The 72,089-nt window shown below is 44.8% G+C and overlaps 1 long non-coding RNA gene across 2 annotated transcripts; it reads left to right on the top strand.

Annotated features, from left to right (window-relative positions):
* The first annotated feature begins 32,640 nt into the window (after positions 1-32,640).
* On the top strand, positions 32,641-49,918 carry LOC132245305 (uncharacterized). Of its 2 annotated transcripts, XR_009457141.1 has the most exons (8): positions 32,641-32,948; positions 38,629-38,721; positions 40,590-40,630; positions 41,686-41,738; positions 42,847-42,962; positions 43,198-43,293; positions 46,458-46,523; positions 47,355-49,918. It is a non-coding gene; the product is annotated as an uncharacterized LOC132245305 (long non-coding RNA). The 2 variants fall into 2 exon arrangements; XR_009457135.1 differs by having other exon boundaries at positions 46,458-49,918.
* Positions 49,919-72,089: the final 22,171 nt, after the last annotated feature.

The raw sequence follows: 72,089 nt of genomic DNA, 5'->3' as shown, positions 1-72,089 counted from the left end.
CTTCAAACCTTTAAACCTGAGTAAGAGATTCTGGTGCCAGAAAGCTTATCCAACAGCTTTCCCAACTATATAATTTGTTCAATAAAAGATATCACAAAACCTTTAGTAATGCTTCATTACCAAAAAATGTTGAAAAGCCCTATGCCAACATCCCAGCTCATGAGAGCATATATAAGAAGCCTAAATATTTACAAATCATAATATACATATATAGTGCATATGTAGAGTGATTTGTAGTGTGTGTATGTGTATTAGGCTTAGATCAAGTGTGAGTGTGTGTGTGTGTTTGATCTGAGCCCAATGCACACACACACACACACACACACTACAAATCACACTAAATATAATATATATATGCATTAGGCTCAGATCAAATACAAACACACACATTTGATCTGAGCCTTATGCACATACACACATGCACTTAATAGAGCTTAATAAAATGGGTGACATGGTAAAAGTCTTAGCATGTTCCCATATATCGTCTGTTTTAGAGAAAAAGCAAGCAGTGAAGTGCAAAGTTTAGGCAAGGCATACAAGCAAGACACAGGAGTAGGAGGGAAATACTGTCAGAGATGTAGGCAGGAATAGAGAGTTTTGAAGCTGATAATGAGAAACTACAACTGAATGCTGGAGAAAAACAGAATCCAGCCAATATGGTAAAGGCATATGTGGTGTTGTAAGTTACCTGCTTTAAGTAGAAGAAAAGAAATTGCAAAGACTCCAAAAAATGTCCACATTCAACAGTACCTAAAAAATTATCCGTGCAGCTAGAATTAAGATGCAGCTATAGCTGAAGTGAATTAGGGCAAAGATGATGAGAGCTGACATGTGCTGTTTTTAACTGGAACCAGTTGGATTAAATCTGTTCATCGGGCACTGCTTTGGCCTTACCAGTATATGAAGTTAACCTCTGTTAAACAGGACATGCAGTCCTGGGAATGAATCTCACACACACACATGCACACAAACATACACACACAAGCACACACGAAACATTACTATAGTGGTAGTAACTACAAACTTTGGTGATGCTTTTTTGTGATGTAATAGACATCTACCTGGAGTGAAATCAACACATTTCAAGCAGTCTATACAAATATCATAATATGCTGCCAATTTTTAGTAACTACTAATCTCGTCTCACATTTGAACTGTCAACACAGGTACATAGTTTGTTTCATAGTTGGCAGGGTTGGAAGGGACCTTGACAGATCATCAAGTCCGACCCCCTGCTATGGCAGGAAAGAGCACTGGGGTCAAATGACCCCAGCAAGGTGTTCATCCAGCCTCCTCTGAAAGACCCCCAGGGTAGGAGCCAGCACCACTTCTCTTGGAAGTTGGTTCCAGATCCTAGCTGCCCTTACTGTGAAGTAGCGCCTCCTGATGTCTAGTCTAAATCTACCCTCTGCCAGCTTGTGACTGTTATTTATTGTCACTCCTGGTAGTGCTCGAGGGAACAGGGACTCCCCCAATGCCTGCTGGTCCCCTCCGACTAGTTTGTAGACTGCCACTAGATCCCCTCTCAGCCACTAGATCCCCTCTCAACCTTCTCTTGTGGAGGCTGAACAGGTTCAGGTCCCGTAGCCTCTCTTCATAGGGCCTGCCCTGCTGCCCCCTGATCATGTGGGTGGCCCTCCTCTGGACCCTCTCCATGCTGTCCACATCCCTCCTGAAGTGCGGTGCCCAGAACTGGACGCAGTACTCCAACTGTGGCTTGACCAGTGCTGCATAGACGGGGAGGATCACCTCCTTGGACCTGCTTGAGATGCATCTGTGGATGTATGACAAGGTGCGGTTAGCCCTGCTGACCGTGTCCCCACACTGTCAGCCCATGTTTATTTTGGCATCAATAATGACTCCAAGATCCTTTTCTGCCTCTGCACTGACAAGAAGGGTGTTCCCCAGCCTGTAGGTATGCTGCTGGTTCTTCCTCCTCACGTGTAGCACCTTGCACTTGCCAGTGTTGAAACCCATCCTGTTCTCATCTGCCCACCCCTGTAACCTGTCTAGGTCCGATTGCAGCCTATTCCTCCCTTCTAGCATGCCCACATCCCCCCACAGCTTAGTGTCATCAGCAAATTTGAATAGGGTGCTTTTTACCCCCTCGTCCAAGTCGCTGATGATGATGTTGAACAGTGCGGGCCCAAAGACTGAGCCCTGGGGGACCCTGCTGCCCACATCTCTCCAGGTCGAATAAGACCTGTCCACCACCACTCTCTAGGTGTGGCCCTCCAGTCAGTTAGCGACCCATTTGACTGTGTAGGTGTTGATGCCACAGTCCCCTAGTTTTTTAATGAGAATGGGGTGAGAGATAGTGTCGAAGGCCTTCCTGAAGACCAGAAAGACTACGTCCACTGCTACCCCTGCATCTAAGGATTTTGTGACCTGGCCATAGAAGGCCACCAGGTTGGTCTGACAGGACCTGCTTCTAATAAACCATGTTGGTTGCCCCTAAGCATAACCTCCCCTGCTGGCCCTTCGTGGACGTGCGCCAGAATAATTCTCTCAAAAAGCTTACCCAGGATCGAGGTAAGACTACCTGGCCTATAGTTCCCTGGGTCCTCCTTCCTCCCTTTTTTGAAAATGGGAACCACATTGGCCCTTTTCCAGTCCTCTGGCACCACACCAGAGCACCACGAATGCTTGTAAAGCCATGCCAGGGGTCCCGCAATGACCTCTGCTAATTCCCTCAGCACTCTGGGTTTGGAGGTCATCAGGACCAGCTAATTTAAATACATCCAGTGCCTCCAGAAGTTCCCTGACTAGATCCTCACTGACCCTAGGCCTGGGTGCACGTCCCCAGGGGGATGATGGGGTGGGCAGTGTAGCAAAGCACCCAGAGAAGAAGTCTCTCCTCCTCCCTCCTCCCCCACAAAAAAATTGCAGTGTGCAGGAGGATCGTTCAATCTGAATCTTGTAATGATGTATTGTGCTCCCAATCTACAGTAGGCTTTTTCCATGGATCAGTGTCAGGGATTATAGATGCATTTCCTCCTTGTTTTGGGGACTGGTATCCAATAGAATGGTTCACAGGTTGTGTGTGGCTGTTGTATGGGCCTACCAGTAGAGAAGGATCCTTGCTTCTTCTCCCCACAAATTCAAAAGGCAGTCACAAATGAAACTGGTCCCAAGAGAAGAGTCTATTCTTGCACTGTTGCAGTCCAGAGTGGAAGGAGGAAGTACTGGAAATGTTGCAAAAAGGCTGGTTCTCAAGAATTCCAGACTAGTTTTGTAAATCAAGGAGGTGTGGAGAGTTCAGATAAGCATCCAAACATTCCAGGGCTTATCTGAACTCTCTGTCTCTCCCCTACCCTTTTGATGTTTTTTCTACACACACCACTACTTCTAATGCTGTCTTACACTGCATGGTATCACACAAACAAGACCTTTTTCAGATTTTAGTTAAAATGGTTTTAACAGTTTCATTGCTGTCTCTAATATATATTTTTGCCACATAACAACACTACCATGTGGTTTCTTATTAATACTATGCTGTGATTATGATAGATCTGTAGATTAAGAAGACACATTGCAATACGAAGCAGCGTTACACAACACCTACCAACATCAGCTAGGGCTTAATGTTTCGATGCTGTCAATCACTCCCTCGCTTTCCTCACCATCTTGATTGATCCAGATACATAAACTATATGAATTCAACCCCTCAATTACTTTTCTAAGCCTACCATCAAGAATGGTTAGGCATTCTTCTAGTAATTCAGTCTGGGAACCTGCTCTACTTGCCCACATGTACAGCAGAAGGCATGTCTTGTAAGAATTTGCAGTCAACTCTGCTCTACTTGGATTTGAATGCTCAGGTCAAACTTTAGGCCATAGTGCCTAAAGGCCTTAGGAGCCTAATTCTGATTTTCAAATGAAAATTATTCATTGAAGGATCTAAGTTCTATTGATTTTTTTCAATGTATCCATGGGTCCTGAAGGCCAAAGTCCTAAGGCCTACCTAATTCCATTGACATATTGATACTTTAGTAAGGCTTTTGATGCAGTTTGGTGCTGTTCCACATGCCATTCTCATAAGTTGTGTAAAGAATTGAGAGATATATAGAATTACCATTAGATGCATACTGAACTGGTTGAATAAGTACAAGCAAAGGATTAATATTAAATGGATCAATGCCAGACTGTCCAGAAGCCTCACATGGAGTTTCACAGGTCCCTGTTCTCAGTTCAGTGGGTGACACAAAACTGGGAGGGTTTGCAAATACTTTTTAGGATAGAACTAAAATTCAATAGCTTCTTAATAATTTGGAGGGCTATAGACAACAACATGAAATTCATAGAAATAGATGTAACATGCTTCCATATGTTATGGAGAAAAAGCAAATGCAGAGATGCAGAATGGGGAAGAACAGCACTGCTGAGAAGGAGCTGGGGGTTTCAATGGTAGTTTGGGAGTTACAAAGTTGCACTGAGTTAGTAATGTAATGGTACTGTAAGAAAAGCAAATGCAATTTTGAGTCACCGTAAGAGAAGCATTTTATGCAAGACATAGGGGACAACAATTCCACCCCACTTAGTGATAGCCTTCAGTCAGAATACTATGTCCAGTTTTGGACACCACACTTTAAGAAGGATGCAGGGAAATGGAGAGGTTCCAGAAGCAAGTACTGAAGATGATAAGGAGGTTGAGATGCAAGCCATGTGATGAAAGGTTGAAGGAACTGGGTATGTTTCATTTGGAGAAAAGGAGATTAGGGGGGAACATGATAACAATTTTGAAATATTTGAAAGGGTGCCATAAAGAAAAGGGAGAAAAATTGTTCTCTCTTACCGCAAAGAGCAGGACAGGAGACAATGGGTTCAAACCATTGCAAAAAAAATGTAGATTAAATCTCAGGAAAAAAAAACTTCCTCACAATAAGAACAGTAGGACAATGGAACAAGTTGCTTAAGAAAGCTATGGACTGTGTTTTCCTAGAGGTTTTCAAGAAGAAGCTAGATAGGCAATCTGCCTGGGATGTCTTTAGAAAAAAAAAAAAATCCTATGTCTGGATAGGGGATTAGGACTAGATGACTCTTAAGGTCCTTCCAACCCTCTAATTCTAAAGTTCTAATTCTAAAATCCCTACTTAGTGGGTGCAGCTACACATGCATTTCCTGCGGTACCAGTTTACTTGTAAGTAAATTATTCGTGAGTAAACGGTTCTGGGCAAACACCTACACAGGCAAAGAAGTGGGAGCAGATTTGCTGCCAATCTGTTTCCACTTCCTGGGGCCCTGCAATGGGCTCCTGCTACCACTAAGGGGGAGCTCCAGGCTCCAGTTCCAGCTACCAGTAGCATTCTTCAAAAGCCAGCCCTACTTGCTGCTCTCTGGCCAGCCACTTCCCTGGCCAGAAGCAATCTCCGTACCACCTCTGCCTCCCTGTGCCATAGCTGCTGCAGCTGCTGCCCCTGGCTGTGATGGCCAATGCCCCATGCTTCTGCTGGCCACCAAGCTGGCCATGCTGACCACCACCTAGCCCATGGCCATCTGGCCCCTCCCTCCCAGCTCCCCCAAGTGCAGCAACTACCTTCCCAGGTGCCACACTCCGTCCCAGAGGTGCTGCTACACACCTACTGCCTTGACCCCATCCAGCTGGCTGGACGCCAGCAGGGACTCCCATGATGAGCTCCAGCATGCCACCACTGGGACCACCCTTGTCTTCCTGGGTCTCCCTCCCTGCCACCTCTGGGTCTGCCAGGCCAGCCAGGACTGGCGGTGGCACATTGTCCAGCACACCTGGGATGATGAGCAGTGGTTGGAGGCCTTCAGGATGACCTGGGCCACCTTCTAGGACTTCCTGGAGCAGCTCCGCCCACACCTAGAGAGGGTGGCCCTCATCCTGCTGAAGCTGGCCATGTCCACCTGCCTGAGGTATATCAGCCACTTGTTTGGCTTGGCAAGGCCATCACTGAGGAGGCTATCCTGGATGTGTGTGGTACCCACCAGGATGTGCTGAGGCGCACAGTGCTCTGTGTGCATGACCCCTTGGAGGTGGTGGTGGGGTTCTGTGCCCTGGGATTCCCCCAGTCCACAGGGGCCCTGGACAGGACACACATCTGCCTGACCATCATCTGCCTTCCCCAGGAGGACCACCCCTACTACAGCCAGAGAGGCTTTCACTCCATTGTGCTCCAGGCCATCAACCACCATAGCACCTTCACCAATGTGAGGACCAGCTGGGTGGGTAGTGTCCATGACGCCCATGTATTATGGAACTCTGCTTTGCTAGCCCTGATGCAGAGCAGGCATTTTGTGCCAGGGGGTAGCAGACTTGCAGCTGGGCACCATGGCCATGGTCATTCAATAACGGGCTCATTCTATCAGGGACTCCACCTACCTACTCCTGTCTTGACTCATGAAGCCCTACACCAGTCAGCTGGACCCCCTCCAGGCCCACTTTTTAACTGCTGTTTAGGCCGGACCCACCTTTTTTTGCATATTGGCTTCTATTCTACCCAGGAGAGCAGAAAAACCCCAACAGACTCTCCCTATGCCTGAATGTACACAACATACTTGCCATGTCATTACTCACAGGTGGACGAGTCTTACTTCCAGCCTCTTAGGACTTCCCTGGTAACAGATGACTCTCTCTCTCTCTCTCTTTGTGTCAGTGTGTCACTCTTCTGTTCTGCCCACCATGCCTTGGTCTCATTAGTTAATCAAAAGACTCCTGATGAATCCGGTTGCACTGACGAGACTGCTGATCATCTTCCTGGGGCTCCTGTCTACCCCTTACCCCATCCTTACGTCAACCAGATGTTCCAAGCAAAACAAAAATGAAAGGTCACAAAGAACTACAATAAATCTTCTACAACCTGACCACTGGTCAGGGTCTGCCCCGAGGCCTTGGGACAGTATCATATGTATAATCAGTCTACACTTCAATAACTCAATAAACTCACATGTGAAAAACACAAAGTATTTGGAACCTCAACATTCCAGCCCTCACGACTGGAGGTTATCATCCCTCATGTCCTACTTGGCCTTCTAGGATGTCCTAAAATGTTGCTCATCTCCATCCAAGGATTTCACCCTTGGGCCCCTGTTGCCAGACACTCCTCCAAGTGTCCAGGCTTCTAGAAATCTCTCCCGGTGTGCAGGCTCTTCCTGCTGTGCCTGATCTCCCCAGTCTATCCATATCAAATCATGATCTCTCCTCTCTTTTTGGTTTGGTATTCTTTTTTTAAGCTAAATTCTCAGCTTCATAGCTAGAAGAGATGATGATCACTATTGCAGTCTGCTGACTGAAGCATTCATAATCATTGACTGAAGTTATCCAGAATGGTGTTACAACACATTTTTTGATATAGGAATGTAGTAAACTTGATGTATAAAAGAAAAAAATAGAGATGAGTTGATAAAGAAGAGTAACTTCAATGCTAAAACTGGGAAAGGCATGGGTAAGGACCCCTAAACGAGAGGCTGATAGAATTTCTTAGTCAATATAATCTTAATTGTTTGCAAAATGTGATTTCCATATCATCTAGGAAGACTTTTTACATGGCGAAGTCCCAGAGACAAACTAGGATGCTCTATCACAGTTTTAATTCTGATATATTGTTTCTGGTTCAGTTTCTCAGGGTTGACCTCTGCAAAATGTACAAGAAAGCTTTTTAAACCTCTAACTGAATGACATGCATATTTATTAAGTGCTTTCTGATTTTGCATACTTCATGGGAAAAGTGACCATATTAATGGATTATAGAGAAATGGAGATTTGCATATTGCCCAATACAGAAGCAGTTCGCTTAGGGCTTTCCTGTAACATCTGCATGCATTCAAAATCGCATCTTGCTTTTTTTGTGCTTCTGCTTGCAGGCTTTTTGGAGTTTAGTGCTAAACGTTCTCCAGGCAGCATTTTCCAAAACAGCTCAGATTTGCTAGTGTCATAGCCAGCTTGCCACACACAAGGCACATTATTCCCTATTTGTTTTGAGTTCCTGCATAAACACATTTGCAGCATAAATATCAGCTCGCCTCTGCGTGCCAGTGATTTCTATTTGGTGGGTGCCAGACTGCTTCTGTAAACCAACAGGCATAGCCGGAATCCACTTCAGATGGACGCACAAGCATTCGGTATCTGTTTCACTTCTGATGGCTAATGGTTGGCTTACAAAATCTGTACTAGTAACAGACAGGTGGAGGATTTTTTTCACTCTTTTCAGTTGAAACAGGGAAGAGAGTATTTGTGATGAAACACTAACTACGCAAATCCCACAGCTGGCCATGAGACATGTATAAGCCCTTGTGCTCTGCATAAATGTGTGTGACAACAGCCTGCTTTTTCTCAAGCACTTGTCCCAGAATGGCTCTGCTTTCACTACTGGTTTGTTATGCACCCAGCTGCAAGCATGAATCTTCAACATCTGAAAAAGCAAAGCTCAGAATATGTTAGTCCTCCTAATGGGTGCAGTTGCAGGCAGGGTACAGGTGCAAAGAGGCTCCAATGATACCACAAGTATTCTGCCCATTGCCTTCCTGAACTCTGGTATGGGCCACGTTCATCATCAGTATAATCGCAAACAGAAATTTGGCCTGGTGATATTACATACCGATTAAAAAAGGAAAACTAGTGGTCGATTCAAATCTTTCTTTGTTTCATTCTTTATTTATTCCAGCCAAAAGCAAGCAAATTACTTATGTGATAAATTACTGCTGCTCTAGCCTAGATTGTGCAACCTCTACTTGCTCTGGTGGGTATTTACATACTGTAAGTTCTAACTAACTTAAGTAAAAGTTGCACAATTTGTTCCATTTTATTAGTGAAACAGACTGTTAGAGGTGATGAACACCCTTAATTTTCATTGACTGTAGTTCCAGTCTCTATGAGAAGATCATCAAGCCAAATGACTGTATGTAGGATGTAGTCAGGGGTATGAAGGTTTCTTTGTTTCCTTTCACATATTGGGGGGTGCAGTCACAGCATAATGGGTAAATCTGGAGAAATTCACAGAGTTTAGCATGATTGGCTGAGACTTTTCTACACTTCTGTAGTAAGTGGTTTAAAAATACCTCTAAATATATGGGTCAAGCAGCTAGTATTCGCTTCAGATTCGGAGTCAGTCAGTTCAAGGGACAGTGATTCAATTTGGTGATTTGAATCACTGTCCTGATTCAATTCAGCTGAATCTCCGGATCAGCCAGACCAGACCCATCCCCCACCCACTCTCCCAGCCCAGCAATGGCTGCTCAGCCTGCCCCAGCTCCCGGCACTTGGGGAAAAAAGCTCCGACTCAGTGGGTGCTGCCAGTTGGGGGGGGGTGATCTCTGCAGCCCCGCACTGCCCCCCACTGCATGGGCGGCTCTGCATGAGCCCCCCATCTCCCCTCCTTGTTCCCCCAGCCCCCCATGGGTGGCCCACCCGGGCCAGCTCCAGCCCTTTAAGAAAGAAAAAAACCCTCAAAAAACCCTGGACTCACTGCTCCTGCCAGCGGGGGGTGATCCCTACTGCCCAACACCATGTGGGGGGCTCTGCATGAGTCCCCCAAAGCCCCAAGGCCGCTGCAGGAGTGGTGACTGCTGCGGATTTTCTCCTTTCTTTTCCTTAAAGGGCTGGAGCTGACCCAGGCGGGGCACCCGTGGGGAGGCCAGGGGAGCAGGGTGGGGTGGGGGGCTTGTGCAGAGCCTCCCATGCAGCGTGGGGCAGTGGGGGGCAGCGGGGATCAATGCAGCCATGAGCACTGGGGCTTTTTTTGAAAGGGCTGGGAACTGGCGCAGGCAGGGCAGCCATGGGCTGGCTGGGGGGGGCAGGCTGGCAGGGGTCCCCCCATGGTCCCCTCTCCCCTCCCCCAGGTCTCCCTCCCCTGCCCCTAGTACTTACCAGCTCGGAGTCCAGCTGCAGCTGCCTGCTGTATCTTTTACAGAAGATTCAGAGACCTTTGAATCTATTCAGACCTTTAAATTGGTCCCCTGATTCGATTCAGATTCGGGGATTCGGCCACTGAATCAGGCCGAATCTCCTCCCAATCGAATAGCCAGCCAAAGCTTCACAGAGTCCTACTAAATAGATTTTAGGGCCCTATTCTCCTCTGGTGTAAAACAGCACAGTTCTATCAATGTCAAAGATCTTTCTCTATTTCTTGAAATGTTTAAAACCTGGCTCCACATCTTGTGAGAACAAGCTTTCTTATGAGATTTTCCAGTTCTGAATGCTTTCATTTGGGCCACAAGAACATCTTTTTCTCTAATATTTTGGCACTTCCTCTTCTAGTCCTGACCATAAATAAGAGAGATGTAAAAATGGGGGAAAAAATAACCAATGAAAATGATATAAACTAAAACAAAAAAATCCCTAGGTTAATGTTTAGTTTGAGGCAAAAATTCTGATAGTTTTTGTTTTTATGTGTACTATCTCATTCGTGTCTACTGTAGTAGTTATTCTGAAATGTGCTAAGTTTAATTCCTATATACATTTCCAAGCAGGGGAAAAAAACCTCGTGGTGAATACACAGAATTGGGAGTTACAAAATCTAGCTTCTATGACCTAAGGAGTGATTTTAGGTAATTAACTTAAGCCCCAGTCCAGCAAAACATGTAACTATGGGCTCCTACAGATGTGTAGCAAAGCTGCTCCAATGTGCTATAAATCCAGTAAAAAATGTGGAAATTAATGCACTCCAGCAGCTTCCAGTGTCATGTGTATCAGCATCCCCGTGCTGAAAAATAATGGTGGGGCACTTTAAACTTGTGATGTTCATGCACTTTTAATTAGCACCCCTCACCTCCCAGAGCACGTCTATAAACGCCCCATGTGAGTAATTTACATGAGTGGTTTCAAGGAAGTCAGTGGTATATTCAGAAGCATTATAAGGTTGTGGGAGTACTGTAAACAATTAATAAGCAATAATTATTTTTCATTTTCCAAAGGTTTGGGGAGCAACAAACAAGGAGTGAAAGGCAGCTGAACAATATCTACCATAATGAGCAGCATTGGTTAAATAGCTATGCAGCCACAAACACTGCGGCTAAGTACAGATATTCAGAGGCATTAGGGGGAGGTTAAATCAATTCAAAATGGCTGTCCAAAATCAGGTAAATCGGGATGAGTGTTAGCAGGGGAGTTGGGGGTCTGCTGGGGGTAGGGGGAGGCCTGACCCATGAAGGGTGTGGGCTGGTGCAACCTACAGGTGGGGAAGCATGTGTGACCTGCGGTCGGGGTTGGTGGCACCACTGCAACCCATAGGTGGGGTGGAGTTTCCTCTCCCACGTGAATTTATACCCCATCCCTCCCATCGGGACTTCCTTGCTCAGCTCTGGCAGCAGTGTACACTGATAAAAGTGGCTGCACCCCAAGCAGCTGGAGGGCAAAATATAGCCCAGTGGGGGGGGGCTGTGAAAAGATCAGCTGGGCCTGGGGCCAGTGGCTGGGTTTTCCCAGCCCCAGGGCTGCACAGGAAAAGTGTACAGAAGTTACATGTATTAGTTTGACCTAAGTTTGATACCATATAGATCCAGGCTTATCTTATACCAGATTCTGCAATTTTTAGATTGGTTTTTCTGCATGGAACTTCTGTACAGTTACAGGTATAGACTGATTGCCAGTCATTGACCCCAGGTTTGTAAGTGTAAGCTTGGCATGGGGTGAGCTAAGTTTAAATCAGGCAGCCATTTTGAACCTGGTTTAACTTCCCCAAATGTCTGTACTTAGCCTGAATGATCTTTAAAAACAAACATACTGTCAATCTTGTTAATCTAGTCTGGAAACATGTGAATGATGAAATAAGATGGTTCAAATACTGAAATTCTTTTTTGGTTATAATTAGCTGCTATTCAAACGGAACTCTCTTGTCTTAAGAAAATACCTCTGGCATGATTTTTATTCCTTCTATGAAAGAACTAAAGTAACGAATAAAGAGTACAAAACATCATAACCATTCAGATGGAAAATGCTTATATGGGAGCTATAGAGAACAGTTCTATGATGAGGAAAATTTGTATCAGGGGATTCTTGCACAGGATCTTGAGTTTCATAAATGCTGGTGTTGGTTGTAAGGATTTACTTCTTAAAATTCTAAATCCAGTTTTATGTAGAGTTGAATAATGAGGCACAGTAGTACATGTATATTATCAGTCATGCTGCTTTATTACTTTGTGCAGAATCTCTACTAGTTCATGTGAATGGCAAGTGAAATAAAATATTTTATATAAATAAAAAGGTATTATATCACCAAATAAATACACCAGCAGTTAAATTATATTGTGCAAGTTTGTGTTATTTGCAAGTAGCCCACAGTAAGTGTTGGTCTATGACAATGGTTTTCAACCTTTTGAAAGACAGAACCTAAGACAGAAAGATATTCAAGGCCTGTGAGCAAGCTACCTGTGAGCCCTTTGTAATAGATATTCCCTGTAAATAAGGTGGGTGATAAAATATGATTGACTTTTTTATAACTGGATTTTTATGATGATACAAATAAAAATGAAAATCCATATTTGAAATATATTTTTAAACATGTAGGCATGTGTTGATTTCATTTACCTTTGCATTCAGTTGTCAAATTATATTTTGTGCTATAATGCTTGCACACAAAATCAGCGCACAAAAATGTCTCCATAGGGGACTCAGTAGCTTTGTTGGTCCCCAGGATCATCATTCTCAGCATGACCAAGCTGAGGAGGTTCAAGGCTCTAATTTGGCTGTTATTGTTGGAAATGGCTTCAGTTTCTGCAGTTTTGGCTTTAAGTGAGATTGGAGTCATGCTTCTCAGTCTCAGCTGCCAAGCTAAACTTTCTCCTTGGTGTGAAAGCACGTGTTTACCCACGTGCAAACTAAACTACAATGTCTTGCTGTAATTGCATTTGTAAAACCTCTTCCTCAAATATTAGCTCTTTGATTCCATAGGGGGAAAAAGAACAACACGTTATATTTTTGTTTGTCTGCACTGGAGGGGGAAGAGTTTAAAAAGAAAGTGACATGAACTGTACATGAGCTTCTTTCCTTTAGAATTAAAATCAGATAGAGTATCAGATGTTTTTGTTTGTTGCTAATTCTTTTCCCTACAGTATCTACTCCTGTGTGACTTGATAAAATTCCACATCCTCCACAACACATTCATTATAGCAAATGCCTTTTCATACATTTTACGTACAACAGGCCTTACCTAGTTCACTATTCTTACAAAGAGCAATATTGTGGATAGGTGCTGGGAATAGACATTTAAAACCAACCCTTAATGCCCTGTCTTTTGCAACATAAAGTGAATAATCAGCAGTGAAAATAAATAATATAATGTATGATATGACATTTCTTTGAGACCGGGTTCCCTCTGCTGGCATATTAAATACCACTGGATAGTTGGAAATGTCCTTTTTTAATTTGACTTGCTCCTGTAACTAATTCTTGCAAGTATTTTACTTGATTTTGACATCAAATTGAACAATACCACCTAATCCAACAATTAACCAGCATACAAGTTGCATAGCAACTGTTTGAAACCAAAAGCCAGTTGAAGAGTTTATATCAAATATGAAACAATTGGAGCCTTTGGGCTAGATCAGTGGCCTCCAAACTTTTTTAAGTAGGAGATCCCCTTTGGCTAGATATAATATAAAGCTTAAGCACCTACAAGTTAGGTGTGGTAGTGCCATACTTTTTGGTGCCTAATTCCTAGAGCAGAATAAAAAACCCATGACTCCCCCTAGACTCCTCTCTGCAATATATGGCTCCTTGTCCTTCTTTGAAAGCATTGTTGCCTGAAGATGGGGAGGGTCAGTCACAAAAAAAGTGAGAGACTTAGAGTCTAGGCTTTCCCCACCTGTGGGGATTCTCACTGACATTCTCCACTTCCCAGAAACAGTCCATAACCACTTTCCCAATCGAGCTGAGAGACCAGCAGAAAGGAATGCAAGATTCCTGAGGCAGCATGGGAAAGTTAGGTTGACTACTTGAAAGAACTATGGACGCATCCAGAGGAGTATGCATACCACACATACCACACACGCAGGCATTCTCCATGCTGCTAACTTGCAGCACAGGTAGGGAGGGTTGACATCAGGAAATCCCGGTGTAAAAAAAAAAACAACACACCTTAAAAAAGCAGGGTGGTGCATGTGGTGGCAGTTTGCGCCACCCAAAACTGAAGTCTGGTCAGCCAGAGCCACATTTCAGCTGCCGGCCAGGCTTCCTGCTGCCAGATCACTGTGGCTGCAGCCACCGGAGGCCCCAAGACCCCAAGCAAGGCTGCTGAGGCCAGCCCAGTGCTGGCCCCAGCCTCCCCTACACCACCCAGGGTAACATGCCAAATGCCAGAGCATACATGCACGGACACTTCCTGGGGACAAGTAGCAGTAGCACATATTGTGCTGCTGCTCTTTGCCCCTGGGGAAATACACATTCCCACCCATGGGGACATGCCCCATGAGAGCTGTTAAGCACCTACAGAGGTTGTGGAATATCCATCTTTAGAAGTTCTTTGGAACGTGTTAGACAAAGATTTGTCTGAAATGGTTTAATCAGGGACTGGTTTAATCACTGGAATGATCCTTCCTTGAGCAGAGAATTTGAACGAGAAGACCTCTTAATCCCTCTAGCCCTACTTTTCTATGATTTCATAAGGCCTTGGGAACAGAGAGCAAAAGAGGGAGAATGACTGTATCCTAATGGTTAAAACACTCACCTAGGGTAGGGAGTCCTAAATTCAGATTCCGGATGATGGAGATAGAGCAAGGAAGTGCTGAAACAAGACTACCACCTTCTCCTCTGGGCTGCGTTCTGGCCTGTGCTCTACCTGCTGTCTGGGCTGCACTGCCTGCCTGAAGGCTCTCCAGTAAAATGATGAGTGGTTACTTTCTATTGTGCTACTTCTGCAGTTTGAACTCTCTTGCAAACAGCACCCTATACTCTTGCTTTTGACAGAATGAGCCTGTGTAAACTAAGAGTAAATTAAACCTATTAGTTTCTATTTTCATATGCCTAAGCTCATTCTTATTCAGATAGCGAGTGGCAACACCTGGCCAGAAACAGATTGTGTACGAAATCTCAAAGCAGGGGTTATTCCCACACAATTTCCATGTCAGTTTTAAAGATTCAAAGGATCTAAATAAGTATCCAAGACTTCTAAGTACTCACCTGGGCAGAAATCCATTAAGATCATCCCTCATTACTTAAAGGTGTCATGTAGTTCCTAGGGGTGTACTTGGTAGCTGTGTTGGTCTGAGACAAAAAGACATACAAAAAACTAGAACTCTTGGTTCCAAAATGATACCTTTTATTAGACCAACTGGAAAATGGCAAGAAAACTGTCCTTTTCTGCAAGCTTTTGGGATCAAAGTCCCAAGACTTTTTACCATCTTGTACCATCTACACTTTTCCCAGAGCCTGACAATCCCGAAAGCTTGCAGAAAAGGACAATTTTCTTGCCATTTTCCAGTTGGTCTAATAAAAGTTTCGTTTTGGAACCAAAAGTTCTAGTTTTTTGTATGTCCATGTAGTTCCTATGATATTATTATTACCTTATGCAAATAAATCCATTCTCTTTGCCTCTGCCTTCTTCTGTGGTGTTACATTTATAGACTATGTCATTATGAGGATCTGTAACAAGTCTTGAGAAAACAAAAGCCACGAAAGAAACATTACAAGATAATTAATGTGAGCAGCATCCCCCTTCTTAGGATCCTGGCAGATATCCACAAAAACAGGCACACTATGCAATACTCTTAAGAACTCAAGACAAAATATTTTTGTGCTCCTTATTCCTCCTCATCAGGAGCCCAAAACCCACATACACCACTGGTTATTGACAAACATTTTAGCACTGTAAACAGCACACTTTCTTATCAAATCTCATAATATTCTCTGCTAACACTCATGGATTTAGGCTGGCTATGTGCATTCACAACTTAGTGAGCACATGTACATCTCTATGTTTAATATATAACTTTACTAAATTCTGGATAGCATGGGAAATCAGGAAGATATACTGCATCTTCAAAAGATATGCAAGAAAAATGATACAACCTGTTTCTCTCATATTTGAGTGTATACTCATTTGTGCTTATGCAACCAGGTCTTTTATCATTTTTTCATAATGATATAAAGGCACAGGTGAGGTTAAGAAATATCTTGTGAAAAATCCTTGGGTGTATTTTACAAGATATAACCATGCAAGAGTATGAACAGGAAGGAACAGATCAGACAGTTGGCTACTGAGCCCTCCAAAGTTTCTGGTTGTTTGGATCCAGTCTATTTGCCAATTTTGGGTTAGTATTAAAATTTGAAACAAGTCAGTTTTTCATAGGGGTTCTGATTGTAGGCTCAAGGTTTGACTCAAATCATTCTGTGCAAAGTGTTCACAACAAAACCTGTAACAAAACTCAACTGTTTTGTATTTCATTCCAAGCACAAATCTCAGGCTACATCTGTCAAAATGTCTACATAATTTCATAAATCTACTTAAAACTGAGAAGGTTTCAAATATTTTATGTGAACTACGTGTGTGGTTTTCACTGACTGAGATTTTGGGGTTTTATTAATGCAAAAACCAAAGTAAAACATGCCAGTAAACCATGGTGGGTTGAAACTATTGAATAGAATTGAATCCTCAGACCTAATTAATCCCTACATTTGGGGTTTAAAACCAAGATCAGGTTCTGGTCAAATGTTTTCAAATTTGGGGACCTTATACCATATGCACAAAAAGATTGGAATGTGCTGATGATATTTGCTGAAGACACAAATTGAAAGGCATCATCAATACAGTCAATGATTGACATATATAGGAAGAACCGGGCACCTCTGAAGACTGTGGTAATAGGAATGGGATAAAACTTAACAGTACAAAGTGCAAGATCATGGTCTTGGAGATTAATAAAAATGGATGCTTGTTTTAAGTAGGGTGTTCTTCAGCTGTAAATGACTGAGTTGGAACAGAACACAGTTATGCTAGTTGATAACAGTACGACTATCAACCACCAATGTAATATAACTCTGAAAAGGCCAAATGCAATCTTAGGATATATCAGCAGTAATTCCTGCAGATAGAGGGACATATTTTATCATGCTGTTGAATAAAGCATAAGTAAGTCTTCCTTTAGAATGACATGTATAGTTCTGGTGACCCATAGTCATGAAAGATTAAATCAAACTGAAGTAGGTACATTTAGGGAAACAGGAAACGGAAAGCCTATTCTGTGGGAGAAGACTAAAAAGAACTTGGATTTTTTAGCCTAGCAAAGCAAAGGCTGAGAGAAGACAATATGGCTATATATAAATACCTCATAGGGGTAAAAATCCTGGAAGAAGAAAATCTATTTAAACTGGAAAATGTTGGGAAAGGAGCAAATGAGTCTAAACTGGCAAGGATAAATGTAGGCTGTAAATGAAAAGGCTAATAATCACAGGAGTGACCGTGTGAAACCACCTTTCAATAGAGCACTAGGTGCAAAAGATCTAAGTAGGTTTAACAAGAACTCATTGACCTGAGAGATTCTCTCCAGTTCTATAATCAAGTTCTGTGTTTAGATTCAGTCCTTTATAATGATAAGTTTGAACTGCAAACCAGGACACTCAATCTAGTTTTGAGGTTTGTATCCTTCTCTAACTGAAATAAAAAAAAAATATCTGGGCTTTGGTGCAGAATAGTGCTTATAATATACCTGGGCTCACAAGAACCTAGTTCAAATGGAACACTAAATTGAACACTACGGCCTCATTTTTTTTCTTTCAGATCTTAAAAGTATAAATTGGGCAAAGAAAGGCAGGCACTTTGTATAGATGGTATACAAGTGTAGATGCTAAAAATAAAGTTGGTAAAAGGTCCCCATAGGTAGAATCTTTTATGCACAGATGGCATCTTTTACCATCTATGCATAGATGCATAGATGGCATCTTTACCATGTATACTTTTCCCAGAGTCTGATGAAGGGCCTTTGAGTCCAAAATCTTGCAGAAAAGAACACTGTTCTTGCCATTTCCCAGCTGGTCTAATAAAAGGTATCATTTTGGAAGCAAGAATTCTAGTTTTTTATATGTCTTCTTGTCTCAGACCAACACAACTACCAAATACATCCCTGAAGGCTGGAAATGTGACATTTTAGTTGAACTAACAGAATAGAAGGCATGGCTCCTAGGTTATATTTTTAGCAAGTGTCCTAGATATGTAGTCTAACATTTTTGTACCTTATTCTACCTTTCAGTAAAATGAGTTTTATGTATATCACCAATGATATTGCAAAGCTTATTTAAGTTATACTTCGAAGTGTTTTAGGCTATGTAGAAGAGAAGCACTGTATAGGTCACATCCTGAACCACTAATTTCTTTCAGTTTTGCAAATTACTTCAGTTGGAGCAGGACTGGTTGCTTTAAATCCAGAGCAGTAGTATCCTGTTCAAACCCACAAGCTTTGTGATTATTGTGCTCCTTCTTCCAGGCCTCTGCTGAGCTGGCCTCTAAGATGGAGTACAAGCTCTTTATAGTTTCTCATAAAGTGGAAGAACAAGTGGATTAGTAATAGAAGTGGAAACTGCGAGACTAAGCAGGTGACAAGAATTTGGTAACTGAAGGCTGGCAGAAAAGGTCATAGCCAAATTGGATTGCAATGTATTAAAAAAAAGCCACCTTCATGGCTTTGTATTACTCATTTTTAACCGTATGCAGAATGCATGTCTTATCTAGACCTGGAGTTGTTTGAGACAATAGTGAAAATACAACTGGAAAACACCATACCAGAAACTGGGTGTCATGATGACTGTACAATCCATAAAGTTATAAACTATTTAACATTCTCCAATAAAGGGCTAGGAAAAGACCCAATAGCTCACAATTTTCTTTGGCAAAAAATGCCTGATTTTAAACACAGTGAAAAGACTAGTATGGGTTCAAAAAAGGTGACAAAGGCGCTGTTTTCTGCTGTCATTGGAACACTATCAAATCATGTGTCCAAAACAAATGAATCTGGATGGAAGTAGTTAAAATACTGAAGTAAACCAGTCCAGTTCTTTTAAAGATATTATTGCTAGCAGTATCCTCCCCCTTTTGAAATCTGCACTGGGAGATAGGGACCCACTTCAAGTAAATGAGTCACTTTTGCTTCCTAGCCAGAACAATTAAACTTCTTGTATAAAACATGACCTGAAGCCTGCCCTTCACCACATCATCCCTCCTCGAACTCCCAAAGGTCAGCTCTGACATTTAACAGCTCACAAATTCAGTTTCTTAGCTTCTGAAGCCAACTTTGTGCTTTTAAAACTAAAATTAGGTTATTGGGAATTTTTTTAATATATATATTATATGTTGTCAGTTCAGCTTCCAGGCTTTCCAACATTACGAATGTCTTTTTATCATTCTGCAGAGATAACAACATTTTTGTCTGCATCTTGCATACCAGCTACAATTTGCAAAGGAACATATTGTCACACTGAACATGCTGCCCCACTGGAGCCAAGATAAAATCCTGTATTACGAAACTGCACTAAACATAGGATGCAAATTAATCTAAGCAATGGTTAATGCATTTTGCAACTCGGTGCTTCTTTATTGTTCACAGCTGAGCAGTTTTGGGTGGCTTTTTTCAAGTATTATTGATCTTTTGCCATAGTGTGCATACAATCCCCTAACAACATTAGCTCATTTCTACTTCAGTTTTAAAGATTAGCTCATCTGGGTTATGTACTTTGGTGTGTAGGTGTTGAGTGCTAAATACAACTTAATTTTTCATTTTTAAAAGGCATTCTTAATAATAACAGCTACTTAATTAGTTTGATCTTTGGAGCAATTTGTTGCACTCCATCTATCAGGCAAGATATTCATTTTCTGGTATTACTAATGGCTAAGGAGCGGTGTTTTAAGTTATCTGCATATATTTTTTTTAATAATTCCCCCACTTTTCTGGAATGTTTCTTCTACAGTGGTAGTATGAGTGCTGTAATTTCCTTAGAGTAACAGTCATAATTCAGGGCTCAGTAATTTACATTGATAATGACAAAGAGTTTTTGCCTTTTTTAAAAATGCTTACATTTCAAACAGGGCTCCTTTGGAAAGCTTTTAAAGAGTACCAAATCATTATTTAAAAGAAGCCCAAATACAGTTTTGGGGGATATTTCCTAAGCTTTTGCAGTACAAGTCACTTGCCTCCTTATATGCAACCCCAGGATCGTATATAAAGCAAAAACCATTATGCAAATCCCTCCTAGAAATTTACCTTCCATGAAGTGAGTTTACCATAACTATAAGGCAGAAGACAGGGCATGGGGGCATCTTACAAACTACCTGGTTCAGAGAGGCATTTGATGGAGTAGGATATTGCCTACAAAGGCTCATGCCTCTCTGAATCCATTAGTCTTTAAGGTGACACCGTGCTCTACCTTCTGCCTGACTTCAGACCCCAGGTGGACATTACATATAACATGTGATTAATAAATTAATCATGTCATAAGTAGTAACCCAGCCACACATTAATGCAATTAATGGTGTGATAAAACAAGGAATTCACCACCAAGGGATCCTAGCCCTTGACTCCAATGTGCCGCTGAGGCTGGGAGCCCTAATCAGCTGCCGCTCCCAGCTTTGGGGGCACATTGGAGCCAAGGGCTGGGAGCAGCAGTCAGTTGACTTGTAGCATGGCAGGAGGTACAATTGTTGGGATTGAGCGTTATATCCTATTCCACCTTTAACTGAATGCCTGTTAGAGGCCTAAAACTACCATAGCTGACCACCTCTCCAATAATTAAAAATAAGTTTAATAAAAGCCTTTGATTTCTTCCCTACTCTGCATTTTCAAGAGCTTCCTCTTTCTTTTCTGTGTGTGTATTTTAAGCCGTGGCCCTACAAAAAGATCAACATGGATAGGCGCTTGCACTCATAAGGAGACATGCTGAACTCAATGGGACTTGATTTGATACCAATGGGGGAATGGACTGTATTTATGGTTGTGCTTTGTATGCCAGAAGGTGCTTAATTAGCCCTTAGCAAACAAATGCCAACAACAAATGTCAGAAAACAATAACAACATAGCATGTTCCATTTCACAACAGATTTGTTCACTTAATTTCACCTGCCAGCCACCAAAGTGCTATAAAATTACTCCAACAGCTCCTCACAGAGTTTCACAAAGCAATGGACACCGAGAAATCCCACTAGATTATCCATTCCAATTCACCTTGTACCTCTGCCAATCATAAAACTTCCATGGTATTCTCATTTTTGTCTAGCCCAGGAAAACAAATTTCATCTCACATTAAATAAAGGATACACTACAGTCAGAGGCCAGGTGGATATAATCTTGTTAGAGCCAACACTATCCCCTTCCCTCCCTCCCACGACCTCTTCCCTCTTTAAGAAAAAAAAAGAAAGAAAGCAAGAAAAAATTGAGCTAAACTGTTAGGTAATGTACTATTTTTGTCTAGGGTGAAAATTGCTGAAATCAGCAATTGGAGTAGCTTCCGTTTTTGGATTTCATGAACCGTACCCTGGTGTTCCCTTTGTGGGGATGTAATCATGTTATGGCATTGAAATAAGAGTAGTCACTATGCTGTCTGGTGAAAATAAAACTGTGGTTATATTTTCAGTCAGCAGGTTTTTGTTTTTTTTTTAAAAAAGGAAAGACTGTCCAATACTTCTGTTAAACCAGTTTATTAGAAACCGGCAAACCAACAATTCATTTTCTATCTCTCCACACTTGGATCAGGTTAATTCTGACTCTATGCCTTTTAATTTAGTACTTCTCAAAGATCATGGCTTTTATTCTGTGACCTTCATTTGACTGACAGTAATAAGGATTTAGAGAATTTGACAAAAATATTATTTTTTTTTATTTTGTTGCAATTTTGTTTTGTTTGCATTTGGTTGATTTTTTTATTTTATTGTATTTTATTTTTGGCTTGCTAACTCTTATAATTATCTAGACAAGTTTCCAAACCAACTGAACTACTCCTGCTTAATTTATTTCAATCAGAGATGAAATTGTTTAGCAGGACCATCAGGGCTCAGTCTCGTAAGCTTTTAAATACTTTCCACCCAAACTGAAATCAGCTGGAATGACAGATACTCAGTAGCACTTTACAGGAGGACTAAGTCCTTATTTATAGTTATTTTTAAAGGAAGAAAGCCATATGCATGAAATGGAATGTAATGAAACTTCTGGGGACAAAAAAGTAACTATAGGCCATGTAGTGCTGTGCCTGAATGAGGCAAGCAAGTAGGAGAAAAAAAAACAGATTCAAAGCTGGCTCTCCAGTCCCCCTGCTCCTCCCCCACCCCTTGTATTTTTAATTCCACAGCCAAAACTACAGCATAGTAAAGGTCAATAGTAATACCAGGTGTGAATCAAAAGCAGACCAAATAAACCCAAACTTTTGAGCTTGTCATAAGGAAAAGTTTCTAAGCCCATGAAGTTTCCACCAGATGCAACAGTGATGCTGATTGAACTGTTTCTGACAACAATTACCCTCTCATGATTTTGTTCTATAAGTAATATAGATTCAGTGGCATTCTTGTCTAGTTTTGACAGTATTTCTTCAGTGGTGTTATAAGAATATAAGCATAACATTCTACTATAAGATATGCAGTAAAAATACTTATATACACAATTAATGTATGTTGTGTAAGTTTGCATGCTACAAATTACCTATAAAGAAGCCCAATGCATCATTGGGGCAAATCCAGTGTGAAACGGTATTCTTCTCTCAGCTATATTTAAGCAATTGTTCAAGTTCAGTATATTATTCTGATCCACCTATTGTAATGAGATTATATTTCTATCTACAGGTAGAATTAGTTAAAAGAAAGGAAAAAAATCTAATTATATGTTAGTTAAATTTTTATCAAACACTTCAGTTATTGCATTTCCTTAGGCTACTGTGTATTACAGGAGCATTTTATATGGTAAGTTTAAATGCTGTAAATGCACATTAGGCCTGTGCAAAGCGCCTAGTATTTGCTTCAGATTCGGCTGATTCAGGGGACAATGATTCGATTCGGTGATTCAAATCATTGCCCCAAATTGATTTGGCCAAATCTCTGAATTGGCCTCATCCCCCGCCCACTCTCCCAGCCCCATCAATGGCTACCCTGCTCGGCCCTAGCTCCTGGCTCTTTGAAACTCACCAGCTGGGGGGGGTGATCCCCGCTGCCCCCACTGCCCTGTGCTGCATGGGTGGCTCTGCCACAAGCCCCCAGAAGTCCTGACAACCACTGCAGGATCTGGTGAGTCAGAGTTTTGTTTGTTTTTTTTAAACAGCTGGGAGCTGGGGTAGGCAGGGCAGCCATGGGGGGGGGGGGCTCATGGTAGAACCCCCCACATGGTGTGGGGCAGTGGGGATTGCCCCCCTGCCTGGCAGCAGCCCATGAGTGGGGGCTTTTTTTTAAAGAGCTGGAAACTGGGCTGGGCAGAGCAGCCTTGGATAGATGAGTGGGCAGGGGTTGGGGGGCGCTCACGGGAGCTGGGGGAGCAGGCAGGGGATGGTGCCTGACAGGGGTTCTCCCATGGTCACCCCCCCTCTTCCAACTCCCCTTCCTCCTCCCCCCTGCTTACCAGCACAGAGTCTGGGTCCAGCTCCCTGCAGCACCAAGTGGGGACTGCTTGAATCTCTGAAGCTCTCTGAATCTTTTCTGAATCAATTCAGAGAGCTTTGAATTGATTCAGACGTTTTAATTGGTCTCCTGATTTGATTTGGATTCAGAGATTCAGCTGCCAAATCGGGCCAAATCTCCTACAAATCAAATTAGCACCTGAAGCTTTGCACCACCCTAATGCTTATTGGGACATGTCAGATGGATGGTGGAGGACCAAGAGTTGCCTATCGCATTCATCACGAGGTAATGGCTATTGCAGCCCCCAAACCAGGTAGTTAGAGCACTGACCTCTCACTGTCAGAATCCATGTAAGAGGCTGAGGCTTATGAGGTACTGTGTCTAGGGGATATTTCTATGTGGCCTTTTTCAGAGGGCAGCTTTTAGCCGCACTCCAGCCCACAAGCTAGCACCTGGTTACTGAGCTATGGTGGAGCTGGCTCCTCCAGTCCTGGAAGTGAAAGTAAAGGAAAACTCAATGACTGTCAATGCCATTTTCCCCCTGGCCTACTGCCTGAAGAGTGAGTTTCAAAGTCTGCAGTACGACTTGGAGTTCTTGGAAGCTAGATCCAATGACACGGTCAGCAAACTACACCAAGCTGCATTAGATGTAGAAAGAACTAAGCCAAGCTACATCAGGGATTGGGTGCAGGGAGAGACCTAAAGCTGGGGAGGATTGGATATGTGTTATAGTTCATCCCTGTCTTTAAAAGACTGAAATAGTCAAGCAAGAACAACACTAAAGGCCAAGTAGCCAGCTGAGGGTGATTCATAGGGTGACCATACGTCCTGGTTTGGCTGGGACATTCCTGGATTTTGGAGACCAGTCCCAGGCATCTGGTGGAAATAATAGGTGTCCTGGGCATGGGGCATGGGGCAGGAGTGAAACCAGCTATGAAGTAGGAAGCCCTAGTAGACAGCAGAACTGCCCTAAAATAAGTTAGCTTGATTCATGGAAGCTCTTATGATTGATTGAGGGGAAGAGGTGGGGGCAAATTTCACATTGTCCCATATGGACACCCTAGTGATCCAGGATCTTCTTTCTACATTCCCTGTATGCCCTACAGAAGTGACTTCAGTAGCCCCTAGAGGTGCCTTAGCTAGCTTTAAACTAGGTACAGATGGCAGCATAGGCACAGCAGTGCACAGCTCAGTGTGGGCTGTGGGTTGAGAAACAGGATCCATATTCAGGCATGGCTGCAGCATATCCTAACATACCTCCCAAATCTGAGCAGAGATCCCCAGTTGTTCCCAACCCTCTCCTTTCTTTGTTTTAGAGTAGAAGTAGTACAAGGGCAAGAGGAAGTGGGAAGATGTGGCGATCGACACCACAGCATTCAGTGGCAATTACTGTTTGAGCGCTTGGACTTCCTTCGAAGTCACTGACCTGAAACACAGCAAGTTCTCCAGGCCAGTGTGTGTGCTGTTGAATCCCAAAGGTATGGCTCGGGTGCAAGGCTTTCAGAAGCACAGTTGGCTACTGGGTGGGATTATGGCTGGTTGAAAATTTCCCATCTAAACTGGTTTTCACCAGAAAATTGAGTTCTCTCTGAAAGAGAAGTTCTCCCCCTTCCCCACCCCCTCCCCTCAAAAAGTATCTGTTTTCCTTGAAACATTTGAATTTTTCATCAGAAACATAAGCATCCAAAAAGTTGCACTCTCCGGGGCGAAAGAAGTATCTTAGCTAAAATAATCTGATTTGAGGCTAAACATTTTTGACATCCAGAATTCCCAGGAAAAATGAAAATTTCCTGTGAAAAAGGATCCCACTTTTTGACCAGTCTTGGGGAGAGTACTGGTTTAGAACTAAGGACACCTTGGCTCTGCCACTGGCCTACTGAGTGATCTTGAATGAGTCCCTTCACCTCTCTGTGCCTTTGCCAAATGAAGGAAGTGATACTGCTATTTCCTGGGATCTCTGGAGGGAAATTCCATGTAAAATCTGAGGATTATCATTTATAATGTCTATCTACAGTAACCAAACTCTTTTGTGGCTTTTTGCCTTGAAGGAGTGGACTGAAAACTCCTGCTTGCCATTGTTGTCCCCTTGTTCCTCCTCCGTCTTCTCCTTCCTGCCAGTCCTTTCTCCATCAACTGTTTGTGCAAAGAAGTTGCTAAAAGTGTGAAGAGACCTCAAGCTTTGGTATGAAATGACTGGGGATGATGGAGGTCCAATCCTGCTGCTAAGCCCCTGCTAGTCTTCCTAATAGCGAAGGTGGGTGGGGAGGCAAAGACGCTTGGCACTAAGAATGGGTGAGCCAGTCAGTTAGGATGCTTCAGCATACTCCTTACCATTTGCATTGCTGGGACAGGGGGCAGCTTTGCTCAGAAAGGAGCCTCCCTGCACTGGGCACTCTAGATATATGTAAATTAGCATAACTCCACTGTAGCCCACAGGGACTCCATTACCGATAGGTCCATGATCAGAGTCATTCTCTAAGGCTGTGATGCTGGCATGTTGCACCCTCATTGCCTTGGCTTTAAAAAACATCAATCAAGAAAAAAAAAAACCCTCTAACCTGCAAATCTCATTCCTCATGAGGATTTTTCCTATCTAAGGCCTCTGCCATCGGTTCTTGAGAAGAAGCCTAATGAGGAAGAGCTGGAATCACAGAAGAGGAGGAACAATCCCACAGCAAGAAACAACATATCACCAGCAGCTTCTCTCTTTTCCTTGTTGGAGGAGGAGGACGACCACAGTTTCACACCCTACATTGAAATGGCAGTTCCCAAAGAGAGACCCAGATTGCTGAGTGTCTGGCATGAGTCAGAAAGGGTTGGAGTCCTGCTCTGAATCAGAGTCTCCCAGCTGGACGGAGGGTCTGTGAGCAAGCTTACAGGGTGCAGGTTCTCTCATTTTGTCTGGAGGGGGACTGAGGAGGACACCTCGGGGTTCCAAGATAGTGAGAAAACCTCCCTTTCGGACAGCTCCTCTTTGGGAGACTCCGGATATCCAACAGAAGGATACAAGCAGCATAAAGTGGACTTGGACAGGTGCCAACAAGAGGCCTTCCTTCAGATGACTATGCTGACAGAGGGTCTTCATTTTAACCCTTCCTCTGAGGACCCACAACTCCCTGCAAGGGGCCACCTTTACCCTGACCTGGAGAGGCTTCCCTTCCCTGAGCACATAGCTTGCCTGAAAGTACGAGTCTCTGAAGACTCCAGTGAGCTCCCTCCCCAGGACATTGGCCTTCAGACTTTACAGTTTGCAGAGTACAAGGACATTTCAAGTGACTGTTACAGCGAGACAGACTTTCTGGCCACACACTCTGCAGGAGGAACACCATCTCCAGCCACCATGCTAAGGGAGACTTTTGAAGCTGAGACATGGGGAAAACATGAGACCGTGGAGGAAAAGAACTACCAAAAGCTTAAATTCTAGGGCTATCTGCAGGTGCATTATATGTCAAAAAACTGATGGCATCATGGGGAGGAATGAAAGGACAAGCATTTGTCAGCCTGTGCCTGTTTGTGCATCACTACCCAGACAGGGTAGCTTCTACTAATGTCTGTCCTATCAGAAAGCTAACGCCCATTCCCCAACCTGCTGCAGAAACCCTGTGGCCATAAGGCACTGCAATTTTCCTGCAAGAGAAATAGGTCAAACTCAAATGTGGGCAAGGTGCATGGTGATGATCTCACACATCTCCCTTGCAGCAAACACTGCAGGTGCCTTGCCATCCCATAGAAAGTTATGGTGAGATATAGATTGAGTGTTAAATCTCTCTCTGTAAAAACACTGGTGTATCAGAAAAAGCAAAGCCTGAAACAACCAGCCCATGCTGGCAACGTTTCAGTCACATGTGGTTTGGGACCCAAGCTGATCCACCACCAGTGGCTTACCTTGGGTTGTGAAGTTATTCCCCCTCCTTGGTGGCAAAAGTAAGGGTTGAAATTTGCCTCCTTCACAGACATTTTGCCATATTTGCTTTCATGGGATCAGGAGAAACTGGTCACCTTGTGTCACAACAGAGAGGAACAAGCAAGGCCAAAATATAGGTTGTGTTCATGTTTGTTATTTTTTTCATAGATTCATAGATGTTAGGGGCTGGAAGGGACCTTACAAGATCATCAGGTCCAGCCCCACTACCCTTGGGCCAGAAAGACTGCTTTCTTTTGGTTTGTATAAAAATACATTTGTTGGAAGTGAAATTTGTCTTGCTGAGCAGAGCAGCTCGTTGCTGCTACGGATTAATTGATAACTGCATGTTTGCATTTGCTCAGCCAGCCCAACTGAGGGCACCTCTACACACCTGGGAAAGCCTGCTGCCTTGGTCTGAGTGATATTCTAAGTACTCCATCTCCTGCTTCTCCTCCCCGGACACTATTTGCTGTCAGTGGCTGCAGTTCCCATGCTGGGTGGGTCTGGAGCAGGGGTGGGCAAAATGCTGCTGGCCCGGATGCGGCCCATCAGGCCATTCTATCCGGCCCACAGGGCCCCTAAAAAAATTTAGAAAATTAATATTTATCTGCCCCTGGCTACCTGTCATGCAGCCCTCAATGCCTTGCCAAAACTCAATAAGCAGCCCTCCACCCAAAATAATTGCCCAGCCCTGGTCTGGAGTTTGCCCCTCCCTCTGAGCAAAGTCAAAGCTTCACTGAACTACATCAGATCAGGGGGCGGGCAATAGGCCATGTGGCTGATGGTGAGACCTTGCACTTTTACTTATATTTCCAGGTCAAAGGAACTTGTTACCATTCTATTCCAATAAAGGAAATAAGAACAAATGAAACTACTAAATAAGAGAGAAATGCCAGTAGCACAAGTGTAGGGTGCTTTGCCTTTGGTGGGAGTTCGTGTGTTGCCTTTGACCTCCCATTTGCAAGGAGGGAAGGACAGCAGGGTACTAATGGAGGCCTTTAATACTCACCTTCTTTTGAGGACTGGGAGATCCGAAGGGCAGATCAGATGATGTGGGAGGTGGTTAACTGCATGCAATGCAAAGCCTTTCATCATCCCATATCACTGTACCTCATGTCTTTTATGACTAGAGACAGCAACAACAAGGCTATGAATGACACTGGCACTCCAGATCATTGTTTCACACCAGTCCCAAGGTGGGACTGACACCTGTTCCCACAGGTCTTCATGAAGTGAACCAAGAATATTAATCCAGTTTCTCTAGAGGGGAATCATAGCCCCAGACACCAAACCAGACTTCCTTCCTTCTTTAAATCTGGGGAGAGAGCATGACCTAAGAGGAAATTGCACATGGAAAAGATCCCATTTCTTTATAGAAGGAGTTAAGATTATGGCCTAGTTTTCAGAGGGACTTAGCAGCTGCAGCAGGAGTGAAAGGGTGATGTCCGTTTCTGAAGTTCAAGGCAGAAGCATGCAATAATTGAGGGAAACTGCTGCACATGCTGTATGCCTGACCTGCCACTAGCAGGCACTGTTTTAGAAGACTGATGTTTGTGCTTGGCACCCTGTAAGATGCTGCACAGCCAGACTTAACAGCATGGCAAAATTTGGAATAACTTCCCTGATATGGAATTGAAACATAGCACACCTAACATCATAGATTTTGCTGTTGTTAAGTTCAGAGAAAAGTGCTAATACAAGTAGCTTGTGCAGAGGGGGTATCAGCCTCCCACTGTATTTTGGCAAAAGCAAAGAGCCTGATTAAGCTAGATGCTGTATTCACATAAAAAATATAACAGCTCCACCATCTTGTACAATTCTTCCAATCACTTATTTATTTTACTTGTTCTGCACGTCCTCCAGTGTATGCAGGCACACGCTGCACTTAATCACACCTATTAATTTAGCAGTACCATTCTAGTATCATCGGGAAAAGCTCCCTCCCCCTCCATGGATTCCTGGAATCTCAGGAAAAGCAAAAGCAAACCCTCTGCAGTGAGAGTTTGACACATCAGAGGCCTCTGAAAAGGGACTCAAGAGGTCTTGGTTCAGTTACCTGCACAAGCACATGTCTTCTAGACCCACTACTTACTCTCTCTTTGCCTCTCCATCCTTACCTGCTAATTGAGAATAGTGACCATAGTCAGTCTGACAGGGGTTGTGTATGAGTTAAATAAGTAATGTTTAGGGGATATGGTGGCAACATGGGAGGGAAACAAGAGCACCTTTATATACAGATTTTCTACCTCATGAGACATTTGTATGAGATTCCCACTGGGCCAAATTTTAAAGTCCTGAATCATCAACTTCTTGAGTAGATTTTATGGCAACCATCCACCCTGCACCCACCACTGGAGGTACTGGATGGAGGGGGTGGGTGGGGCCTCCATGTAGACAGGACTAGGACCCATGTGGACGGGGTGCATTTGGCAGGCTGGATAGATAAGATGGTTGCAATCCAGTCCTATAACATCTGAGGGCTTCAACAAGCCCTTTTGGATGACAAGATGCAAAAACAAAGGAGGCCAAGCAACTAGCAAGTGAGAGGAAGCTTCTCCTGGTTCCTACCTGTTTTCTGTCTCTTACAAATTCAACCATGGGCATATTTAAATAGTCAATTAGTGTTGGAAAGTACAGTGCACCTGGAGAAGACAGGAAACTCCCAGGTGATCTGAGGGACTAAGATATTGTGCATCAACACAGATTTAGCCTCCTCTGGGGATACTTATATCTGGAGCCTTATGCAGTCCTGTGAAAGCTTACATGATATACAGCCCCTCTTTGGTCAGCAGCCACTTATGAGGTAGGACATGGTCATCTAGTTGTCATAGTGGTGCTTATATCACAAAGGCTGTTGGCTCACCTCTTTCCTGGGTCCTGGACCTGGTGGCTTGAGTGGCTCCAGACGCCTTTGCAATAGGAGCTGCTCAGCATGTGAGAGAAGGAAAGTTTGTTTAAGCCAACTTTGAACAATGGAAGTCATCGACCTGAAACTACCAGGCAGAGGTAAGGTCCCCATGATGTTCTCCATGCCTAATCTCTAGTCCCACACCCATTCTTGGAAGTATAAGGAAAAGGTGGATTAACTACCCACCTTTCTAGAGCCAGATTTTCAGTCCTGCAAACCAGTGTTACTTGGTGGCCTGGACTGTAGCTTGGGTGATCAATACCAGGTCAGAATCAAGTCTTCAGCCTCTGAACCCTGACATGCCTCCAATCATCGGAGACAGTGTTAGATGTTCTGGGAAAGGCCTCCTTCCATCCCTGAGGTATTTCTGACCCTGCCCCCCTTGCAGCCAGGTGGGTGGTGTGAGGTGTCTCTTTAAAATTACCTAAGCTTAAACACTAGGGCAACCTATAGACGTGCTGGTTCTCGTTCTAATTAGAACACGTTAGAGCAGGCTCAATGAATCGAATCTGCACCACATTCTAATTCAAATGCTCCAGCATAGACTCACTGTCATGTGTATTAAGCCCCACCCACCCACCCCCCTTCCTCCCGCATTTTAAAATGGCTGTGGGGGTGCTTTAACTAAAGCTCATTGAATAAGCTTTAGTTAAAGTGCTCCAATGGCCATTTTAAAATGTAGGGTGCTTAATACATGTGATGGTGAGCCATTTTAGTGTGGCTGTTGGGGAACCACTTTAATTTAAACAGCCCCTCCATACCCCAGTATGTGTATAGGGAGCCTAGCTTTCAAAAACTTTGGCCCTAAACCATCATTTTGTGTGTATGATCCCAATTTTCCAACTAATTGTCAAGGAGAAAAGAATTGTTATTGTCTGCATGACTTTCCCTTATTTTCCTGAAAACCAATGTCACAGTAATCTCCCTTTCCAAATGGCTGGGCTATTTTGCAAGTAAATCTTCTAGCATAACACAGCAGGAGAAAGGGGAAGCCACATCTTCTTCTCCCTGACCAAGTCCACTTTCACCCCTTTGGTTGGTACAGCTGTGGCCATTGCACATGGGACTACTGATTATAGATTTTTACCTTCTGATGCTGGCTGACACCAGAGATCATCCCCATCCTGACAAAGAAGGGCTTTTTGGCAGAACTAAATTGCACTAAGGAAAGTGCCTCTTTGGCAGTGCCAGCTTCCTCAGCCCAGAAGGCTGGCCTAGAGAGCTCTCCCATTGTTGGTGTACTAGGAAACCTTTCCTTTGTAGCCAGGCCATAGGGTTTGGCACCAACAGAGCTGCTAGTGGGTGGTGATGAACGAGCCCAATGTGATTTCTCACGCAGAAATTAACAGAATCCTTTTCCTCCATTGCAGGTTTTACCACTAGCGATGCCTCTGGTGCCTGATGGACCAAGCTCAGGGCAATCTTGGCCCAGGGTTTGGCCAGGCAGACATGGAGCCTGACATTACTGTGAGCCTTCTGCTGGAGAGACTCCAACAGGAGGAGGTAGGGCAATGGCTCTGTATCACACAGATGGTCTAAGCATTTCCTTTCAGGACTGTGCAGGGTGGGACCCCAACTAAAACTGGTCCTTGCCCATCTTCTGTGTCTTTTCCATTCCTCCTCTCCTATTAAAGGTCACAATACAACATGCCCTTGTTATATTGTGATGTCACTGTGATATCAGAGCATACTCATATGGGCATCATCTCCCCCTCCCCAGTGAAGGGTAGATATGGTATAAGCCACATTCAAACAAGCCCTCACCCTGCAGATAATTCTGTGAGCCTCTTAAGCATCTTCCTCCAAGTATCTCACAGCACTGAGATATGAAATATAGTTTTCCAGCAGCCTTGTGAACCTGGAAAGTCCCAGCCTTGTAGCCCAGGAAGTGAAGTGACTTGCCCACTGTCCCCCAGCAAGTCATGAAAAGAACAGGGGATACAGCCAAGGGTGCTGAGTCTCCATCTAGACCCTGGGCAACAATCTTTCCCCACCTGATTTGCTGTCATCCAAGTATGACTCCACTGGGTTAGGGGAACCTTGTTCACAAGTATTTCAACAACTTTCTTCATTCAGTATCAGAACCAATCACACAATGGTTTTTGGCAGCATCTTGCCCAGCAAACTCCTGCTAAATTTGCTGCTCAGTATCACCCTGCAGCTCCTTGTTACTCCCCAGTGACCTCCTCTCTGAAGGAAACATGTGTCAGTCACTCCCACCTCCACATTGCAAAGTGGTGACAGTGCCTGTGATGCATCTGACTGCTTTTCTGATCGTATTTCTGTGTCTCCCACCAGTCTGTTACATTGTGCCCTGACAGTGCCTGACACTCCTCCTTTGTTAGTGCCAGCTGTGAACATCTGTATGAAAGGACAAACCCAAGACACCCTGGGTTGTGTTCCTGTCCAGAGAGCAAGTTCTCCCTCAGGGTGGCTGTAGAGCAATCCCTGTGTAGCTGATGTCCAACTTCACAGTCCTGGATGATCTGTCATTGGTCCCAAAGGAAACCCATTGTTCTCTTTCCTGGTGTGTTCCCAGAAGACAAGAGTAACTATTTACTCCAGCCTGGAGAAAGTCTTGCAGGGGGACACACAGGGCCTGGATAGGAGCCTTGTCAGGAGGATCATCTACTTGGCCTCCGAAGACATGAGGGAGACCCAGGTGAGTGAGCTCCGCCCAGCTTCTCCTCAAAAAACCTTAATCTATGCCTAGTTTGCTTGGTCCAATGTAGCTTGAGCGTATGGTGTATCTGCTGCATGGACCCTGGTTAGAGGCTGCAGTCTTGCTCAAGATAGATCTCCTCCAGATGTTTCTGGAGAGCACAGACACAATTCAGCCCAGCATTGAGCTCCTCTGAAATGTGGGGCAGCTCCTCTGCTGAGAAAGACCAGAGTGCATAGGTGCTTTGCTGGGGACTGCTTTGTCCAAGAAGTTTATTGGTCCATGATGAAGTTGTCCTACAGCCCAGGTGAATTCTGCAGGTGGCCAGACAACCAGAGCCGAAATATTGTTCATCCCAGTGTTTCAGTTGGCATTTATGAGTGAGGGATCTCATGCAAGGAATTATTAGGGGGACTTAGTGAATTCAGGAACAGCTATTACAGTGTGTGGCTGCTGGGGGTGGGGGAGACAGTGTGCTTGCAGCCAAGGGTTACCCAAGGATACAATGGATTTAAGGGAGTGGCCAAACACAGGGCTACTGGAGAAGCTGAGGCTAGTGCATCATTCTTCCTCCCTTTCAGAGGAGGCAACTTTATCCCCAGCCTGCCTTACCATTGTATAAACTGTGCATCAGGCATCTGCTCCAGTTTTCTTTTTTTATTCTAGCAAAAAAATGATGAACTGCAGCTGACTGCAGGAAAAACCCTTGTGGCACTTGCTGGTACCTTTTACAATTGGGTGATGTATGAGCTGCAGAGTTACGTGGGCATCACGGAGCTCCCTCCAATTTTCTTCCTGATTACACTGGGCGACTTGGCCTCAGCCTATGGTACAGCATTGCCTCCCTTGCTTCTGAGTTCTGATCAGAGATTGTGGAGGGAGGGGATAAATACCACTCTGTCCAATGGGGCTATCACAACTGAGCTGGATTTGGGACCTGAAGAGTCTAGCTCCTGGCTCTAAGGTGCCAGCACTAACTTCTGTAACAGCTGGAAGGGCCTTCGGAACAGGAAGGAGTGGAAATCAGTGGGCAGGACTCTCCACTTCCTCCTCCTCCCCTGCATCTGGGCACTGGAGGGGCAGCAGGCAGAGGCTTGCCCTACATAGGGGAGATCACTGTGGGGTTTCTCTGACATCTTAAAAGCCCCTTTGTGCTGCTCACCCAGCATGTTCCTTAGAGTGAGGGATGAAGATGGACAGGAATGTCTCTAACTGCACAATGTATCCTCCCTCCGCCTGCAGCACTGAGGTCTGAGCCCTTCCACGTGCTGACACTTAGCAAATTGCGTTTTGTGCTGAGGCTGATGGAGACCAACCAGACGAAATAGGGAGTGCCAGCCCCTCCTGCAGGTGCCCCCAGTGGGCCTAACACAGAGCCTGGGCCCCACTGGAGCATCCCACACTGGTAAGCGGGGCCTCCACTGCGTTTCCTGGGCCTGATTCAAACACAAGTGGAGAACCCTTCCTCCCTTGGCTGGTTGGAGGTTCTGAGCAGTGAGCAGGTTGGGCCCTTTATGACTCTTGCAGAGCATTTCCCAGGAGCCATCAAAAGGTTGGAGCTGTCTCTAGGCTCTGGGGCAAATGGAGCAGATTGAATCCTAATTGTAGCCCCTGGTGCCTGCTTCACCTGTCCCAAATACTCCATCTGCCCCAAGCAGCACAGAGGCTGCCAGGACATTGTCATGACCACCAGGCCTGCATGTCCTGCTGCTGCAGCAGCACCTGCTCACTCCAATGTTCCTGTGCAAACGTCTTGTCTTTTCTCCCCCCTGCAGTCATGGGAGGCTTTGCCCGGGCTGCCAACATGAAATTCCAGATCAGGGACAAGAGCCCGTTCCCCACCTGTTGGGCAGCCGACTACTGTTTCCATTTTCTCCCTTTCTTTAACCTCATGAGCAGCAGCTGGCTGAGCAGCAAGGACTCAGAGATGAGAGCTGCTGTCTTTCTAGCTCTGTAGCACAACTGTCATGTGTCACTATGTCTGTCTGTCTGTGCAGTCCTGGCAGAGAAGAGCCAGTTTCAGGGGCTCATATCTTTCATAGTCTTTCATAGACATTTGGGCTGGAAGGAACCCGGGAGGATCATTGAGTCCAGCCCCCTGCCCCAGGGGCAGGAAGTCAGCAGGGATCATAGGATCCAAGCAAGATAAACATCCAAATGTGTCTTGAAGGCATTCAAAGTGGGTGCTTGAACCACCTTCAGCAGCAGTCTATTCCAAACCTTGGGGGCTCAGACAGTAAAGAAGTTCTTCCTTATGTCCAGTCTGAATTGGTCGCGGTGGAGTTTGTGACCATTCGACCTTGTCATCCCTTGGAGCACTCTGGTGAACAGATGTTCCCCCAGATCCTGGTGAACACCCCTGATAAACTTATAGGCGGCCACCAGATCACCCCTGAGCCTGCACTTTTCCAGGCTAAAGAGTCTCATGGCTCTTGAGTTCCATAAGCTTCTCCACATTCTTTTTGAATTGTGGAGCCCAAAACTGGACGCAGTACTCCAGCTATGGCCTCACCAAGGCTGAGTACAAGGGGAGAATGACATCCTGGGATTTGCTTGAGAAGCATCTATGGATGCAAGCCAGCATTTTGCTCACTTTACTAGCTGCAGCATCACATTGAAGGCTCATGTTCATCTTGTGGTCAATCATGACCCCCAAGTCCCTTTCATCCATAGTGCTAACCAGTGTAGCACTGCCAAGCCTATTAGGATGCTGCAGGTTTTTCCTCCCAAGGTGGAGAACCTTGCATTTTTCAGTGTTGAACACCATCAGGTTCTCATCTGCCCATTTCATGAGCCTGTCAAGATCTGCCTGGATCACCCTCCTGTCCTCAGGTGTGGATGCTTTACCCCAGAGTTTGGTGTCATCGATGAACTTGGCCAGCCCACTGCTAACACCAGTATCTACATCATTGTTGAAGATGTTAAAAAGTATAGGCCCTAGGACAGAGTCTTGAGGGACCCCACTGGTCACAGGGCACCACAACAATTGACTTCCATCAACCACCACCCTCTGGGTCCTACCGTGGAGCCAATTCCCCAGCCAGTGGATCATGGTGAGGTCGAGGCTGCAGTTAGCTAGTTTTGCCAAGAGGTGATCACAGCATACCAGATAGAAGGCTTTATTAAAGTCAAGATATATGACATCAATCTCTTCTCCCTTGTCCAGGTGATAGGTCACCTGGTTGTAAAAGGAAATGAGATTGGTCAAGCAAGACCTACTCATAACAAACCTGTGCTGGTTATCCCTCAGGATATTGCCATCAGCTAGTCTGTTAAGGATGGCCTCTTTGATAATCTTTTCCAAAACCTTCCCCAGGATAGAGGTCAGGCTGATGGGCCTATAGTTTTCCGGATCTACTTTCCTCCCTTTCTTGAAGATAGACATGACATTGGCCTTCTTCCAATCTTCGGGCACTTCACCAGAGCACCAGGAGTTCTCAAAGATCCATGCCAGGGGCTGAGATATGATGCTTGCCAACTCCTTGAGTACCCTTGGGTGTAAACCGTCAGGGCCAGCTGACTTGAAGGCATCCAGCCTGTCAAGGTCAGCTTTGATGGAGGGTAAGGAATCTCCCTCACGTGGGCCTCCCTGACCCACAGTGGGCAGGGGCATTCCATGGGACTGGTGAAAAACTGACGCAAAGTACCCATTTAGCAAGTTTGCTTTTTCATGGGCATTGGTTGTCAGTTGTCCCATCTGGTTTAGCTGGGGTCCAATGTTGCCCTTGGTTTTCCTCTGGCTCCCCACATATCTAAAAAAGGACTTCTTATTGTCCTTGATATTTGTAGCTAGCTGGAGTTCCATCGCAGCCTTGGCTTTCCTGGTTTGGTCTCTGCAGGTCTGGACCAGAGCAGCATATTCCTCCTTGGTGGTGGATCCAGTCCTCCATCCTTTGTAGGTCATCGTTTTAAGACACAGGAGGTCTGCTAGTTCCCTGGAGAGTTGAGGGGGCTGCTGTGCCCTTTTGCTGCCTTTCCTCCGAGATGGGATAGTCTTTGCTTGTGCATCCAAGATTGCTCCCTTGAGGAGCAACCACTCATCCTGAACTCCCCTCCCCTTTGGGTTGTGGCCCTTTAGGGCCTCACTGACAAGCCTTCTTAGCTTGTCAAAGTCAGCTTGAGGACATCTGTTTTACTGACTGACTTGCCAGCTGTATGGCAGATGGTGAAGGTGGGCAGCTCGTGGTCACTGTCACCCAGCTTCCCTTCAATCATTAGGTCACTGATTAGGTCGTCGCCAGGTGCCAGTACCAGGTTGAGCAGTACTTTACCTCTCATTGGCCCGCAGACTTCTTGACTCCTTCGGTGCCCCAGGAGATGGCAGGAAGGAGGAGTTCACTCTCTCTACACATTAATCTGGGCACATCAGCACAGTGGGGAGGTGTGATCCATGAGCCAGCCCCAGGGCCATATCCCACAGTCCCTCCCAGCTGTCATAGGTGGGAACTATGCAGACAGAGCTGGTCCAATGATGGACCAAGGATGCTGCTGACCTGAGAAGGAGAAAAGGTGTGCCTTTTTCTGATCCAGAGCAACCTCCCAGAAAGTCTGTCAGAGGGACTCAGTCCTGCCTTCCTTCTCTGCAGCTGCAACAGACTGCAGTCAAGGTGCTGGGACCCACAATGAGCCTCCTTCTCCACCATGAGAGGTATCGTGATACTGTTTTTGAGAGGCTCTCCTGTCTCCTGCAGTAGTATGAGAGAAGGGTTGACAATCTTCACGTCACCATGGTGAGATGCTGTCTGGGAAACCAGCATTGACCCTTTTCTGTATGGATTGGTGTGCGCACTGGCACATGTATGTGCATATATGACTTGCCCTAAGAACTTCATAGCTGTCTTGGGGCTTTCCTGGTGCAATTCAAGACTCCTTAACAAATAGGCCTCTCTTACCCTTGGAGGCTAAACTCACAGTGGCTGGGTCTGTAGATCATGGTCATGTTGGGAATGCTGCTTCCATTTTCTGGGAAGTCTGATAAGGGAAGACAAAAGAAATGAACCACTGCACTGCTCCTTCCAGCTGAGTTTTTCTCTGCTCCCTCTGGGTTTAGCCTCTCATAGCTCCACAGAGTAGGGAGGATTGGAGGTTGTCTCTTGTGGAGTGCAGGGATTATGGTCAGGACCTGGCAGTTTAAAACATGGAGATTTGGGGCTCCCTGCTATGGGTTATAAAAGTGGATGGCTACCACCCCACTGCCTGTGGAGTGTGTTTCTCCTGGGTGAGACAGGGCGCACTCTGGTTTTGTTTGCACCTGGGCAACCCCCTGAAGCAGCACAGGTTTACCTGAGGGGAAAATCCTACTTCAGCTCTGTGCTCCCTTGTCCTGTGAACTGGGGGCTGTGTGGGCAGATGCCAGCTGGTTCTGACTCTGCGGTCACTTTTAGGGCCTACGACACCCATGGGCTGTGGGACCCACTCTCATTCTGGCACTCTTTGGAAGGAATATAAACCTCCAGAGAGTGGTAATTCAGGTGGGGTGTATTCAGGGTGCTGGGCAGGGGCTCAAACAGCACAGCATGGTGTAGTTAGAGTTGCAAATGTAGAAACTTCCAGCACCAAAGCAGTAAAGCACTAAGCATGGGGCAGTGAGGTACTTTTTCTCACATCCTAATTTTCTGCTCTTGCTCACTCCACAGTTCTCCTCTCTAACCCTCCCTTTGACTTTAACCTTCTGTTGCAGAGTCTGAGCCAGATCTTGGAGGTGGCCTATGATTTTCAGGTCCCTCTCCCCAGTGGGAAACTTGAGAGCATCTGCTTTGCCCTGCACACCCAGGTAAGGGGAAGTCAATCCTGTACCGCTCATCCTGAGGTCCAGCAGGTCCAAGTCCCATTAGCCAGACAGACCCAGCTCACGGTGGTGCAAAGCCCCACTCTGCTGGCAACCTCTCTGTTTGCCCAAGAAGAAGAAAACAGGTGGTGGCCTCCTTGTCTCCTCTCAGTCCAGCTCAACTGATGGGAGGGTCCACGCAAATCCTTTTTTCATAGCAAGCCAGGACCAGAATAATCAACCCTGTGGTGTGAGTTCCAGCCAAGAGCAGCCATGCTGCTAAAGGGACTTGGAAATCAGGATCCCTCTTGCTTATGGTCTGGACCTTTTAAATAGGTTAACTTTGCTGTCTGGTGTGACGACCAGATTTCCTAGCATGTCCTGCAGAGGCCCCACATTACCCAGTACCTTCTTTTTACCCGCTATGTATTTAAAAAGGGGGGTAAAAACTTCTTGTTGTCCTTGATCTGAGTAGCTAGTCCCAGTTCCATCTCCGCATTGGCCTTCCTGACCACCTCCCTACAGCCCCAAGCAACCGAGGTATAGTCCTCCCTGGTGATGACCCCTCCCTTCCATTGGATGTACGCCTCCTTTTTAGCTAGGAGACATTCCCGTATGCTTTTGGAGAGCCGTGGGGGCTTTTGCTCCCTCTTGCCCCCTTTGATCCACATTGGTATTACCTCCCTTTGGGCTTGGAGGATCGTCTCCTTAAGGAACGATCACTCTTCCTGGACACCCGACTCCCCTCCCCTCTGGGACCTCAGTACCTTACCTCCCCAACTATTCTCCTTACCTCATTGAAATCCGCCCTCCTGAAGTCCAGGGCTGCTGCCTTGCTGCAGGCCTTTGCCACCTTGCGCTGGATGGTAAATTCCAGCAGGCGATGCTCACTGTCGCTCAGGTGGTCGAGCACCTGCAGACCCCTCACCAAGTTGTTGCCTGTGGCCAGGACCAGATCCAACAAGGTGTCTCCCCTGGTGGGGCTATGCACCTCCTGGGTTAGATGGAAGTCCTGTATCTCGGCTAGGAACCTACGTGACTGGTCAGACCTGGCTGACTGCTCTTCCCAGCAGATGTCTGGAAAGTTCAGGTCACCCATGATGACCACCTCCTTTGACCTAACTACCTCTGTGAGCTGATTTAAGAGTTCCTGGTCTAGCTCTTCCCCTTGGTTGGGTGGTCTGTAGTAGACCCCCACCATTAAGTCCCATTCCCCTCAACTTCCTTGTATTCTAACCCAGAGCACTGAGTCCAAGCTGACTGGGTCCTCTGCCTAGGTCTTGTGGCCCCGGCTGCTGGAGTACATAATGCCAGCTCAGTACAGCTGCACTCTGACCCTCCCTGTGCTGATGCCTCAGGGACCTGGCCAAGCAACCGCAGTGGGAGGAAGAAGAACTGGCTTGCATGGACCCCAGCAAAGGAGGTTTGGGATCTGGATTCCTGTGGGATGAACCAGCTCCAACTGCCTCTTAGAAAATCTTCAGCCTCTTCCATCCATAGCAAGGAGGCCCAAAGGCAGGAGAGACAGTTGGGTCATTATAACCTGGGAGGGGGAACCAGGCAGTGTGGGCTCCCCCAACCCAGAGCTGCCCCAGATTTATGCTGTGCCATAGGGGAATCCCAGGGCCTTTCTGCTTCAGCTTCCCCACTCATCCAATGATGCCTGAGCAGTGCCTGCCTCACAGATGGGCTGGGAGTGAAAGCTCCTTGGTAAAGCTCCTTGAGATCCAGACATGGAAGGTGCCATGAAAGTGCCAGTTGTGCCCAGCTTCCACAGTATTCATGGGTGGGCACACTGGGAATGGACAGGCTTGAAGCAGCATCACCCTGTTCCAAAGTAGCCCCACATGGCCATGCTCTCTTTCTCTTTCCAGCCAAACTTCCTAAGGCCCAGGGGCTGCTGGTGTGACTCCTGGTGAGTAGCCCTGAAAAGGTACCTGTCAGAGATTTGGGGAGGGTCAGTGTTGTGGGGCACCCATGCCTGTAGCCTTAGCTGGAGAAATATGCTCTGTCTCTTCCCACACTCACAGCTGCCCTGTGTTGGCAGAGTTCCCTTCCCTTTGCAGAGCAAAGCCAGGCTCTGCCCCTGCTTTGCAGCCTGTGAAGGGGCCTGCAGGATCAGCCAAGCACAGCACATCAGCCTGTGTCTAATTGCTGAATGCTCTGGCTGTGTATGGGGGAGGTCAGTTTCCCTCCTAAAGAAAGCCAGGGAGCCCCACTCCAGAGCTGAGCCCCTCTTTCTTGCTTGCTGTCAGGTGGTCACCTCAGCCTTGGCTGACAGCAGCCATGCACATTCTGCCCTGTGGGAACTGTGGGCTCTGCACCGCACAATCCACCTTGCTGTTGGAGAGCAGTGGAGGATCAAGATTCCCATTCTGCTCATGACCATTGAAGGTAGCAAGCAAAGGAGGAGCACAATGATCTTTGCAGAACAGAAGGGTTGGGGGAAGGTTGCAGCCTGCTGGAACCCCCTGTGGTACCATTCCCCTTCTGCAGCATTGCATGCTTCACAGCTTCTACTCTTTGTCACAGGGGTCAAATCCAGGGGCTTGACAACATTAAGACTTATGGGACCCAGGGCAGGGTTTGCCCGTGAAGGGTTCCACCAGAGCAACTGCTCTCCTGCAGTTCCCTGCATGCTTGGGAGGTTTCTGTTGCCAGAGGAAAACTCTGTGCACTTTACCCTTCTATGAAGCCCAGTCCTGTACTGTGCTGTGCTGAGCATATCCGTGAGGTGCTGAGCACCCTCCATTCCCCTTATGATCAGTTCTGCAGGGACTGGTTGTGCACAACTTCCAGACATGCCAACATGATATGTACTAGAGCACAAGGCCTGTGACCTTGGGATCCCAGGAGGTGACCAGGTGCAGATTCAGGAGCTTCCAAAGAACCAATGCCCAGGGAGACAGCTAGGACTCTTCTTCAGTGCCTATGGCAGTGACATCCTTCTTGTTTGCCTTCCACTTTCAGGAAATCCTGAGATCTCCCAGGACAATATATGGCAGGAGCACATACTGCTGAAGGTACAGGATGGCTCTCAGAACTGTTGCAGCCAGCCAAACTGAGTAGGGCTGTCTGGGAAGGGAGGGTTCCCTCATGCCTCAGGGAAATAAGGTGATGAAAGTCAATAACCCAGCAAAACTCCAACTTGGAAGGTTTGCCAGTCTCCTTGAGTTTAGATTGACCTCCAGAGGTGACATTTGGGATCATCCAGCCTTTCCATACAGTCTTTGAGCTCAAGAAATGGAAGGAGATGAGGCCTTGCTATAGGGCTTCTGCAATTCCCAGGTCCTATCACAATGCAAGCCCAACACAAGAAAGCACTGAAGTCCCTGGCAGTTGGAGATGCCAGTTGTAGTGCTCCTAGTACCTTCCTGACTTGATCCATCCTCCATCCTCTGCACAATCTCTCTCCAGTGGACAGGTTTCTTGGCACAATCTCCTCCAAATTTCTGTCCACTGGTGTCAAGAGTTGTGAAGGATCCTTGGGCAGACATGAGGAGGGGGGAGCAAGAAGCAGGAAGATCCTAGGGTGCCCATCTGTAGAGTTCTCCAAAGGAGTCCTCTCCCTGTGAGACTTGGGTTCTAGAAAGGGCACAGCAGAGAAGGAGGACAGAGACTCAGCCCATGCACCCAACCCTTTGCTTCCATTCACTTGTCCCCTCAGTCCCTGAACATGACACTGAAGACCATTGATGACGATGCCTGGAACAGTCAGCTGAGCCTGGGGCTGCAGCAGCAGACAGGCAGTTATGCCTGCTCCTCCCTGGAGAAGGTGCATGCTCTTGGCAATGGCTGGGTTTCTGCAGCTGTTTCATGGTGCTGTGGCAGGAAGGAAGCAGAGAGTTTCTCTCCAGAGTTTGTGCCTTCCCATTCTATTTTCTTGATCAAAGGCATCTTTGGTTCTCTGCTCTATTCTCTGGCCCAAAGGGAGCTGCTCAGAGGGGATCTTTCTCTGCCTTTAGCTGCCATTTCCCTGCAGAGAGTGGGGCCAGGTATTAGGTGCATGGGTGCTGGGGCTGGACTCTCTTGATCCTTCCTAGGGATGGTTGTGTTTCTGGACTGTTCTTGTCCTGACCAGCAGGGTGTTGTGTCCCCAGCTCTTTGGTGATGTTGGTCTCCTTCTTTCAGAATTTCCTATCTAAGGCACTTGATACCACATTGGACTCTTGCCAGGATGTTGCCCATGTGAAATCCCAGCTCCAGAAATCTCTGAAGATCACAGATTGCATGGAAGCTTGAGAGAGGTGAGGACCCTGTTCTCTCCAGACATGGACAGGTCTTCCCTTGTCCTCACTTCTCTGTTGCTCTGTGTCTAAGGCTGGTTTGCTTCATGGCCTTCCCTTGTCCTTTGCCTCGGACAGCCCTCTCACTTGTTCCAGGTCAGATGGGCAGTTCTAGTATCAGGGGAGATGGGGAGGACTCTTGGGTCTGTCAGCCAGACGGTTCTGCTCACTCACCAATGCATTTCTTGGGTTCCAGCAAGTCTTGACCATCCTGGCATTCTCAGCCAAGGGCCACCTGGACCTCACCCTGGGCACACTGGAGGACTTTGGTGCTGCCATGAGTAAAGTGCAGGTAATGGAGCTGGGGGACTTCTCACACTTTCTCCCCCTGTAAACCCTTGAGAAGAACAGCTTGGCAGTGGCTATTCTCCCTGGTAATGCCCTCTCCCAGGGGATGTGCTCCACATCAGGTCTCCGGTGATACAGAGGGGAGCACAGTTTCTACTACTCACATTTTTCATGTCCCAGGTTAATGGATCAGCAGCCCCTTTCAGGCACTGAGGCAACTACATCTGTTGTTCACACAGAGAAAGATTGTGTATTTCTCACATCTTTCAGTTAGCTGTGGGAGAGGAGACATGAGCCCTATTGCCCAGCCTGAAAGTACCAGTTCTGTGTGCATAATCCACATGCACACCCACCTCCCTGGGCAGGTGCTGGAGAGTTTAAAGGCACCTACATGTTTGCTGGAAAATGGGCCCTAAGGTCCTGCTTTAGGGCTCACCCAGCCCAGCAGAGCCACCACCATGACTGAGCTGAGCGCCTCAGCACTCACAGCTGTTTGGGTCCAGGCCCCATCCATCAGGTTGTTCATGGTGCCACAAACACCTGCCGAGAGCACAGCAGGCAAAGCCACCACCTTCACATGCAGGACCTGCAGCATCCTTCCTGATGCATTGTTCCCAGGGACTCCTTACAGCCAAATGCATGAGGAGACCCTTGGCACAATACATCTGCTACCGCAGTTCCTACTGGTCACAAACTCTCCCCTGCCCCTGCCCCAACATCCATGGCTCAGCGTGGCACTGCAGCTCTCTCTGTTAAGTCACCCAGGCTACAGGACAGAGATGATGAGGCCTGCAAGGTGTTCTTGTTACATGTGGCCTTTGTCTTTGTAGGGAGAGAAAAATGGCTGCCCAATTCTTTACATAGTGCATTTGGCTTGGGAGAGCATCCATGCAACTCTTCTGGTTCCAGCACTGATTCGTGCAAGGCCCTGCCCTCCCTGTCCCTGTCAGGGGATTACAAGGCATGAGAAAAAATGTCCACATCAGTCTGATCTGCGCTGCCTGCCTTGCGCAGCAAGTGTCTGAGTAATGGACCTCCCCAGTGACAGGGAGTTTTGGTTCTGCTCTGGCTGCAGCATCTCATTACAGGCTGTAAATCTGGGCCTTCTTTCTTCCCAGGCTTTCTATGGAGGCCCTGGCCTGTGCCATATCTAAGGGCCTTGGGGAGGAAGTGGCTGCAGCCCTCTGCAAAGAGGGAACTTGGCCACTCCTTGAGAGCCCCCAGATGCACCATGAGGGGGTGTGCCAGCTGGCCAGGATTGCATCTGTGCTCTAGGCAGTGGGATGAGTGGTGGAGGGGGAACTTTCTGTGCCGAACCCACAGGGTTGTGTGGGACTGGAGACATGGATCTTGTGCGCCAAGAGATGAGAGTTGCCACCTCAGAGCAACTGTGTTTTGGCAGTGCCCAACCAGTCCCAGAACTAGTGGTTTCCTCTTGCAGATCTCTGCTCCCATTGGGCATTATAACACCCGAATTCATAGGGCAGGTCCTGCAGTAGGTCAGTTCCACAACTGAAAAGCTGCACATTACTGGTACAGCCTTCATCAGCCAGGTAAGGCCCCTTAGAGAATGAGCAGTTTGATGAAAAGGCAAGCTGTTTGCTGTGCTCTTTCCCCGGAGAGTCCCCTGGTCCCCTTCCTAGGAGGAAGGATCACTGGAGGCAGTTAAGAAGTTTCTCTTCTGTCCTTGTCCCTGCATCACAACTTCTGCCATATGAGAAGGAGAGGCAGACAAGGATTTCCTTACTGACCTGCCCCTACTGAGCCCTCATCCTAGCCAGCAGCTCTGAGTTTGGTCCTAACTAGTACATCTTCTATATCCACCCAGCATCCGAGAAAGACACTGCTCTAAAGCAACCTATGTCCCAGTCTACTCATATTGGCATTATCTGTCCGGCTTAGACTACGCCCCTGTCTTCATGATTTGCCTGGCTCTAAGCGGACAAGCCTCCCCATGTCCAACAGGAGAGCGCTGTGTGCTGAGGCTCTTCCTCGCGGTGTTCTGTGGGAGTCTGCTGTGGCATAGGTTACTTTTCTGCTACAAGGCTGGGCTGTGGGGAATGACTGTGCTGGATCTCATGGACTCATTGATTTCTTTTAGCTTATATGTGACCTCCACATTGAAGACCAGAAGCTCATGAAGCCAGTGCTTCATGTACTTCATCAGCGAGCCAGAGACTGTAATAACCTGGTTTGGCAGATGGCAGCTAGGGGACTGGGCAATATAGTTTATGGTGAAGAAAAACCTGCTCTTCCGGAGGGTCTCTGCCAGGCAGCTCAGAGGTACTACACGAGCCCATGGCCAGAGATCTGTGTGGCAGCCATCAAATTTATGTGTGAGAGAGGATGCCTGGTCCCTTTTCATTCTCCCCTCCACCCCCAAGAGGAATGGTAAAGCTGTTGCTGAGCAGGATCAGGCTGTTCATCATCCTGTGCCTCAGGTTCCCCAGAAAGGGTTTGGAAAGGATGATGCTCCCAGTGTTGCAAGACTGGGGTTGAGAGGGATTCAACCGGACAGTACGGCTGGGGATCATGACAGACAAGCCCTGTGCCATGATTTAGTAGTCCTGAGCAATGGAGACGTGTCTGGGACATGGTTACTCAGCACAGTTCATGATTGCTTAGCACCACTTCATGGGGAAGGCAGATAGGAAGGGGCAGGGGCCTCCTGGGCCACCGAGTGCAGGGACCTGGTCCTGGGAGCAGCCCTGTCAGAGAGATCCCTGCACAATTGAGCCCATCTTGAAACTCCTAGGGCTTCTCTTCCTCCTGGGAAGGAGGCTGCATCCCCCTGCATGTCCACCTGCTGCTGGAGTTCCTGCCACCCCAGCTTGTCAGGGAAGGCTGGGTCCCCCTGCTTGGCCTGCCACTGTACTCAGGGTGCAAAGAGGCTCCTGGTGCCCTTTACACCCTCAGTCTAGCCCAGTGAGAGAGGCAGGTTTCTGTGATTTACCAGAGACATTGGGAGCAGCCTATCTGTAGACTACCCTTTTCTTCCTGGCTCCCAGCCCTTTACTCAGACCATGAGACCCAACAGTGAACATGTTGGGCTCAACCCACCTGTGATGGCAAACACAGTACAAGGGAGCTAAAGACCTGCCTCTGAGCTGAGTTCTCTTTGTGCCCTGACCATGGGAAGCTGATCTGTTCTCCCTGTTGTGTGTTTAGGCATCCTTATGGAGTATGCTACCCCAGGGAGTGCCAAATGGATAGATGTTGCCCACCTGATGAACTGTAAGTCAGAAATCCAGACCCTGCACTTCCCTTCTGGAGCCCAGAAGGAGCTGAGAAGAGCAGGGACTGACTCATCCTCCTCCTTTGGAGCCTAGTGTATCCGCTTTGCCCTGAGGATAATCTACGAGAGCCTTGCCTGGAGCAGGCAGCTCACATTCCCCTGGAGCAGCAGGGAGGAGCTGAATCTGTGCATCTCCTGCCTGTCCTGCCCAGGCCCCTCCCCAGTCACAGCTGCCTAGGCTCTGGCCTCCCTTGGCTTCCTGAGGTCCCTCAAGCTGGGGAAAGTTGTAGCCACTGGGTACCACTGCCAATCCTCCCCTGAGCAGCCTGTCTGTTAGGTTCCTTCATCAGGTGCAAACCAACATGAACCAGGCCTGTTCCACACCAGGTCTGAGTGCCCAGTGACATCCCTTTGGCAATGTCAGCTCTTGGGGAGGTTTCTGGTGAGAAAGGCAGGAGAATCTTGTCAGTGGAAGCTGTTGGGAATCTCAACCTTCTTCCACGGGCAGCAGAGCTGCTCAGTTCCCAGCAGAACCAGCATCTCCCCTCAGCTGGGAATGCAGGAAGCTCCCAAAGGAGGAGCCACAGCCATATCTGTGTGGGAGAATTTCTGTAGCTTGGGACCCAGAGAGACTACAGTCTGTGGCTGTTTGAGACACTGGTGATGAGATGATGGGAGCAACACTGCATCCAGTGTGGAATGCCCACCTGCACATCATGCCTGACCCTGTTCCCCAGGGATGACCTTGGTCTGGCACTGCCAGCATGTGTGACCAGTGTTCCCCTGAGGTGGAAGTGTCCATTCACTAATGTCTCCCTCTCTTCTTCCAGCTCTGCAAACTCTGGAAAAGGACACATCTCAGGAGGTCCAAGATGTGGCCACTCATGTCACAGAGGCTATTTCTAAAAGCCCTTGGGGCAGGACATTGCAAGAGGAGGAAAGCCATGGGCGTACTCTGCCCTAGATCATTTCATTACTTTGTTTTGGGTGCCTGAGGCCCCATTCCATGTAAAAGCAAGCTTCTGTGTTTGATCATAAATTGTGTTCTGCATTCTTCTGGCTGTTATTGCTTCTCTCCTCCTGAACACAGCAAAGAGAGAGGAGGGTGAAGCCTTGTAGCTTTAGGAGTGTGTGTCTGCTTGGTTTGGGCTTTATAGTCAGGTTTGGGTATCTTGCCTTGTGGTGGGGTTGTGTGGGCAGTGAGCTGGGCACTGCTGCTGAGGGCATAGGTGTTACCACATGTTAACCAGGAGGTGGGGCTCTGCCAGGCAGACAGGCTAGGTACATACATTGGGGGAGGTTAGGGGGAGGATAGATTGGGTTAAAAATGGCCACCCAATCTAACTTAGTTCACCCAGATGCTGACCTTACACTTAGATTGACCTAACTATGGATCTAATTGTGAAGTGTACAGAAGTTCAAGAAGTTTAGATTGGTCTAAAAATGGCCAACCTGATCAAAGTTAACCCTGCTTCTGAGGTGGTCTAACTTAGATCAGGCCTGACAAGACCAATCTAAGTGAACTTCTGTACAGTTCCCAGCACAGCCCCAGGGTTTAGAAAGCCCAGCCACTGGCCCCAGCCCCAGGGCTGCTCTTTTACTAGCCCCAACCCCTGACACCAGGGGGTCTTTAAGAAGCGGCTTGATGCCTACCTGACTGGGGTCAATTGAGCCCAGTTTTCCTCCTGCCCAGGCAGGGGTCGGACTTGAAGATCAACAAGGTCCCTTCCGATCCTAGTTCTATGATTCTATGATTCTATGATTTTTAGCCCCCTAACCCATGCCCCCCACACCACCACTCACGAACTATCCAGCCACCCTAGACTGCCAAACCCTAGACAGCAGCAGTGGGGCAAAGCCCGCAGCAGCAGCCCACCTCTGCCCTCCAGACAAACCTGGGAGGCATGTGCACAGTGTGCAGTGGCGGGAGTGCCCCTGTACCCTTGGACAAGCCTCCCGGGCTCTGAGCATCCCACAACCTACCCTGAGGCCCCATTCACCCCAGCCCCTGCCCCTGCCCCTGCCCCTGCCCCTGCCCCTGCCAGTGTCTCCAGAGAATAAGCATCGGCATCTGCGTTCTCTTTGAAAGGAGTTTTGAAACACGGGTAGGGCAGGCATAAGCAATCACAAGCTCAGGTGGGCAGGAAAAGGGATTTCTGCCTTACAAATGAAAAACTGAGATCTAAAAATGCTTCCTCTTCTGCATCAGGATGAAACTGTGACCTGAGGAAATGTAGTGCAGTAGTCCTGTCACTGCAGGCTGGGAGATCCTGAATCTAGCTGCACCCAAGCCATAGATTTCCCTGCCTTGAATATATTCTCTGAAGCTGGTGCCTCTCTAGACAGGCCCCCTAACCCTGTGCCACACTCAGAGACAGACTCTGGGGTGTGATGTTATGCAGTTACACGTTAGAAGACAGACAGCCTTTGCTCTGAAGAGCCTTTGTTTTCCATTGGGCGTTTTGCCCATACTGAGGAAGGGAGGTTAGCCTTGGAGACAGAGCATAGGGCCCAGCAATCAGAACTCTAGGTTCACAAGTTATTGGGCTCAGTACAGTTAATTACTGTATACTGGGTGACCTTTTCTGGCTTGTGCTAGGCAGGAGGTCAGAGCAGCTAATCACAATCAAGCCTTCTAGCCTTAAAATCTATTAGCAGCAAAATCTGCAGAACACAGGATTTCTTGCCCTTTCCCCCTTTGGTGCCAAGTTCTAAACAGTGTCCCACATGAAAGCTGTGTTTAAATGCCACTTGTTCCATTATGAAGATTCAATTTTAAAAAATCAGCTAAAATTCGGTATCTTCCATGTGTCAAGTATCCAGGTTCTAGCCATATTGGTCTAGAGGAAAAAGCAATCAGGATTCATGGTACAGGTGATATCTTTTATTAGACCAACCAGACTTTTGCAAAAAAAATCTTTAATTCCAAGCTTTATCGAAGACATCGAATTTTAGCCTATTTTTAAAATGAAATCTTCATAATTTTACAAGGAGGAAGCAAGTTTGACCACCTGAAACCTGAGCTCCTGCTCCTGCCATTGTTCGAGGTAATTTGCATCATCACAGAGCCTCACCACAGAGCTTAGAGACACCTCACCACATAAGAAATGCCTTCCCAGGAGAGCTTTCCATCTATTTACTCCTCTGTGAAATATGAAACACCATAACCAGAAGGAACTATGAGCACATCCTGCTTACCACCAAACAACTTTGAGGCAAACAGACTATTCCAACTTTTCTCTGAGCCTAATCTGCATCTAAAATGAACTGTTCCAAACAGGAGATTTTACCACACCTTTAACTCTTCTATGAAATATAAACTATAATTTCTACCCAGGAGAACTTTTATAATCTTTTCTCCTATGCCTGAAGAAAGGTGTTTGTGTCTGAAAGCTTGCAAATAAAGATTTTTTTTTGCAAATAATCTAGTTGGTCTAATAAAAGACATCACCTCTACCACGAGTCCTGATTGCTTTTTCCTCTAGACCAATACAGCTACAACCTGGGTACCTGACAGTGCGAATTAAGCACACTCTTAAAGTACCCCACTACTCACACCTCTGCACTGTTAGACACCTAAATACTTTTAAACAAATCTAGCTTTGTCTACTTGAAGAGAAACCTATTGTGAGAGGGCAGGAACAGGGGTAGAAAGAAGCAAAGCCCTAGGTGGTATTCTCAAAGCCTTTCAGATGATGACAGAATTACTGAGAACTAGTGCAATCACCTTCATCCGTGTACTAATAAGGGCCAGGACCAGTGACAAGTAGCTGTCAACATAGGATGGTAACTGGAATTCTGAGGGGAAGAAAGATGGAAACAATTTTGCAGGCTTCAGCCAGGGAACACCTTAACAAAGGCTGCAGCTGATGAGACACATGCCGTGCTGATGAATAGATGGGTCTTGTTTAATGAACTTGATGGCACAGTGAAATAAGACAGATGCAGAAGATTTTCAGTGCATCGGGGCACTGCCTGGCCATGGTACCACAGCTTGCATCTTACACATGGAAACTCATGGTTGTCATGTGAGGCCACAGATGACAGGAACAGGGCAAGTATAGCGCTCATCTTTAAGAAAGGGAAGAAGGAGGACCTGGGGAATTACTGACCAGTCAGTTGGACCTTGATAACAGGAAAAGTCATACAGCAGGTCCTCAAAGAATCTTCTAAGCACCTGGAGGAGAACAAGGTGATATCTTCCTCCATGATTTATAATGTTGCCATTTATTTACATTTCAGTATAAAAGATGCTCCTGAAAGTGGCACTTTCCAAAAGTATGGCCACCTTTCACATACATTTAAAAGCATAGTAGCACAGGATTTAGAAAACACACATAATCCAGAGTGATAGTCAGACTTTTCTTCCCTTCACCAGACCAATATGACGTAACCCACTCAACCACAGTGCAGTTTGTTACCCACAGAGAAACCCCATACTCAACCGATTGAGCCTTCTGCCAGTAATATAATCAAACAGATGGGTTTTGAATTGTGTCTGAGAGGCCAACACATTTGGACAATCTATCAGGGCAGCTCTTGTATCTCTTGTTTCTTTGGAGACATAAGTGTGTAGCACTTTTCACGGGACAGAAAAAACAGAACTCAGCTGTAGTTAGTCATTAAATTTTCCATCACAACTGTTTCACAATGGAAAATGTAGCTTTTGACTTTATTAATTATTTCATGTTAAGCTCTGATTTTTCATTGATATACTAACTACTATGATAGTTTAGTTTGGAAAGGCTCCAAGAGTAACTTATGGGAATTGTAGTTTCATTACTTAACCTTCCTATTGTCCACTCTTGGTCAAACTTTCTGCCAGACAGCATCTCCCACAAGGTGCCATGCCCAGGTACTCCATGATACACCTGTCTCCTCTTCAAGGCAGGGGGGAGGGAGGGAGGGAATGAAATTGTGTCATGTGAGATGTAATCCAATAAGATAGCCTGTCCAATGCAAGACAATAGTAACAGGAAGTATTCAAAGTACACTTGAGCAGCATTTCCAAATCAAAATCTTACAGGTTTGGCCAAAATGTGTCAGTTACAACTGACATTGTTAAAATTTCTTCTGAAAAGTCAACATATTTCCCAAGGAAAAATGTTTTGGATGAATTCTAATGATAATGAGTATCAAGGGTACTCTTTGCTAAGGCTACTGGACACAGGAAAAACCTTACCATTCTCTCTAGCTCTCCAGGTCTTGGACAATCTACCGTAACAACTGTTGCTTAATGTCACTATACACGTTTCCCTTTTAAGTAATTTTAAGTAAGTAAAAGTTTCCCTTTTAAGTGATTTGGAACAGGCTGCCTAGAAAGCGATAAATAACTGCTATATTATGATGCACTTTTTGATATTTTTAGCAATGATATGCAGGCATTCATCATAGTACATATTATAATGTTTCTGAAAGTGAGCTTCCTTAAGTATTTAATATGTGGTCTCTGGGCACATCTACACGTGCATGAATGCACTTTTGCTAGTGCAAATTAAATTTAATACCTCTAATATGAGATACGACATAAATTCAGAATAGGCTGCCCTAATATGCAGTAGCACAAATGCATGCCTTTTTAGTGATGCTTAATGCACAGTGGCCTATTTCTACTGTGTATTAGTGTATTAGCACTGTTTTTGATGTGATGCTTTAATGTGCAGTAGAATAGCACTTATGAAAATGACAAAGCACAATATAGTGTTTTGACATGACAATGGTGATAATGCTATTCACAAAGTACTCCTATTTTACATCATCTATTCATAGTCTGATATTTCTGTCCTTAGTTACACATAGACCCAAATTGTCACCAAGTAGTTCTAAATATGAGCTTAAATGTGGATCCAAACATGGTTTCCTTATAAACTGAACAAAGATTCTGAGACCAACCACTTATCAATTTGACCTCAAGATCAAAAAGAAGTAAGTTTGAAATCTATCCCTAAGGTTGCCAATTGTCCATAAAATGTATGGACACTGTAAAAATCAAATCTAAAAATGTCTATTGGAAAATCTTTTAAAAAAATGAAACCATCCATAAAAACATTAGGCCACTAGTGCTTTGTTGAAGCTCTGCTCTCAGAAAGAAGCTGGAGGCAGTGTTGAAGGACAGAGACAACATAGCAGAACCACCTGTTGTGTGAGTAGGAATGCAGCACCCTGAAGGGAGCTTTTTTCAGGGCTTTGTGTCTCACAGGAGTCTCCATAGCTTCCTCCCTGCCCAACCCCAGCCACGTGCTGCCACTCCTGCTCTGTTTTGTCTTCCTGTAACACTGCTTGCTTTACAGATAGGCAGACAGTATCCTTCTTTGGTGTCTGTGCTGGGATGGGTGGAGCAGGGCCAACTGGGGACGCAGCATGGTACAGGGTACAATTGGGGGTATCAGGATATGGGAGTGAGTAGGGGCTCTGGGATGGAGGCAGCAGGATGTAAAGTCATTGTTGCAGTAAAGCAGGGTGTCCAACCCAATGTTTTGTCTTACCTGATAATCTACACATTTTTTACTGACAGCCAAACGTTTTTATGGTGATAAACCCCTAAATTTGAACCCCACCCTTGTCCATGGACTAGCAGAAGGGTTACATTTACATTGTGTGAAACATAAGCCAGTAAAAATATTTGATTGCCAGTAAAAAGTTTGAAGATTTTTAGGAAGAAAAAATTGTCTTGAATTGGCAGCACTGTCTATTTTCCAACCTAAATTTTGTACCTTTATTCTATGCATACTTTTGATGATTATATTGATAGCATTGAAGCTGGCAAAGGAAACAGGTTTTTCAATGATTATCATGCTGATGGTGGCTCATTTAAGAAGTGAGTTTAAGAAGCTTTTATAAAGCTAGTGAAGTAAATAGTTAAAGGTAACAAGAAATTGTCTATTAAGAAAAGTAAGACTTTTAAGAAACCCTCTTAAGAGAGATATATGAAGGCACTGATCTTATGAAGAGCCTTTGGACACATTTTGTTTCTATGGAAATGAACTGTAGGCCTCTTCCAGTGTCATCAGGAATAAATTGCTTTGAGCCACCCTCTCCCCAACCCTCCTCCCAAGTTTTTTTATTTTTAAACTTAGAACCCCTGAACTCAGATCCTTGCTGTCCCACTGCATATACTTGGAGTAGATTAGTACATTGCTAACAATTCAGTAATGCCAGTGACATAAGGAAGGAAGCAAGCAGTGTTCAGGGCTAAGGAGCTTATTTGTATGAGCTTCCTATTCCACCTTGTAGCAGCACTATACCTCTCTTCTTCCTCCTTAGATACCAAGTTTCATTCTCTTTGGGATCAGCTGTGATATCTGTTTAAGCAGTTGGCTTGGGTTCAATGAAAATCCAAACACCCCAAAGCTCAAATACTTCAATTTGGAAATGCTGCCATGGTGCCTCATGAGAGACATAGTTTGGTTACCTCATCTCCTGACCACATAAACAACAGATCCAAAGATTCTGGCTGATTATATGACAAACTACAAGCACTGGTCACAAAAGCCCACTGGTCATTGGCTCCTGATGAAGACCATGGCATTGTTTCAATAAACATCCAAACAAAGCACACCAAGTAAGCAAAAAATCATATTTCCTACCATATTAGGCCATTCAGCTAATTTTTCTGGTTTTCTGGTACTGTACTAGTAGTGACCATTACATAATGCTTTAGCTCCTGATGTTTCACAGCATGATAATTAAAATCCATGATCCTCATTGCTTGCAGTGCTGTAGTGCAATGGGGAGGGCATTCCTTCCAGAACTTTGCACATCATCAATACACACACTGAAGTAGGTGATAGATTTGATTTCCTTTTACTATTTTAGTTCTTGCAAAAAAAAATAAAACCTTGCAAAATTAGGACTATTCAATTGGTTGGTAGAACCAAACAGAATGAAGAGGTCAGAAACCTGGCACTTTTCATTATTATATTTTATATTTTATCCAGGGTATTTTGCAAAAAGATCCCAGCCAGCCTGAGAGAAATAAGACTGAACAAGTTGAGGGTGGAATTTTGCCCTGGGTTACTTAGATTTTTAAAAAGTATCTTCTGTCACTTTATTATAATGTGTTTTATATGTTATAGTTATTTCAAGCTCCGAATTTTGAGAAGAAAAATTAGCTACATTTTTAGGCCTAATTCTTGCAAGCTCTTAATAAGATGAGTAGCCAGTGGAACTATTTGTATGGTATAAAGTTACATATGTAGCCATAAGTATGGTCTAAATTCGTTCCCGAAAAACTTGTTTTCCTTATAAAATAAGAGGAGGGAATATTTTGTGGTTCAGGCATTTGAGTTGGGACTGTGTGGATCTAGCCTAATTTGACTGTAAACTTTTTGAGACAGAGGTCTTATGACTTGTTTGCACAACATCTAGCACAACAAAATCCTTTCCTCAATTAGAGCATATAACCACTACTGTACTACGGACAATAAATAATAATAACACAATATCCCATGATATTTACATTTATGTGTATAATTTATTTATTGTTTTTTCAAGAGGGCACAATGGGCTCAATAGGAATTCATGGTTTCATTTTGCCTGATGCTGGGTAAACATCTAAATAAAGATGGTCCTTATCCTCACAGTTTAGCATGTTAAGAGAAAGGCAACATATAGGCATACAAACTGTAATGTGAGCGACTTCAGTAGTTCATTTTAAAACTGGATCAAGGCCTTCAGTGTCCTCCCCCACAAAGATTTAATTAATAAAGTATGTGATTCTTGTGAACTGTAGTGACACATCCAACAGTTCCATGAAAGCAATGCCTCAGCAAATATTCTTGTGGAAGCTGACTCAAAAATATCTGAAATACAAGAATATAAAGGAATGAACAGTAGAAAAATCTAGACAGAAAGATGTACCCATTTTATCCTACTCTGTCTTCCTAAGATTAGCCATTACCATATGGGATCTTGTTTTGCAGAACCTTGGATAAGAATCAAGGATTTTGTTTCTTCAGTTTTAAAAACTTTTCATCACTTTTTCCTTCTAGCATGAAAATACAACCCTAACTACTTTACCAGGGGAGCTTCAGCGTTTGAAAAATAATTTCACTCTGCGCCAACGTCTGCAATTGAAATCAGCGTCAACCCTGATTCAGTTCTGACTCTCACAGAGGAATATTCATTTTCACCAGGAATCTTCTTTGCTTACACATGCACGTATTGCACAGGAATAAAGAGAAAAAGAGAGGAAGTCTGTGTTATTTGAGTGTGTTCTTCCTATTACATAGCCCTAATGTTCTTACTTCATTTTACATGCTGTAAGGCACCCAAAAAGAAGGCCACATGCTACCAAGTGAATGCCTGGCCCAGAGTCGGGTGGAAACCATGCTTTTGGATTAATCATAGAAAAACAAAGAATGTGAACTAATTAAGGGAAAATATCCATTTTTGGTAATTGTCTATTAATGCGAATATTATACAACATAAAGGCATGTGTATGACTGACCACATTGTGTGGGAGGTTGGAGCATGGGATTTGCCACACCAGATCAGACCATTGGTCCATCAAGCTAGTTTCCTGTGCCAACAGTGTCCAATACCTGAGGCTCCAGCATAAGGTGAAAAACCACAACACTGAATCCACCCTATTGTGCAACGCTTTGGGGCAGGAAGGGGAATTCCTTTCAGGCCTCCTTGCATAAAGAATGAAAGCTGCATGTTTATACTCTTTCCATAGCTGTTACAAACTTTATTAATGACTCTCCAATCCAAATTGTATTGCTGATTCCTTCTGCATCTATTCACGCCTGTCTCTTCATTTATTCAGTGTGGAGCTGATTTGATTTGATATGCATTATTATTTAAAGCAATATGCCTTATAGAAAAAATATCCAGACTTATTCATAGCTTTTCTTCTCCCCTTTATCCCCTTATTTCAGTGGGTCCTACTTATATTTTAGGCATCTTATAAAGCACCAAATTAATGAATCCTTAAATTGTTGGGGATCAATTTCAATATTAACTGGAACTTCCCAGACCCATGGTATCACAAGAAGTCATGTCAGACCAACCTGATTGCCTTTTACGATCAGGTCACAAAAGCATTGGATGCAGGTGTCGCCGTGGACGTAGTCTTTCTGGACTTCAGCAATGCCTTTGACACTGTCGACCACCCCATCCTCATTAAAAAACTAGGCAACTGTGGCATCAATGCCCACACGGTTAGATGGATTGCTAATTGGCTGAAGGGTCGTACTCAGAGGGTGGTGGTGGACAGGTCATGTTCGACCTGGGGGGAAGTGGGCAGTGGAGTCCCCCAAGGCTTGGTCCTTGGGCCCGCGCTGTTCAATTTCTTTATCAGCGATTTGGATGATGGGGTGAAAAGCAACCTGTTCAAATTTGCTGATGATACCAAAATTTGGGGTGAGGTGGGCACGCTAATAGGGAGGGAAAGACTTCAGAAAGACCTGGATAGGTTGCAAGGGTGGGCTAACAAAAACAGGATGCGTTTCAATACGGACAAGTGCAGGGTACTGCACTTGGGCCGTAGTAACTGGCAGCACACTTATAAGATGGGAAACTCCCTTCTTGAGAGCACGGAGGCAGAAAGGGATCTTGGAGTCATCACTGACTCCAAGATGAACATAGGCCAACAATGCGAGGTCATGGTCGGCAGGGTTAACCGGACCTTATCGTGCATCCACAGGTGCATCTCAAGTAGGGCCAAGGAGGTGATCCTCCCCCTCTACACGACACTGGTCAGGCCACAGCTGGAGAACTGTGTCCAGTTCAAGAGGGATGTGGACAACATTGAGAGGGTCCAGAAGAGGGCCAGCTGCATGATCCGGGGACAGCAGGGCAGACCCTACAATGAGAGGCTACGGGACCTGAACCTGTTCAGCCTTCACAAGAGAAGGCTGAGGGGGGACCTTGTGGCCGTCTATAAACTCACTAGGGGGGACCAGAAGGGTTTGAGGGAGACCTTGTTTCCCCTAGCGCCCCCCGGGATAACAAGGAATAATGGCCACAAGTTGTTTGAGAGTAGGTTTAGATTAGACATCCGTAAGAATTACTTCACAGGTAGGGCGGCTAGGATCTGGAACCAACTTCCAAGGGAAGTGGTGTTGGCTCCTACCCTGGGGATCTTTAAGAAGCGGCTTGATGCCTACCTGGCTGGGGTCATTTGAGCCCAGTTTTCCTCCTGCCCAGGCAGGGGGTCGGACTTGAAGATCTACAAGGTCCCTTCTGACCCTACTTCTATGAATCTATGATTCTATGATCACATTGCATACAAACATGAGGTACTTATTAGAGACATTTCCAGGTTTGAACAAGGTTTTAGCCATAGGGAGAACCTTACTTTTCTATCAAAATGTTTTTAATTTAGTTCCATCCATCTTAGAAACTGAGTATTAGTTATTAGTGTAGCATTAGCATTGGTGTATGATAATGCTGAGTATTCCACATTCTTCAATAACCACATTCTTAAATACCAATGCAACTTCCACAATTGCTTTATTTCTTTTCTTTGAAGTCAGGCATAGTTGCTCAAGAAAGTCACAAACAAGTATGTGCAGGAACAGAGTAATCATCAAATAATAATTGTGTGATAAAGAAAATGTAGCCCCCAAATGATGCTAGGGTAGAGGGAGTTCTCACACCTCTTCTTGAAGGAGCAAAGACACTTTAACAAAGAAAATATTTTACGTCAACATACTATCATCAGCAGTGTTAGATTAACAGCCATCAATAGTCACAAGTATTATGTCCTTGTGGAAGAATGTATGTATAGTCTGTGTGTTCATGGGAAGCATGGGAGGCATACCTGTAAAAGATAACCATATTTATGGTAAGCAAAATCAGTATGTTTCAGTGAATATCTCACATGGACAATCAGGTGTTGGTTGAAGATTGAGGTATTGCACCAGTAAAGACAGCTGAATGATAAATCAGTTGAAACAAACCCAGAAAAACTGAGAGGAGCCTGCTGATAATAAAAGATTTTCTAAGTAGTGTTGTTGAAGCCATGATGAATTAGGGACTGTGCAAGAAGCAAAATTGGTTTGGTAATACTTTGGGTTGGGTGAACTATGTAGTTAGGAGTGACATCAAATAAAATTTCATGCATAAAATGCTCTTCCAGGACATTTTGTGCCAGGAAGTTTATTTAACATCTCTCCCAACAACACAGCTGAGCCACTACAAGATATTACCAAACCAAACTTCCTTCTCACATAGATTTTAAGGATGGAATATATTGAAGGCAAAAAATATCATGTGACACAACACATCCATTCTTAATTAGAGATATAGTACATGATAGTTTTTTACAATACTTCCTTATACTAATAAAATAAATGAAACAAGATTACCTTTACCTTGCTAATGATACATCCCTTTCCTGTTGTTTTTGTCATCTTCTGCCTTACTTTAGTTTTCCCTTCTACTCAGACCCATATATCAAAATGAACTCTTTTTTTTTCAAATTGTGCTACTACTGACCTTTTAATAAGACATCTGCTCAAAATGAATGGTAAGTCCTGAACTATAAGTAATGGTACAGAGATCTAAGATTTTTATTTAGAAGATTCATTTCCCCTAATACTGTGCAAGAAACTCAAGCTAATGTTATCCCTTTCCCTTTGCTTCCATGGACCACTGCTTTTAACAAATAGTACAGTATGGCTAATACCAGCAACACCCAATCTCAGTGATTCACTTGGTGTTTACATGCAAATGTGAACCATTCTGTATTCTTTGTAAAAGAAGTGGGCTCTACCACCTATTAACCCAATAAGTTGATAGCTCCTTTAAGCATCTTACAGGTTTGGGAGAAAAGAAAAGAACAGAAAAGAAAAGAAAATGGAAAGCAGTCACTTGACTTCATTTTCTCTGTAACTGTGGCATTGCTTCATTCCTTTCTTGGATTATTTCTGTACAATTCCATTTGTGATAAAAGCTGAAAAATATCAAAGAAATCATCCCGGAAGAACTGTTTTGCTTTTTGCCACCCCTAGAGAGTTTTTGTAAAAAAACTGTAATGTAAATTAAGTTGACTCTGCCGGTGCCAAACAGGAATTATGATTAAAAGGCCTTTGGCTGTTAGCATAACAAAGTAGGTTTTGTATTAGTGTTGCCCAAAGCAGCCCTTAATGGAAAAAAAGCCACACCCTTCTAACATCTCTGAATTTACAGGATGCAAAAAAAAAATGATAAAACAGACCACACAACTTTGCACTGATTGCAGAGCTCCAGAAGTTTAACAAATAAGGGCACTGCAGAACAAACCCTTCCGATAGCTCTCATAAGTAAAAAGATGACATCCTCTCTTTTTCACAGAATGATACTCTCTTTGTCAAGTAATTAGTACTTCTATTGGAAGATCTAGATAACTTTATGATAACCAACAGTTGTATATTTTTTCATGTTAATTGCAGCTTTTAGGAATATTAAAGGAGGCTACATTTTAAAGATAAATTATCAGGGATACTTTCCCATTAATTTCCTCCCATCCTGTACTAGTACTTTTTATATATTCAGTGTCTTCATCAGCCATCATGCTGAGTAGTATCTTACTTGTTAAATTGACCTGTTGATCTTAGTGGGACCACTTGGGTGGGGATCAAGGTACAACTCCACCTCAGTAAAGCTTCTAGAACCTGGCCCAGTAGAAGTGAGGTACTGTGGATTAAATATACTAATCTCTGCTTTCTAAGGGAACCTTGCCTATAGGTAGCACAGAAACATGGAGCACCTGATTCACATGAGATACTGTGGTAATATTTCCACATTAAAACTTGAATAAGGGCCTGGAATGTTTCAGTATTTTGTTTTCTGTCAGGAAAAAATATTTTTTTTCTGTAAAAGGCGAAGATTTGTGTGGTTGATATTTTTTATTCGACCAACTTCATGGTGGGACTGTGTTGGAGGGAAGAGGGGAAGTGGAGTTTTAGCTGTCCTTACTCTCTGGTGGCAACTGTTAATGCTTCTCAGCATGAATGGCATCAGGGACTGCCTGCAGACACCACCGGTGGTGCCGGTGACGGGGGACAGGGGTGGCAAGCAGTGACCACCCGCAAGTGCTGCCAGCAGTGTCCACGGTGCTTTTTGCAGGGGGTGCACCGCCAATCTCAGGGGGTGCAAATGCCCCCACATGCACCCCTTATGTATCACCAATGCTTTTCAGGCTGCTGCAGCTGAGGGTCAGGCTTGCTGCACACTAGCTGTAGTAGTCCCAGGGAGTGAGTTCCCCAGGGGCCACTCATGGTACCCTATTAACACCCCCCCCCATCCCCTCCACCACCAGATGCATTATTGGGCAAAGGGCTGCACCTCCTATGGTAAAACTTCCATAGAGCGGGGAGGAAGCATTTTGTTTGTTTTGCTCCCCCACTGGCTCCCACCCTCATGCCAGATACACTACTGAGCATGGAGCTGTGCCTGCTTAATTCCTATGGGTGGGTTATACAGGTCTATGCCTGCCATGGTAAAGACTCCTTGTGGGAAGGAGGGTCAAACTGGTGTCCCTTCTAAGTCAGTGCCCAGGGCTGGTGCCTTGATCACAATCCCTCCCACCCCCCAAGGTTATACCACATGTCAATAAAAGCAGTCTGCTGGTCTGTGAAATAGGAGAGAGACATTAACAGAAGTAACTAATGAACAAGAGAAATGCAAAAGGAAGGATAGACTGATCAGTGGCAAAGTAAAACCATACAAGAGGAAAGGGCATCACCAATACCTGTGGAGTGCAGAGAATTTATCAGGGATCAGGAAGATTATAATGAGCCATTAAAGTCAATATCCATGTTTTGTCCATGATTTTCAGTGTTCACTAAATGTATGAATTTTTTGTTCCCAGGTTCATCTTTTCCTTGAACAGGAGGATTGTGAAGTTAGCAAGGGAGACATTGTTCTGTTAAAAGTGTTCTGCTACCCATGTTCATGTGTCTCTGTCTTTAATCTTTTTCCTGTGATTGTTCACCCTGGAGCCTAGTTTTAATCCAGTCTCACCCATGTAGCTTCCATGAGGGCATTTGGGGCACTGGATGAGATATACCACATCCCTGGATAGATATATGTAGCATCAGAGTATTCTAATGGTTTTGTTGGGGACGTGGTTGATTGTTGTAGTACTGGAGATGAGTTGACAGGTTTTGTATCTATTGTTAATGCAGGGCTGTCTTTCATTGGATGTTTGTTAATCAGAAAGGAATTTGCTTCTGAAAATGAGTTTGGTGAGGTTAGGAGGTTCTTTTAAAGACAGAAATATATGTAGGGGGACCTGGGATTTATTTACTGATGGAGTTTTACACAGGCCATTGCTTCATCTGTTGCTTATCTGAGGAAAGGTGTGCTGTGCCTAAAAGCTTGAATAACTATTTCTCACTCATGCAGTTGGGCCAGTAAAAGATACCACCCAGAAAACGCCTTGCTTTTTGCATATTTCTTGGGCCACCATTGCTACAGAATCACTTGAACATTACCGACACTTTCTGTGGATTTTCTTTTAATCATTTCTTTATGCAATGCTATGACTGCCTGATGCTATCTATCAGGTTAATGATAAAATGTTGTTTTGGGGGGCTGTACTTAACAAAAGGCCTACGTTATGACAATGACCTTACAGCTGTGAAATACAATCTTCTGGTGATATCTTAAAAGTACTTGTTTTCAAGATACTTGGGTATCTGACTTGCACCAAAATAAGTCAGTCTATTATTAATGAAATTAGTTTGAGTTAGATGCTTAAGTATCTCTGTCTGAGCCTTAGAAAGTGCAGTGAGGTAGAAATCTTAAAAAATATAATTGATGGAGAAAAAAATGCTCCAAAAGAATCAAATTCTCGTGTATGTAACATTTAGGTCTGTCTTCGTGCTAAAAAAATAGCTTGCCATATATCCATACTGTACTGTTCTTGTATCTGTTGCATTTATCCAAATAGCCATCTGTCTTCAAAACTGTACTTGGGAAATGGAAGAAACCTCTGAGCATCTTGGCATCTTTTCTGCTTATTATCCTCATTATCATATTTTCATACATTCCTTCTTTTCAGGGTTTGAGCAGAGAAGCCCTTTTTAATTAGACTAGTGTAATCTGATCACTGCAGGGGTCAGGAAGGAATTTTTCCCTAGTGGGTATCATTGCACAAATGGCTAAAAGGCATAATGTTTATTTTGATTTGACCTTCTTTTCCGGCACATAAAGTGCTGGATGCAGGACACAAGTCTTCATGGACCAGTGATCTGATCTGGTAAAGCAAACCCTATGCTCCAATTTATATTGCATGACTGGGCTTTGACTTAGATCATTAAAATACATAGTCAACAGAAGACTGTGTGAGGAGTCTTGAATATACAGTGTTAACTTTTTTGTAACTAAAACCCTCAATCAGGAATCAGTGAACAAAAGGAACCCCAGATTAGTATGAATCAGATGAGCAAGATGCATATAATGTAACAATAAAAGCAAAAAGCTCCTTTCCAGAGATGAAATAGCTGGTGATAAAAAGAATGCCAGTCTTCACAGATGACTGAAACTGACAGAAGAGTCTTTGTAGTACTATAAGCATCACCTCCTGCATGGGACAACCTCAAAATGCTTCTGAATCATCTTTGGGATACATAAAAGCCAAAGACTGATAAAAAAAAGATGAGTCAGAGCTTCCTCAGAGGCTTTTGGGGGGACTTTTCCTGACCTTTTGCAAGGCTGTGGTTTTAGCTCCCAGGGAGAGCTGAAGTGAAAGGAGAGAATTCTGCAGATGTAGTTGCAATAGGTTTAAAAAAATGCATCTTTTTTAGTTAAAGCCAAAAATTTATAAGCCGATTTACAGGAACCTTCCAAAAAGATGAAGAAAAATGTCAGCTGGTGAATGAAAATATCTAATCCCTGAGTAAAGTAAGGCCAAAAGTAATTTAATTGGAATATTTGAAACCACTCAATGCTTACAAACAGGCATGGCATTTGTCTTGGGAGAAAGTCTTTTGTCCTGGGATCATACAGATATGCATGTCTTCAAGTCCTTCTGAAGTATGTTGGATAAAATTCACTAACACTTTTTTTTCCCCAGGATATCCTGTTGTATGTCTGTACTATTACTACAGTTCATTCCAGGGACCCAGTAATCTGGTTCAAGCCTGCCAGGCTGCGTGCTCTTGCTAGCCACCTACTGAGTAGCAGTGCAATGTATACCTCAGTGCCACAACAGTTTTAATCTGGGGTAAATTCCAGGGCAGTCAATCTCGAGACAAATGATATGTCTGTTTCCAGCCTCAGTCCTCATTTATGTTGAGCACAGATTTAAGTTTACTTACTTGCCCTTCTTTCTACTCATGTAGACATCTAACTAGGTGGATTGAGAATTTTCAAACCTGACTAGAAGATTTAGCCACACATCTCCCACTGGATTGAGTGAGAAGTATAGAACTAAATCCCTGATCATCATCTTTGAAAATCTTGAAATGTGAGTCTAAGCCTCCTGGCTGGCTTTGAAAATCTCAACCATTGTGTTTAAGTGTTATGAACCATACTTAGGCAGACAAGAGTCTTTGGGTAAATCTAATATCTTAAGATATCAGACTTACCCAAAGAACCTTCTCTGCCTATGTCCTTAGACCAACATGGCTACAACCTATACCCATGAACCGTACTTGTAATTCAGCATGGCTACAAATTTATTTCTGGAATTCAGGTCCTGTGCCTTGCCTTTGGGCTAGGTACAGACATTCAAAAAGCCTGATCTTGAATTGATTCAATCTTTGCAGGTTCGTCTCACCTGACTAGCCTATATCACTTTGTAACTGCACAGACATCCCAGACATGTAGGTACATGGCTGCAGTGGCTCAGGCTAGAATCTGGGGCGTGCTAGAGCAGCCCTCTTTTTCCTTGCACAGTACTGAGCTGAGAGGGGCATGGCCAGGCCCCAGCAGGACGCTCTGATTAGTCCAGCAGGGAATTGATAACAGTGTTTATCACCCCCTAACTCAGTGTTTATCACCTCATTAAAAATGACAGAGGGACATTACCAGCTACCTGTTGATTCTGCTTGTTGATTCACCAGGACTATAGCCAGCATGTGGTCTGCTAGCTAACAGACACCTCTTTGCAAGGCAGAGGGGAGGAGGGAATTTCTGCTTAGCAGGGAGTGGAGAGGGGCTTGGAGGGGAGCAGCCTGCAGTCCCTGCTGGAACTGCAGCCAGGGAACAGAGGGGAGGGGCTAGCCCTGCTATGAAGCAGAGCCTCGACCAGCCCAGAGAACATGTCAGGATGCTGGGAGTGTCTGGTTTATCTTAAACCAGCAAGGGGTCTGGGACAGACATTGCATAAACTGGTTTGACCCAAATCAGTTGTCTGATACTACATTCAATCAAGTTTATCTCAAACCAGTTTCAGCCATTTTCAAACTGGTTTATGTGCACTGAACATCTGTTCTGTTACAGGTTTCAACCAGTTTCTGATCCCTTAAACTGGTTTATGTGTAATGTCTGTCCCTTTGGAAAGAAGCCAGAAAGTAGTTTCTCTTATTATGCATTACTCTTAGTATGGTTCATTCCGTGCCTGCACTTGAACCTGAAATGGTTCAGCCAGAACGAAAAGTAAGCCACAGGGAGTGTGAGTCAGTAAGATAGGCAATTTCCTGGAAGGAGGGAAGCTTTGGCTCTGGCCCCTGTTCCTGCTGCCAGTGATATTTTTGCATCTGGCATTTAATAGTAATTCAATAGACCTCCTTGGGATAGCTTCTTATCCCACTGGGTAAGAGTAGGGTCAGTGCCCATCTGACTGAGCCCTACTTCCTTTGGTTTACTCCTCTTCTGGTCCCACATATCTTGTCCTGCAGGCCACACTCAACAGAAAAGTACTCTTGGGCCCTGCCTAGCCCATAGTCTGGTAGTTAGAGCACATTGCTAGGAAGTGGAAGATAATAATTTCAAACCCCCTTGTGGGGAGGAGAGCCAAGAACCGGATTTCCCACTCCCTCAATGTACATGGTGTAACGTGCTTTCCCCAAGAAAGCAAGGTCTAAAAATCTGCATAGGTGGCCTGAAAGGCCTTTAGCATGGCTAAAGTTAACTGTGTAGGTGCTACTTCCCTCACTAAAAGTGCAGCTGGATTATGGTCTATGTATTATGCAGGATGGGTCTGCAAAGCTTTATAAGGATATACTTACAGAACTTGTAAAGTCCATAGGCAATATTTGTGGATCTTGTAACCAGGCCAATGGATCTTATAATCTCTGTAAAACATATAAGGGAACTCACAGTGCTCTCCAAGACCTGATAAATCTGAGAGATTTACATTTCCATAACATATAAAGCCACATGTGTCAACCTAATGTTATTTAAAGAACTTCTGAACTATGTCTTATTAAGGAAAGAAAGAAACAAAAAAATAAAACAAAATTAGAGTGCATATTATAAGAACTGCTGAAAAATCGATTGTCCAGAAAAAGTTGGAAGAGTTTTCCATAAGTGAGTAACACCCTTTTCAAAATCTCCGGTCTCAATTTGCCTTGTCTCAATAACCTCAAACCTTCCATCACCCCACCCCCTCACAAGCCCTTCTCTGGTTGGAGACCACACATCAGAAACTTCAGACAGAAAGGAGCTTTTTACAGAAAGTTAGGATGGGGGATTGAGTAGGAGATCAAAATCGGATTTCTAATGGAAACTTTTACAACCTTAATTCTGAAGCAGCTACTTTTGACTCCATAATAAAGCAACAAAAGAAGTCTTAGCCATTTATCAATGTTATCAAAAAGCTAATTGTTGCTATCACATATTTGACATTTACTTTTTTTACCTTTTAAGGGTTAGTATATAAATACCCTCTGACTCTCTGTTGGATCACTTATAATAACTGCTGCATGTTGCTGCATCTTAATAATATTCAAGGGCTGGTAGCCAATAGCAAGAAATACAGTCTCTTATTGAATAATGCTATCTTCAGTTAAGAAATTTTGGAATTGGGCTAAAACTAAAAATACCCACTAACAGCTAATACTTTCAAACAAATGTGCATTTCCCGCATCACTATGTTAGTCCCAGTTCTTACAGGTATTGATATAGTGTAAAAAATCTGAGCAACTTGTTCAAAGAGGTTAGCAGGCAAGGCATATACTGCTTTTCCCCCAAGGGTCTTAGAACTAATGGCTGGAGGCTGGGGGGTAATTGTCCTTTTAAGGTGCTGTTTGGGGGTGTTAGTATTTTCAGAAGTCCTCCAGCACTTCCCACCATAGGTACTCCACTGGTAGTTGGTGGTTTCACGATGCTGCACTCCCTCAGACTTGTCAGAAAGATGCCACTAGTGCAGCAAGTACCCAGCCTTTTTAGCAGTTTCAGATAAATTATACTTCTATCAAACTTGGGAAGGACAAACCTAACAATGCTCCCATCTCTGAGCAACCATAATTTTGCTCCAGGTGAACAGAAAATAGAGGTATGTTAGTTTTGTGTATGTTCTCCTGGCAAAGGAGAGGGGAGGTTGGAGGACATAGTGGTCCTATGTGCCCCACCCCACAATTGGTTAACACCACCATGTATTTACTAAACTCTAGGTGCAAAAAGTCATGGCTAATAACACGTTTCACTGACTGCTGTAAAGAACATTAAAAACGGGGGGGAAAGAGGGAGAAACAGTAAGTGAAGGTTCAGTGTTCTGAACTCTATTTAGAAATTCTCCAGAGAGGAACAGAGAGAATCAACATGAATAACTGCTAGCAACTTTCTCGTTAATTAAAATCTGACAAGCAGCTGGCAGCTGAAAGGGGGAGTTGTAGGTGGGGGAATCCTGTGGTTCACCACTGCATTCCTTACATTCATAAAAGCTACGGAATATTTCACTGTAGGCCCACCAGAAATGTAGATGGAAATGTGAATTAAAAGAAAGAGCTGTTTTGAGGTGACAGAGATACTGGAGGTGGCCAAGATAATCCACAGACTGAAATATATGAAGGTTTAGTGACACGTAGGAGGTGGCTCCTGTAAAGAGCATTTATTTTTAAGAGAGGTAATAAGAGTCGAGGGATGGTTCGGCTTGCAGGGCAAGCACATCCAGGCAGGACAGTCAGCTTAGGAAAGGGGCAGCATAAATTGCTCCTATGTTAGCCCTTAGAACCCAATACTGTGTTGGCAGTTTTGGCTAAAGTTTTCAGACAAATGTCATTCTGTATGCCTTAGTATGACTAAGTTATACATCTTCATGAGTATCGTGGAACCTGAGGTACCAATGCTCTAAGGGCTGCTTTTGGGTTCATTTAGATGCCAAAATAGGTATGGTTCAGTAATGTATTGAAGGATTAAAAAAATAAATTCAGAAATCTTCTGATTTGTCTCTGGCTATGGACTGAGGGCCAAACCTTAAAGAAAAACTAAACGTTTCTTCTCTTTGTCATGTTCTTTCAACACCACAGGCTGCTGTCATGACTTAACATTGCTTCCATACTACTGATGTCCTGGAGGCTGCCTATACACATGCTCGGGGGTGGGGAGTGGAGCATTTTAATTAGAGCAGTTCCCGGATAGCTGCTATAATTAAAACAACTTACTGTCATGTGTATTAAGCCCCAACATGTTTTTAAATGGCCATAGGACACTTTATCTAAAGCTCATTCAATGAGCAAAGAGCATCAAACAGTTTTAATCCCTCTAGATAGCCATCATAGAGAAAAAGAATGGATCCAGCTGGAACATGAAACCATCTTATTTGAAGAATGATAGGTCTGGCAACAATGTATTGTCACAGCAGCACTGATTATAAGATCAAACCTTGCAGGATATAAAGAAACCTGGGGTGTGCGTTTACCAGCTAACGTCAGCTGTTTCCTACTTCTGCCTGCTCATGGCTTATTTTTATTTCATATTAAGAGAGGCATTTCCTTTCAAAACCTTTTCTTTCAATTTCTACTATTCATCAGATATGACAATCTCTAATTTCTGAACAAAAAGTTGTTGTGAATGATAAACCAGATATTTTTTTTAAATTTAAAAATGTCAAAATATTTGTTCCCACAATTTAAGGCAAATATGTTTTAGTAAAAAAAAAAAATCATGAAAACTGACCGTTTCCTGAAAAATATTTTAGCTTCCATGAATTGGCATTTTGTTGAAATATTCCCAAATCATCTTTTACAAAAACTATTGACAGCTGACACTATGACCATAGCACGATCCCAGGAAGTACTTCAGAAGGACCAACTCATCTCTTTGTCACATTTTCTATATTAAACTGTGGGAGAATTCTGCCTGTAACTTATTCACAAAACTCTATCACTGGCATCCACCTTTTTCTTGAGACATTCATTACGTCTCTACGTGTGTGGCATAGATGGATGAAAACAGCTCAGTAGAATGTATTACACAACCAAACATTTTAGAGATAGACTTGGTTTCTGCTTAATTGAAGAGCAGCCAAAAATCAGACTGACTAGAATTATTTTTCATCCTGATCTTGCTGGAGTTGTTCAGTAGAAGGGTGGTAGCCTTGCTTCTCTGTATCTTGTTTAAAAAAAAAGGCATTCAAACTGAAATGATAAAAATAAATAACACTTACCCTCAGTGCACAGACTTAGGCACAGAAGACTCAGTGCTAGTGCAACATCAATTGCAAGACCGCACAAAGCTCAGGGGTAGCTGGATCAGCCCCAGAAAGGCTAAAATCAACATCTCCAACCTGACATTTTGAGCCAGGCTTCTTCACTGACCTACACACACAGGTCAAGTCCAAGTCTTGCCTCAAGTCTTGTCTCTTCTATCCACATAATGTTCAAAGACTCAGGCTTTATGGTTTGTCTAGGCTGCTAATGCTCTTGTCCAAGTATTTTCTGGCTGTTGTCCTTCCTCATGTACTTCACCAAAATTATCACCCTCTCTTTGGCTTGATGCCAGGCACATTGCCATGCACTGTCAAAACTATTCAACATCTTTTGGTTCAAGGGTCATCTTTCTGACTTGTTGGTCAAACTACATTAATCTCTCAGTTGCACAAGTCTACATGCCCTCCTTTCTCTTTTATCTTCTAACATTGCTCCTGACTCCTCACTGACTCCTGCTTCTCCTCTGCCAGTGAAGCAAGCATTCATCATCTGCTGCTTTCCTCTCACTCAAGCACCTTCCCACCTTTCCCCCCTGGTTATCCTAATATATTGGGAAAAAGTGCCTCATCACAATTCATAAAACCACCAATTTACCCTCCTTTAAAAATCTTTTTTAAACCTACCCAGCCTTGGTGTTACAAGTAACTCTGATCTAGCATTGATTAGGCAAATGACAAGCTATGACTTCTGCTCTACTGTTTGGCTCTGTTTTCTTGTTATCTCACCCTCCCAGCACAGTTCTGCCCAGTTTGTCTGCTTTATCTACCAGTTGCTTCTGACTGATGCCTCAGATGTGAACTTTCTGGGACAGGGCTAGTTTGTTACTTGTCTGTACAGTAATTAGCAGAATGAGAACCTAATTCTTGGCTGGGGAATCTAAAGTGTTTGTAGCGGTACAATCATGGACCTATGATGTGATTGGAGTAATAGAGACTTGCATGACTCCATTGCATAACTGGAGAACTGTCATGGATGAGTACAAACAGTTGAGGAAGGACAAGCAGGAGAGAAGAGGAGGAGGAGTTGTGCTTTATGTAAAAGAGCTGTATGGTTGCTCAGAGCTCCAGTATGAAACGAGATTGTGGCCTGTTAAAAATCTCTGGGTTACAGTCAGAGGGAAGAGCAACAAGGGGGATGTCATGGTGGGTGTTTGCTATAGACTACCAGGCCAGAGGATGATGTGAATGAGGCTTTCTTCAAACAACTAGCAAAAGGGACCTCTTCAGTGAGCTAAAACACAAAAAGGAAGCTTATAAGTGGAAACTTGGATAAATGACTAAGGAGGAGTATAACAGTATTGCTTGGGCATGCAGGGATGAAATCAGGAAAGGTAAAGCACAACTGGAGTTCCAGATAGCAAGGGACATGAAGGGTAACAAGAGGGGTTTCTACAAGTATGTCAGTAACAAGAGGAAGATCAGGGAAAGTGTGGGTCCCTTACTGAATAGAGGAGGCAAACTAGTGATAGAGATGATGTGGAAAGATTGAAGTACTCAATGCCTTTTTTACCTCAGTGTTCTCAGCTCTCAGACAACTGTACATGGCAGCATAGTCTGGGGAGGAGGTGAGCAGGCAACAATAGTGAAAGAACAGGTTAGGGACTATTTATAAAAGTTGCATCTGTGCAAATCAATGGAGCCAGACACTATGCACCCAAGGGTGCCGAGAGAGTTGTTCAATGTGACTGCAGAGCCATTGGCTATTATCTTTGAAAACTCATGACAATCAGGAGAGGTCCTGGACAATTGGAAAAGAGCAAATATAGTCCCATCTTTAAGAAAGGGAAAGAGGAGGATCCAGGGAGCTACTGACTGGTCAGCCTCACCTCAGGCCCTGGAAAAAACATGGAGCAGGTCCTGCATTTCTAAGCACTTGGAGAAGAAGGTGACTAGGAACAGTCAGCATGGATTCACGGGGCACGTCCAGATGAGCCTGCACATGCCTCTTGCCATGTCTCAAAGCAGTTTGAGACATGGCAAGGTGCACAGTGGGAACAAAAAAATGTTCCCTGTGCTGCATATTTGCAGCCTGGGCTCAAAATTTGATATCTGGATATCCAGGTATCACCCCCCCCCCAAAAAAAAAAAACCCCAAAAAACCAAACCCACAGAAAAAAAGCAGGGCAGGGCATGTTCCAGGACCATGCCCTGGAGCAACCAGAGGCTCTGGTCCTCCAAAGAGATGCTCTGGTATCCAGCCAGAGCATCTCTAGGGCTGCCCCTTGCCCCAGTGCTGCAGCACGCTGCAACATGTGTGGGGCAAAGATCAGTGCAGGCTGCAGCGACCTGGACCAGGGCTCCATCCCCAGGTAAGTAGGGACTGTGGGTGGGGTTGTGTAGGAGGGGGGAACTGTAGTGGGGGCTGCTCGGGAGGGGTGAGTGCCCCCCACAAGGCCCACAACCCTCCCTCCACAGCATTAGCAGCCATTGGGGCACTCAGGGCCCTCCTGGCACAGCCCTCCCCACATTGCGCTGGCCCAGCCTGTGGTGACAGGTAACAGAACAAGAAGCAATGAGCTCAAGTTGCTGCAAGGGAAGTTTAGTTTAGATATTAGGTAAGCTTTCTTACTAGGAGGGTAGTAAAGGACTGGGACAGGTTACCCACAGAGGCTGTGAAATTTCTATCCTTGGAGGTTTGTAGGACCCAGCTAGACAAAGCCTTGGCCAGGGTGATCTAGTTGGGGATGGTCCAACTTTGAGCAGGGACTTAGACTAGATGACCTCCTGTGGTCCCTTCCAACCTTAATTTTCTGTGATTCCATGGCTCCAAATACCTTACTCCCCTGCAGAGCTTGAGGTGGGATGGGAGCCCTGGGCTGGTGGGGGATATCCAGGAGGAGCAAGAAGGAAGCAGGGGAGGAAGGAGGGACCCACCTGCTGCTGCTGCCACTGTCTGACTAACCAGGAGGTAGGGAAGTCCCAGGACAACTCGTGTCCGGTTCAGCTGGGAGGAGTAAGTGCATGGGGTGCTGGGCTCAGCAACAGCATGTTAGTCCCTGTTCCATCCCTCTCCACCGCATTTTCTCCACCAGCCTGG

Source organism: Alligator mississippiensis, chromosome 1 (genome assembly GCF_030867095.1).
Source record: "Alligator mississippiensis isolate rAllMis1 chromosome 1, rAllMis1, whole genome shotgun sequence".
Classification (NCBI taxonomy): Eukaryota; Metazoa; Chordata; order Crocodylia; family Alligatoridae; genus Alligator; species Alligator mississippiensis.
The sequence above is the reverse complement of the archived record's forward strand: the minus strand, read 5'-3'. Positions and strand labels throughout refer to the sequence as shown.